Raw genomic sequence first — 52,190 nt, forward strand, 5'->3', positions numbered from 1 at the left:
CCCCTCCCCGTCTGTTACCCCTACCCCCTCCCCTACACCCCTCCCTGTCTCCCTCACCCCCTCCCTCCCCTACACCCCTCCCCATCTCCGTCACCCCCTCGCTCCCCTACACCCCTCCCCGTCTCCCTCACCCCCTCGCTCCCCTACACCCCTCCCCGTCTCCCTCACCCCCTCCCTCCCCTACACCCCTCCCCATCCGTCACCCCCTCCGTCCCCCACACCCCTCCCCGTCTGTCACCCCTAAACCCCCTCCCCGTCTGTCACCCCCCTCCCCTATACCCCTCCCCATCTGTCACCCCCCCTCCCCTACACCCCTCCCCGTCGCCTTCACCACCTCCCTACCCCACACCCCTCCGTCTCCGTCACCCCCCTCCGTCCCCTACTCCCTGTCTCCCTCACCCCCTCCCTCCCCTACAGCCCTCCCCATCTCCGTCACCCCCTCCCTCCCCTACACCCCTCCCCATCTCCGTCACCCCCTCCCTCCCCTACACCCCTCCACGTCTCCATCTCCCCCTCCCTCCCCTACACCCCTCCCCGTCTCCGTCACACCCTCCCTCCCCTACACCCCTCCCCGTCTCCCTCACCCCCTCCCCCCCACACCCCTCCCCGTCTCCATCACCCCCACCCTCCCCTACACCCCTCCCCGTCTCCGTCACCCCCTCCCTCCCCTACACCACTCCCCATCTCCGTCACCCCCTCCCTCCCCTACACCCCTCCCCATCTCCGTCACCCCCTCCCTCCCCTACACCCCTCCACGTCTCCATCACCCCCTCCCCCTCCACACCCCCTCCCCGTCACCCCCTCCCTCCCCTACACCACTCCCCGTCTCACTCACCCCCTCCCTCCCCTACACCCCTCCACATCTCCCTCACCCCCTCCATCTCCTTCACCCCGTCTCCCTCACCCCCTCCCTCCTCTACACCCATCCCCATCTCCGTCACCCCCTCCCCCCCACACCCCTCCCCGTCTCCGTCACCCCCTCCCTCCCTACACCCCTCCCCGTCTCCGTCACCCCCTCCCTCCACTACACCCCTCCCCGTCTCCCTCACCCCCTCCCTCCCCTACACCCCTCCCCGTCTCCGTCATCACCTCCCTCCCCTACACCCCTCCCCATCTCCCTCACCCTCTCCCTTCCCTACACCCCTCCCCGTCTCCGTCACCCTCTCCCTCCCCTACACCCCTCCCCATCTCTGTCAACTACACCCTCCCCTACGCCCCTCCCCGTCTCCCTCACCCCCTCCCCCCGTCTCTGTGACCCCCCTCCTGCCCCTCCACCATCCTAGGAGATGCCGGCCTTACCTCCCCGAGGCCCTCCGCTGCCCTCAGTGCCTTTTCCTCATCCTCGGACCCTCGGACTGACCGCTGGAGGATGTTCTGCGGGGTGGGGGAGGGGGGGAGGGAGGGACACGTGAGTCTACTTCTCCCAGGAACGGAAGGATCCCATCCGGGACAGTCCCCCCACCCAGCGGGGGTCTCAGAGAGCGGGCCCGCCTCTGGTACGGAAATCCCAAACATCTCCCCACCCCGTAGACCCCGCCCTCCCCCCTCCCAGACCCCCGTCTCTGATCCCAGAACCCTTCGGCCCGGCCCCAGTTTCAGTGAGACGCTGGCGGACGTCTCACATCGATCGTGGCTCCTCACAGCCAGACGGGGCAGCGACACCCAGGCTCGGGCTGACAGGGGCCAGGCTCTAACCCTCTGCACTGGATCCCCCTGCTCCCAGCAGCCTGGGGCGTTGGGGGGGGGGGGGTTACCAATGGTGGGAAACTGAACTGGTAACACGGAGTGAGTGAGGGAGAGAGAGAATCATTGAAACACAGAAAACTGACAGCACAATACAGGCCCTTCGGCCCACAAAGCTGTGCTGAACACGTCCCTACCTTAGAAAGTACCAGGCTTACCCACAGCCCTCTATTTTTCTCAGCTCCATGTACCTGTCCAGGAGTCTCTTAAAAGACCCTCTCGTATCCCCCCAAACCCACCGTCGCCGGCAGCCCATTCCACACACTCACCACTCTCTGAGTGAAAAACTCACCCCTGACATCCCCTCTGTACCTGCTCCCCATCACCTCAAACCTGTGTCCTCTTGTGGCAACCATTTCAGCCCCGGGGAAAAAGCCTCTGACTATCCACACCATCAATGCCCCTCCTCATCTCGTACCCCTCTATCGGGTCACCTCTCACCCTCCGTCGCTCCGAGGAGAAAAGGCCGAGTTCACTCAACCTATTCTCACTTTTTGTCCCCCTTCCCTCCGGGAGAAGGTTCAGGAGCTTGAAGACTCGTACGGCCAGATTTGGGAACGGCTTCTTTCCAACTGTGATAAGACTGCTGAACGGATCCCGACCCGGATCTGGGCCGTACCTCCCAAATATCCGGACCTGACTTTCCCTTCTCTCGTTATGATTTATAATTTAAGTTTTAATTACTGTTTGAACTGCTTCCGTCTGGTAGGCGCTTCAGATCCCTCCAGACTAAGACCATTAGGCACTGGAGAAGTTTTTTCCCGACTGCGGTCACTCTGCTGAACAGTTAACTGTCGGCTAACTATTACTTGGGTTGCACTACCTGTACGTATAATCTATATTTTCATTTATATTTATCATTGTTATTGTTATGAGCAGAGAGACAACATCTGCCGGAAGTAAACTCCTTGTCTGTGCACAGGTACTTGGCGATTAAAGTCATATTCTGATTCTGCGTCTGATTTCGACTTGTAGTTCAGGGAGCGCGGAGCGCAGAATCAAATATCGCGGTGATGACCGTCCGCTCCGGTATCGATTGCTCAGCAACAATGAAAAGTAAAGTCAAAACCCCTCGGACACCTCGGCCCCAACTTTCCCCTCGGCCCGAAACCCTCTGGGAAACCGCAGGTCACCAGCCCAGACCCCGGACGCCGGGACACCCCCTCCCTGGGGCCTGGGGCGTCTCTGACAGGGCTCCGCGCCCCTCACCTGGACCAGCAGTCGCAGTCGGGCGATGCGCTGGAACGGCAGGATCAGGAAGGACTTGAGGGTGAGGCGCTGGCAGACGGGGTGAGCCTCGAGTGACTCCACCACTCGGAGGAACTGCGGGTTCTTCTTACTGGGGGGGGGGGGGAAGAGAGGTTCCAATTAAAAGAGTATTAAGCCCTTAACTGAACATCATTGTGATTCTGACCTGCTGATTTCCTTCGGCAGAAACACTGTCCGTCTCCCTCCGTTCCCTGCACACCCACGTGTCTGTCCGAGACTCTGAAACGCCCCTATCGTCTCTGTCCCCATCATCACCCGGAGTGAACTCTTCCCCTCCTTACACACTGTCCGTCTCCCTCCGTTCCCTGCACACCCACGTGTCTGTCCGAGACTCTGAAACGCCCCTATCGTCTCTGTCTCCATCACCACCTGGAGTGAACTCTTCCCCTCCTCACACACTGTCCGTCTCCCTCCGTTCCCTGCACACCCACGTGTCTGTCCGAGACTCTGAAACGCCCCTATCGTCTCTGTCTCCATCACCCAGAGTGAACACTTCCCCTCCTTACACACTGTCCGTCTCCCTCCATTCCCTGCACACCTACGTGTCTGTCCGAGACTCTGAAACGCCCCTATCGTCTCTGTCTCCATCACCCAGAGTGAGCACTTCCCCTCCTTACACACTGTCCGTCTCCCTCCATTCCCTGCACACCCACGTGTCTGTCCGAGACTCTGAAACGCCCCTATCGTCTCTGTCCCCATCACCACCCGGAGTGAACTCTTCCCCGCCTTACACACTGTCCGTCTCCCTCCGTTCCCTGCACACCCACGTGTCTGTCCGAGACACTGAAACGTCCCTATCTTCTCTGTCTCCATCACCAGCTGGAGTGAACTCTTCCCCTCCTTACACACTGTCCATCTCCCTCCGTTCCCTGCACACCCACGTGTCTGTCTGAGACTCTGAAACACCCCTATCGTCTCTGTCTCCATCACCCAGAGTGAACTCTTCCCCTCCTTACACACTGTCCATCTCCCTCCGTTCCCTGCACACCCACGTGTCTGTCCGAGACTCTGAAACACCCCTATCGTCTCTGTCTCCATCAACACCCGGAGTGAACTCTTCCCCTCCTTACACACTGTCCATCTCCCTCCATTCCCTGCACACCCACGTGTCTGTCCGAGACTCTGAAACGCCCCTATCGTCTCTGTCTCCATCACCCAGAGTGAACTCTTCCCCTCCTTACACACAGTCCGTCTCCCTCCGTTCCCTGCACACCCACGTGTCTGTCCGAGACTCTGAAACGCCCCTATCGTCTCTGTCTCCATCACCCAGAGTGAACTCTTCCCCTCCTCACACACTGTCCGTCTCCCTCCGTTCCCTGCACACCCACGTGTCTGTCCGAGACTCTGAAACGCCCCTATCGTCTCTGTCTCCATCACCCAGAGTGAACACTTCCCCTCCTTACACACTGTCCGTCTCCCTCCATTCCCTGCACACCTACGTGTCTGTCCGAGACTCTGAAACGCCCCTATCGTCTCTGTCTCCATCACCCAGAGTGAGCACTTCCCCTCCTTACACACTGTCCGTCTCCCTCCATTCCCTGCACACCCACGTGTCTGTCCGAGACTCTGAAACGCCCCTATCGTCTCTGTCCCCATCACCACCCGGAGTGAACTCTTCCCCGCCTTACACACTGTCCGTCTCCCTCCGTTCCCTGCACACCCACGTGTCTGTCCGAGACACTGAAACGTCCCTATCTTCTCTGTCTCCATCACCAGCTGGAGTGAACTCTTCCCCTCCTTACACACTGTCCATCTCCCTCCGTTCCCTGCACACCCACGTTTCTGTCCGAGACTCTGAAACACCCCTATCGTCTCTGTCTCCATCAACACCCGGAGTGAACTCTTCCCCTCCGTACACACTGTCCATCTCCCTCCATTCCCTGCACACCCACGTGTCTGTCCGAGACTCTGAAACGCCCCTATCGTCTCTGTCTCCATCACCCAAAGTGAACTCTTCCCCTCCTTACACACTGTCCGTCTCCCTCCGTTCCCTGCACACCCACGTGTCTGTCCGAGACTCTGAAACGCCCCTATCGTCTCTGACTCCATCACCACCCGGAGTGAACTCTTCCCCTCCTTACACACTGTCCGTCTCCCTCCATTCCCTGCACACCCACGTGTCTGTCCGAGACTCTGAAACACCCCTATCGTCTCTGTCTCCATCACCCGGAGTGAACACTTCCCCTCCTCACACACTGTCCGTCTCCCTCCGTTCCCTGCACACCCACGTGTCTGTCCGAGACTCTGAAACGCCCCTATCGTCTCTGTCTCCATCACCACCCGGAGTGAACTCTTCCCCTCCTTACACACTGTCCGTCTCCCTCCATTCCCTGCACACCCACGTGTCTGTCCGAAACTCTGAAACGCCCCTATCATCTCTGTCTCCATCACCACCCGGAGTGAACTCTTCCCCTCCTTACACACTGTCCATCTCCCTCCGTTCCCTGCACACCCACGTGTCTGTCCGAGACTCTGAAACACCCCTATCGTCTCTGTCTCCATCAACACCCGGAGTGAACTCTTCCCCTCCTTACACACTGTCCATCTCCCTCCATTCCCTGCACACCCACGTGTCTGTCCGAGACTCTGAAACGCCCCTATCGTCTCTGTCTCCATCACCCAGAGTGAACTCTTCCCCTCCTTACACACAGTCCGTCTCCCTCCGTTCCCTGCACACCCACGTGTCTGTCCGAGACTCTGAAACGCCCCTATCGTCTCTGTCTCCATCACCCAGAGTGAACTCTTCCCCTCCTCACACACTGTCCGTCTCCCTCCGTTCCCTGCACACCCACGTGTCTGTCCGAGACTCTGAAACGCCCCTATCGTCTCTGTCTCCATCACCCAGAGTGAACACTTCCCCTCCTTACACACTGTCCGTCTCCCTCCATTCCCTGCACACCTACGTGTCTGTCCGAGACTCTGAAACGCCCCTATCGTCTCTGTCTCCATCACCCAGAGTGAGCACTTCCCCTCCTTACACACTGTCCGTCTCCCTCCATTCCCTGCACACCCACGTGTCTGTCCGAGACTCTGAAACGCCCCTATCGTCTCTGTCCCCATCACCACCCGGAGTGAACTCTTCCCCGCCTTACACACTGTCCGTCTCCCTCCGTTCCCTGCACACCCACGTGTCTGTCCGAGACACTGAAACGTCCCTATCTTCTCTGTCTCCATCACCAGCTGGAGTGAACTCTTCCCCTCCTTACACACTGTCCATCTCCCTCCGTTCCCTGCACACCCACGTTTCTGTCCGAGACTCTGAAACACCCCTATCGTCTCTGTCTCCATCAACACCCGGAGTGAACTCTTCCCCTCCGTACACACTGTCCATCTCCCTCCATTCCCTGCACACCCACGTGTCTGTCCGAGACTCTGAAACGCCCCTATCGTCTCTGTCTCCATCACCCAAAGTGAACTCTTCCCCTCCTTACACACTGTCCGTCTCCCTCCGTTCCCTGCACACCCACGTGTCTGTCCGAGACTCTGAAACGCCCCTATCGTCTCTGACTCCATCACCACCCGGAGTGAACTCTTCCCCTCCTTACACACTGTCCGTCTCCCTCCATTCCCTGCACACCCACGTGTCTGTCCGAGACTCTGAAACACCCCTATCGTCTCTGTCTCCATCACCCGGAGTGAACACTTCCCCTCCTCACACACTGTCCGTCTCCCTCCGTTCCCTGCACACCCACGTGTCTGTCCGAGACTCTGAAACGCCCCTATCGTCTCTGTCTCCATCACCACCCGGAGTGAACTCTTCCCCTCCTTACACACTGTCCGTCTCCCTCCATTCCCTGCACACCCACGTGTCTGTCCGAAACTCTGAAACGCCCCTATCATCTCTGTCTCCATCACCACCCGGAGTGAACTCTTCCCCTCCTTACACACTGTCCATCTCCCTCCGTTCCCTGCACACCCACGTGTCTGTCCGAGACTCTGAAACGCCCGTATCATCTCTGTCCCCATCACCACCCGGAGTGAACTCTTCCCCTCCTTACACACTGTCCGTCTCCCTCCGTTCCCTGCACACCCACGTCTCTGTCCGAGACTCTGAAACGCCCCTATCGTCTCTGTCTCCATCACCCAGAGTGAACTCTTCCTCTCCTCTTACACACTGTCCGTCTCCCTCCGTTCCCTGCACACCCACGTGTCTGTCCGAGACTCCATAACGCCCCTATCGTCTCTGTCTCCATCACCACCCGGAGTGAACTCTTCCCCTCCTCTTACACCCTGTCCGTCTCCCTCCGTTCGCTGCACACCCACATGTCTGTTCGAGACTCTGAAACGCCCCTATCGTCTCTGTCTCCATCACCACCCGGAGTGAACTCTTCCCCTCCTCACACACTGTCCGTCTCCCTCCATTCCCTGCACAACCACGTGTCTGTCCGAGACTCCATAACGCCCCTATCGTCTCTGTCTCCATCACCACCCGGAGTGAACTCTTCCCCTCCTCACACACTGTCCATCTCCCTCCATTCCCTGCACACCCACATGTCTGTTCGAGACTCTGAAACGCCCCTATCGTCTCTGCCTCCACCACACAGAGTGAACTCTTCCCCTCCTCTTACACACTGTCCGTCTCCCTCCGTTCCCTGCACACCCACGTGTCTGTCCGAGAATCTGAAACGCCCCTATCGTCTCTGTCTCCATCACCACCCGGCGTGAACTCTTCCCCTCCTTACACACTGTCCGTCTCCCTCCATTCCCTGCACACCCACGTGTCTGTCCGAGACTCTGAAACGCCCATATCGTCTCTGTCTCCATCACCACCCAGAGTGAACTCTTCCCCTCCTCACACACTGTCCGTCTCCCTCCATTCCCTGCACACCCACGTGTCTGTCCGAGACTCTGAAACGCCCCTATCGTCTCTGTCTCCATCACCACCCGGAGTGAACTCTTCCCCTCCTCACACACTGTCCATCTCCCTCCGTTCCCTGCACACCCACGTGTCTGTCCGAGACTCTGAAACGCCCCTATCGTCTCTGTCTCCATAAACCGGAGTGAACTCTTCCCCTCCTTACACACTGTCCGTCTCCCTCCGTTCCCTGCACACCCACGTGTCTGTCCGAGACTCTGAAACGCCCCTATCGTCTCTGTCTCCATCACCACCCGGAGTGAACTCTTCCCCTCCTTACACACGGTCCATCTCCGTCAGTTCCCTGCACACCCACGTGTCTGTCCGAGACTCTGAAACGCCCCTATCGTCTCTGTCTCCAACACCCGGAGTGACCTCTTCCCCTCCTCACACACTGTCCATCTCCCTCTGTTCCCTGCACACCCACGTGTCTGTCCGAGACTCTGAAACGCCCCTATCGTCTCTGTCTCCATCACCCGGAGTAAACTCTTCCCCTCCTTACACACGGTCCGTCTCCCTCCGTTCCCTGCACACCCACGTGTCTGTCCGAGACTCTGAAACGCCCCTATCGTCTCTTGTCTCCATCACCACCCGGAGTGAACTCTTCCACTCCTTACACACTGTCCGTCTCCCTCCATTCCCTGCACACCCACATGTCTGTTCGAGACTCTGAAACGCCCCTATCGTTTCTGTCTCCATCACCACCCGGAGTGAACTCTTCCCCTCCTCACACACTGTCCGTCTCCCTCCATTCCCTGCACACCCACGTGTCTGTCCGAGACTCCATAACGCCCCTATCGCCTCTGTCTCCATCACCCGGAGTGAACTCTTCCCCTCCTCACACACTGTCCATCTCCCTCCGTTCCCTGCACACCCACATGTCTGTTCGAGACTCTGAAACGCCCCTATCGTCTCTGCCTCCACCACACAGAGTGAACTCTTCCCCTCCTCTTACACACTGTCCGTCTCCCTCCGATCCCTGCACACCCACGTGTCTGTCCGAGAATCTGAAACGCCCCTATCGTCTCTGTCTCCATCACCACCCGGAGTGAACTCTTCCCCTCCTCACACACTGTCCATCTCCCTCCGTTCCCTGCACACCCACGTGTCTGTCCGAGACTCTGAAACGCCCCTATCGTCTCTGTCTCCATAAACCGGAGTGAACTCTTCCCCTCCTTACACACTGTCAGTCTCCCTCCGTTCCCTGCACACCCACGTGTCTGTCCGAGACTCTGAAACGCCCCTATCGTCTCTGTCTCCATCACCACCCGGAGTGAACTCTTCCCCTCCTTACACACGGTCCATCTCCGTCAGTTCCCTGCACACCCACGTGTCTGTCCGAGACTCTGAAACGCCCATATCGTCTCTGTCTCCATCACCACCCAGAGTGAACTCTTCCCCTCCTCACACACTGTCCGTCTCCCTCCATTCCCTGCACACCCACGTGTCTGTCCGAGACTCTGAAACGCCCCTATCGTCTCTGTCTCCATCACCACCCGGAGTGAACTCTTCCCCTCCTCACACACTGTCCATCTCCCTCCGTTCCCTGCACACCCACGTGTCTGTCCGAGACTCTGAAACGCCCCTATCGTCTCTGTCTCCATAAACCGGAGTGAACTCTTCCCCTCCTTACACACTGTCCGTCTCCCTCCGTTCCCTGCACACCCACGTGTCTGTCCGAGACTCTGAAACGCCCCTATCGTCTCTGTCTCCATCACCACCCGGAGTGAACTCTTCCCCTCCTTACACACGGTCCATCTCCGTCAGTTCCCTGCACACCCACGTGTCTGTCCGAGACTCTGAAACGCCCCTATCGTCTCTGTCTCCAACACCCGGAGTGAACTCTTCCCCTCCTCACACACTGTCCATCTCCCTCTGTTCCCTGCACACCCACGTGTCTGTCCGAGACTCTGAAACGCCCCTATCGTCTCTGTCTCCATCACCCGGAGTAAACTCTTCCCCTCCTTACACACGGTCCGTCTCCCTCCGTTCCCTGCACACCCACGTGTCTGTCCGAGACTCTGAAACGCCCCTATCGTCTCTTGTCTCCATCACCACCCGGAGTGAACTCTTCCACTCCTTACACACTGTCCGTCTCCCTCCATTCCCTGCACACCCACATGTCTGTTCGAGACTCTGAAACGCCCCTATCGTTTCTGTCTCCATCACCACCCGGAGTGAACTCTTCCCCTCCTCACACACTGTCCGTCTCCCTCCATTCCCTGCACACCCACGTGTCTGTCCGAGACTCTGAAACGCCCCTATCGTCTCTGTCTCCATCACCACCCGGAGTGAACTCTTCCCCTCCTTACACACTGTCCATCTCCCTCCATTCCCTGCACACCCACGTGTCTGTCCGAGACTCCATAACGCCCCTATCGTCTCTGTCTCCGTCACCCGGAGTGAACTCTTCCCCTCCTCACACACTGTCCATCTCCCTCCGTTCCCTGCACACCCACATGTCTGTTCGAGACTCTGAAACGCCCCTATCGTCTCTGCCTCCACCACACAGAGTGAACTCTTCCCCTCCTCTTACACACTGTCCGTCTCCCTCCGTTCCCTGCACACCCACGTGTCTGTCCGAGAATCTGAAACGCCCCTATCGTCTCTGTCTCCATCACCACCCGGAGTGAACTCTTCCCCTCCTCACACACTGTCCATCTCCCTCCGTTCCCTGCACACCCACGTGTCTGTCCGAGACTCTGAAACGCCCCTATCGTCTCTGTCTCCATAAACCGGAGTGAACTCTTCCCCTCCTTACACACTGTCAGTCTCCCTCCGTTCCCTGCACACCCACGTGTCTGTCCGAGACTCTGAAACGCCCCTATCGTCTCTGTCTCCATCACCACCCGGAGTGAACTCTTCCCCTCCTTACACACTGTCAGTCTCCCTCCGTTCCCTGCACACCCACGTGTCTGTCCGAGACTCTGAAACGCCCCTATCGTCTCTGTCTCCATCACCACCCGGAGTGAACTCTTCCCCTCCTTACACACTGTCCGTCTCCCTCCATTCCCTGCACACCCACGTGTCTGTCCGAAACTCTGAAACGCCCCTATCATCTCTGTCTCCATCACCACCCGGAGTGAACTCTTCCCCTCCTTACACACTGTCCATCTCCCTCCGTTCCCTGCACACCCACGTGTCTGTCCGAGACTCTGAAACGCCCGTATCATCTCTGTCCCCATCACCACCCGGAGTGAACTCTTCCCCTCCTTACACACTGTCCGTCTCCCTCCGTTCCCTGCACACCCACGTCTCTGTCCGAGACTCTGAAACGCCCCTATCGTCTCTGTCTCCATCACCCAGAGTGAACTCTTCCTCTCCTCTTACACACTGTCCGTCTCCCTCCGTTCCCTGCACACCCACGTGTCTGTCCGAGACTCCATAACGCCCCTATCGTCTCTGTCTCCATCACCACCCGGAGTGAACTCTTCCCCTCCTCTTACACCCTGTCCGTCTCCCTCCGTTCGCTGCACACCCACATGTCTGTTCGAGACTCTGAAACGCCCCTATCGTCTCTGTCTCCATCACCACCCGGAGTGAACTCTTCCCCTCCTCACACACTGTCCGTCTCCCTCCATTCCCTGCACAACCACGTGTCTGTCCGAGACTCCATAACGCCCCTATCGTCTCTGTCTCCATCACCACCCGGAGTGAACTCTTCCCCTCCTCACACACTGTCCATCTCCCTCCATTCCCTGCACACCCACATGTCTGTTCGAGACTCTGAAACGCCCCTATCGTCTCTGCCTCCACCACACAGAGTGAACTCTTCCCCTCCTCTTACACACTGTCCGTCTCCCTCCGTTCCCTGCACACCCACGTGTCTGTCCGAGAATCTGAAACGCCCCTATCGTCTCTGTCTCCATCACCACCCGGCGTGAACTCTTCCCCTCCTTACACACTGTCCGTCTCCCTCCATTCCCTGCACACCCACGTGTCTGTCCGAGACTCTGAAACGCCCATATCGTCTCTGTCTCCATCACCACCCAGAGTGAACTCTTCCCCTCCTCACACACTGTCCGTCTCCCTCCATTCCCTGCACACCCACGTGTCTGTCCGAGACTCTGAAACGCCCCTATCGTCTCTGTCTCCATCACCACCCGGAGTGAACTCTTCCCCTCCTCACACACTGTCCATCTCCCTCCGTTCCCTGCACACCCACGTGTCTGTCCGAGACTCTGAAACGCCCCTATCGTCTCTGTCTCCATAAACCGGAGTGAACTCTTCCCCTCCTTACACACTGTCCGTCTCCCTCCGTTCCCTGCACACCCACGTGTCTGTCCGAGACTCTGAAACGCCCCTATCGTCTCTGTCTCCATCACCACCCGGAGTGAACTCTTCCCCTCCTTACACACGGTCCATCTCCGTCAGTTCCCTGCACACCCACGTGTCTGTCCGAGACTCTGAAACGCCCCTATCGTCTCTGTCTCCAACACCCGGAGTGACCTCTTCCCCTCCTCACACACTGTCCATCTCCCTCTGTTCCCTGCACACCCACGTGTCTGTCCGAGACTCTGAAACGCCCCTATCGTCTCTGTCTCCATCACCCGGAGTAAACTCTTCCCCTCCTTACACACGGTCCGTCTCCCTCCGTTCCCTGCACACCCACGTGTCTGTCCGAGACTCTGAAACGCCCCTATCGTCTCTTGTCTCCATCACCACCCGGAGTGAACTCTTCCACTCCTTACACACTGTCCGTCTCCCTCCATTCCCTGCACACCCACATGTCTGTTCGAGACTCTGAAACGCCCCTATCGTTTCTGTCTCCATCACCACCCGGAGTGAACTCTTCCCCTCCTCACACACTGTCCGTCTCCCTCCATTCCCTGCACACCCACGTGTCTGTCCGAGACTCTGAAACGCCCCTATCGTCTCTGTCTCCATCACCACCCGGAGTGAACTCTTCCCCTCCTTACACACTGTCCATCTCCCTCCATTCCCTGCACACCCACGTGTCTGTCCGAGACTCCATAACGCCCCTATCGTCTCTGTCTCCATCACCCGGAGTGAACTCTTCCCCTCCTCACACACTGTCCATCTCCCTCCGTTCCCTGCACACCCACATGTCTGTTCGAGACTCTGAAACGCCCCTATCGTCTCTGCCTCCACCACACAGAGTGAACTCTTCCCCTCCTCTTACACACTGTCCGTCTCCCTCCGTTCCCTGCACACCCACGTGTCTGTCCGAGAATCTGAAACGCCCCTATCGTCTCTGTCTCCATCACCACCCGGAGTGAACTCTTCCCCTCCTCACACACTGTCCATCTCCCTCCGTTCCCTGCACACCCACGTGTCTGTCCGAGACTCTGAAACGCCCCTATCGTCTCTGTCTCCATAAACCGGAGTGAACTCTTCCCCTCCTTACACACTGTCAGTCTCCCTCCGTTCCCTGCACACCCACGTGTCTGTCCGAGACTCTGAAACGCCCCTATCGTCTCTGTCTCCATCACCACCCGGAGTGAACTCTTCCCCTCCTTACACACGGTCCATCTCCGTCAGTTCCCTGCACACCCACGTGTCTGTCCGAGACTCTGAAACGCCCATATCGTCTCTGTCTCCATCACCACCCAGAGTGAACTCTTCCCCTCCTCACACACTGTCCGTCTCCCTCCATTCCCTGCACACCCACGTGTCTGTCCGAGACTCTGAAACGCCCCTATCGTCTCTGTCTCCATCACCACCCGGAGTGAACTCTTCCCCTCCTCACACACTGTCCATCTCCCTCCGTTCCCTGCACACCCACGTGTCTGTCCGAGACTCTGAAACGCCCCTATCGTCTCTGTCTCCATAAACCGGAGTGAACTCTTCCCCTCCTTACACACTGTCCGTCTCCCTCCGTTCCCTGCACACCCACGTGTCTGTCCGAGACTCTGAAACGCCCCTATCGTCTCTGTCTCCATCACCACCCGGAGTGAACTCTTCCCCTCCTTACACACGGTCCATCTCCGTCAGTTCCCTGCACACCCACGTGTCTGTCCGAGACTCTGAAACGCCCCTATCGTCTCTGTCTCCAACACCCGGAGTGAACTCTTCCCCTCCTCACACACTGTCCATCTCCCTCTGTTCCCTGCACACCCACGTGTCTGTCCGAGACTCTGAAACGCCCCTATCGTCTCTGTCTCCATCACCCGGAGTAAACTCTTCCCCTCCTTACACACGGTCCGTCTCCCTCCGTTCCCTGCACACCCACGTGTCTGTCCGAGACTCTGAAACGCCCCTATCGTCTCTTGTCTCCATCACCACCCGGAGTGAACTCTTCCACTCCTTACACACTGTCCGTCTCCCTCCATTCCCTGCACACCCACATGTCTGTTCGAGACTCTGAAACGCCCCTATCGTTTCTGTCTCCATCACCACCCGGAGTGAACTCTTCCCCTCCTCACACACTGTCCGTCTCCCTCCATTCCCTGCACACCCACGTGTCTGTCCGAGACTCTGAAACGCCCCTATCGTCTCTGTCTCCATCACCACCCGGAGTGAACTCTTCCCCTCCTTACACACTGTCCATCTCCCTCCATTCCCTGCACACCCACGTGTCTGTCCGAGACTCCATAACGCCCCTATCGTCTCTGTCTCCATCACCCGGAGTGAACTCTTCCCCTCCTCACACACTGTCCATCTCCCTCCGTTCCCTGCACACCCACATGTCTGTTCGAGACTCTGAAACGCCCCTATCGTCTCTGCCTCCACCACACAGAGTGAACTCTTCCCCTCCTCTTACACACTGTCCGTCTCCCTCCGTTCCCTGCACACCCACGTGTCTGTCCGAGAATCTGAAACGCCCCTATCGTCTCTGTCTCCATCACCACCCGGAGTGAACTCTTCCCCTCCTCACACACTGTCCATCTCCCTCCGTTCCCTGCACACCCACGTGTCTGTCCGAGACTCTGAAACGCCCCTATCGTCTCTGTCTCCATAAACCGGAGTGAACTCTTCCCCTCCTTACACACTGTCAGTCTCCCTCCGTTCCCTGCACACCCACGTGTCTGTCCGAGACTCTGAAACGCCCCTATCGTCTCTGTCTCCATCACCACCCGGAGTGAACTCTTCCCCTCCTTACACACGGTCCATCTCCGTCAGTTCCCTGCACACCCACGTGTCTGTCCGAGACTCTGAAACGCCCCTATCGTCTCTGTCTCCAACACCCGGAGTGAACTCTTCCCCTCCTCACACACTGTCCATCTCCCTCTGTTCCCTGCACACCCACGTGTCTGTCCGAGACTCTGAAACGCCCCTATCGTCTCTGTCTCCATCACCCGGAGTAAACTCTTCCCCTCCTTACACACGGTCCGTCTCCCTCCGTTCCCTGCACACCCACGTGTCTGTCCGAGACTCTGAAACGCCCCTATCGTCTCTTGTCTCCATCACCACCCGGAGTGAACTCTTCCACTCCTTACACACTGTCCATCTCCCTCCATTCCCTGCACACCCACGTGTCTGTCTGAGACTCTGAAACGCCCCTATCGTCTCTGTCTCCATCACCACCCGGAGTGAACTCTTCCCCTCCTTACACACTGTCCGTCTCCCTCCATTCCCTGCACACCCACGTGTCTGTCCGAGACTCTGAAACGCCCCTATCGTCTCTGTCTCCATCACCACCCGGAGTGAACTCTTCCCCTCCTTACACACGGTCCATCTCCCTCCGTTCCCTGCACACCCACGTGTCTGTCCGAGACTCTGAAACGCCCCTATCGTCTCTGTCTCCATCACCCGGAGTGAACTCTTCCCCTCCACACACACTGTCCGTCTCCCTCCGTTCCCTGCACACCCACATGTCTGTCCGAGACTCTGAAACGCCCCTATCGTCTCTGTCTCCATCACCACCCGGAGTGAACTCTTCCCCTCCTCTTACACACTGTCCGTCTCCCTCCGTTCCCTGCACACCCACGTGTCTGTCTGAGACTCTGAAACGCCCCTATCGTCTCTGTCTCTATCACCACCCGGAGTGAACTCTTCCCCTCCTTACACAGTGTCCATCTCCCTCCATTCCCTGCACACCCACGTGTCTGTCCGAGACTCTGAAACACCCCTATCGTCTCTGTCCCCATCACCCGGAGTGAACTCTTCCCCTCCTTACACACTGTCCATCTCCCTCCATTCCCTGCACACCCACGTGTCTGTCCGAGACTCTGAAACACCCCTATCGTCTCTGTCCCCATCACCCGGAGTGAACTCTTCCCCTCCTCTTACACACTGTCCGTCTCCCTCCGTTCCCTGCACACCCACGTGTCTGTCCGAGACTCTGAAACGCCCCTATCGTCTCTGTCTCCATCACCACCCGGAGTGAACTCTTCCCCTCCTCTTACACCCTGTCCGTCTCCCTCCGTTCGCTGCACACCCACATGTCTGTTCGAGACTCTGAAACGCCCCTATCGTCTCTGTCTCCATCACCACCCGGAGTGAACTCTTCCCCTCCTCACACACTGTCCGTCTCCCTCCATTCCCTGCACAACCACGTGTCTGTCCGAGACTCCATAACGCCCCTATCGTCTCTGTCTCCATCACCACCCGGAGTGAACTCTTCCCCTCCTCACACACTGTCCATCTCCCTCCATTCCCTGCACACCCACATGTCTGTTCGAGACTCTGAAACGCCCCTATCGTCTCTGCCTCCACCACACAGAGTGAACTCTTCCCCTCCTCTTACACACTGTCCGTCTCCCTCCGTTCCCTGCACACCCACGTGTCTGTCCGAGAATCTGAAACGCCCCTATCGACTCTGTCTCCATCACCACCCGGCGTGAACTCTTCCCCTCCTTACACACTGTCCGTCTCCCTCCATTCCCTGCACACCCACGTGTCTGTCCGAGACTCTGAAACGCCCATATCGTCTCTGTCTCCATCACCACCCAGAGTGAACTCTTCCCCTCCTCACACACTGTCCATCTCCCTCCGTTCCCTGCACACCCACGTGTCTGTCCGAGACTCTGAAACGCCCCTATCGTCTCTGTCTCCATAAACCGGAGTGAACTCTTCCCCTCCTTACACACTGTCAGTCTCCCTCCGTTCCCTGCACACCCACGTGTCTGTCCGAGACTCTGAAACGCCCCTATCGTCTCTGTCTCCATCACCACCCGGAGTGAACTCTTCCCCTCCTTACACACGGTCCATCTCCGTCAGTTCCCTGCACACCCACGTGTCTGTCCGAGACTCTGAAACGCCCCTATCGTCTCTGTCTCCAACACCCGGAGTGAACTCTTCCCCTCCTCACACACTGTCCATCTCCCTCTGTTCCCTGCACACCCACGTGTCTGTCCGAGACTCTGAAACGCCCCTATCGTCTCTGTCTCCATCACCCGGAGTAAACTCTTCCCCTCCTTACACACGGTCCGTCTCCCTCCGTTCCCTGCACACCCACGTGTCTGTCCGAGACTCTGAAACGCCCCTATCGTCTCTTGTCTCCATCACCACCCGGAGTGAACTCTTCCACTCCTTACACACTGTCCATCTCCCTCCATTCCCTGCACACCCACGTGTCTGTCTGAGACTCTGAAACGCCCCTATCGTCTCTGTCTCCATCACCACCCGGAGTGAACTCTTCCCCTCCTTACACACTGTCCGTCTCCCTCCATTCCCTGCACACCCACGTGTCTGTCCGAGACTCTGAAACGCCCCTATCGTCTCTGTCTCCATCACCACCCGGAGTGAACTCTTCCCCTCCTTACACACGGTCCATCTCCCTCCGTTCCCTGCACACCCACGTGTCTGTCCGAGACTCTGAAACGCCCCTATCGTCTCTGTCTCCATCACCCGGAGTGAACTCTTCCCCTCCACACACACTGTCCGTCTCCCTCCGTTCCCTGCACACCCACATGTCTGTCCGAGACTCTGAAACGCCCCTATCGTCTCTGTCTCCATCACCACCCGGAGTGAACTCTTCCCCTCCTCTTACACACTGTCCGTCTCCCTCCGTTCCCTGCACACCCACGTGTCTGTCTGAGACTCTGAAACGCCCCTATCGTCTCTGTCTCTATCACCACCCGGAGTGAACTCTTCCCCTCCTTACACAGTGTCCATCTCCCTCCATTCCCTGCACACCCACGTGTCTGTCCGAGACTCTGAAACACCCCTATCGTCTCTGTCCCCATCACCCGGAGTGAACTCTTCCCCTCCTTACACACTGTCCATCTCCCTCCATTCCCTGCACACCCACGTGTCTGTCCGAGACTCTGAAACACCCCTATCGTCTCTGTCCCCATCACCCGGAGTGAACTCTTCCCCTCCTCTTACACACTGTCCGTCTCCCTCCGTTCCCTGCACACCCACGTGTCTGTCCGAGACTCTGAAACGCCCCTATCGTCTCTGTCTCCATCACCACCCGGAGTGAACTCTTCCCCTCCTCTTACACCCTGTCCGTCTCCCTCCGTTCGCTGCACACCCACATGTCTGTTCGAGACTCTGAAACGCCCCTATCGTCTCTGTCTCCATCACCACCCGGAGTGAACTCTTCCCCTCCTCACACACTGTCCGTCTCCCTCCATTCCCTGCACAACCACGTGTCTGTCCGAGACTCCATAACGCCCCTATCGTCTCTGTCTCCATCACCACCCGGAGTGAACTCTTCCCCTCCTCACACACTGTCCATCTCCCTCCATTCCCTGCACACCCACATGTCTGTTCGAGACTCTGAAACGCCCCTATCGTCTCTGCCTCCACCACACAGAGTGAACTCTTCCCCTCCTCTTACACACTGTCCGTCTCCCTCCGTTCCCTGCACACCCACGTGTCTGTCCGAGAATCTGAAACGCCCCTATCGACTCTGTCTCCATCACCACCCGGCGTGAACTCTTCCCCTCCTTACACACTGTCCGTCTCCCTCCATTCCCTGCACACCCACGTGTCTGTCCGAGACTCTGAAACGCCCATATCGTCTCTGTCTCCATCACCACCCAGAGTGAACTCTTCCCCTCCTCACACACTGTCCGTCTCCCTCCATTCCCTGCACACCCACGTGTCTGTCCGAGACTCTGAAACGCCCCTATCGTCTCTGTCTCCATCACCACCCGGAGTGAACTCTTCCCCTCCTCACACACTGTCCATCTCCCTCCGTTCCCTGCACACCCACGTGTCTGTCCGAGACTCTGAAACGCCCCTATCGTCTCTGTCTCCATAAACCGGAGTGAACTCTTCCCCTCCTTACACACTGTCCGTCTCCCTCCGTTCCCTGCACACCCACGTGTCTGTCCGAGACTCTGAAACGCCCCTATCGTCTCTGTCTCCATCACCACCCGGAGTGAACTCTTCCCCTCCTTACACACGGTCCATCTCCGTCAGTTCCCTGCACACCCACGTGTCTGTCCGAGACTCTGAAACGCCCCTATCGTCTCTGTCTCCAACACCCGGAGTGAACTCTTCCCCTCCTCACACACTGTCCATCTCCCTCTGTTCCCTGCACACCCACGTGTCTGTCCGAGACTCTGAAACGCCCCTATCGTCTCTGTCTCCATCACCCGGAGTAAACTCTTCCCCTCCTTACACACGGTCCGTCTCCCTCCGTTCCCTGCACACCCACGTGTCTGTCCGAGACTCTGAAACGCCCCTATCGTCTCTTGTCTCCATCACCACCCGGAGTGAACTCTTCCACTCCTTACACACTGTCCGTCTCCCTCCATTCCCTGCACACCCACATGTCTGTTCGAGACTCTGAAACGCCCCTATCGTTTCTGTCTCCATCACCACCCGGAGTGAACTCTTCCCCTCCTCACACACTGTCCGTCTCCCTCCATTCCCTGCACACCCACGTGTCTGTCCGAGACTCTGAAACGCCCCTATCGTCTCTGTCTCCATCACCACCCGGAGTGAACTCTTCCCCTCCTTACACACTGTCCATCTCCCTCCATTCCCTGCACACCCACGTGTCTGTCCGAGACTCCATAACGCCCCTATCGTCTCTGTCTCCATCACCCGGAGTGAACTCTTCCCCTCCTCACACACTGTCCATCTCCCTCCGTTCCCTGCACACCCACATGTCTGTTCGAGACTCTGAAACGCCCCTATCGTCTCTGCCTCCACCACACAGAGTGAACTCTTCCCCTCCTCTTACACACTGTCCGTCTCCCTCCGTTCCCTGCACACCCACGTGTCTGTCCGAGAATCTGAAACGCCCCTATCGTCTCTGTCTCCATCACCACCCGGAGTGAACTCTTCCCCTCCTTACACACTGTCCGTCTCCCTCCATTCCCTGCACACCCACGTGTCTGTCCGAGACTCTGAAACGCCCCTATCGTCTCTGTCTCCATCACCACCCGGAGTGAACTCTTCCCCTCCTCACACACTGTCCATCTCCCTCCGTTCCCTGCACACCCACGTGTCTGTCCGAGACTCTGAAACGCCCCTATCGTCTCTGTCTCCATAAACCGGAGTGAACTCTTCCCCTCCTTACACACTGTCAGTCTCCCTCCGTTCCCTGCACACCCACGTGTCTGTCCGAGACTCTGAAACGCCCCTATCGTCTCTGTCTCCATCACCACCCGGAGTGAACTCTTCCCCTCCTTACACACGGTCCATCTCCGTCAGTTCCCTGCACACCCACGTGTCTGTCCGAGACTCTGAAACGCCCCTATCGTCTCTGTCTCCAACACCCGGAGTGAACTCTTCCCCTCCTCACACACTGTCCATCTCCCTCTGTTCCCTGCACACCCACGTGTCTGTCCGAGACTCTGAAACGCCCCTATCGTCTCTGTCTCCATCACCCGGAGTAAACTCTTCCCCTCCTTACACACGGTCCGTCTCCCTCCGTTCCCTGCACACCCACGTGTCTGTCCGAGACTCTGAAACGCCCCTATCGTCTCTTGTCTCCATCACCACCCGGAGTGAACTCTTCCACTCCTTACACACTGTCCATCTCCCTCCATTCCCTGCACACCCACGTGTCTGTCTGAGACTCTGAAACGCCCCTATCGTCTCTGTCTCCATCACCACCCGGAGTGAACTCTTCCCCTCCTTACACACTGTCCGTCTCCCTCCATTCCCTGCACACCCACGTGTCTGTCCGAGACTCTGAAACGCCCCTATCGTCTCTGTCTCCATCACCACCCGGAGTGAACTCTTCCCCTCCTTACACACGGTCCATCTCCCTCCGTTCCCTGCACACCCACGTGTCTGTCCGAGACTCTGAAACGCCCCTATCGTCTCTGTCTCCATCACCCGGAGTGAACTCTTCCCCTCCTCACACACTGTCCGTCTCCCTCCGTTCCCTGCACACCCACATGTCTGTCCGAGACTCTGAAACGCACCTATCGTCTCTGTCTCCATCACCACCCGGAGTGAACTCTTCCCCTCCTCTTACACACTGTCCGTCTCCCTCCGTTCCCTGCACACCCACGTGTCTGTCTGAGACTCTGAAACGCCCCTATCGTCTCTGTCTCTATCACCACCCGGAGTGAACTCTTCCCCTCCTTACACAGTGTCCATCTCCCTCCATTCCCTGCACACCCACGTGTCTGTCCGAGACTCTGAAACACCCCTATCGTCTCTGTCCCCATCACCCGGAGTGAACTCTTCCCCTCCTTACACACTGTCCATCTCCCTCCATTCCCTGCACACCCACGTGTCTGTCCGAGACTCTGAAACACCCCTATCGTCTCTGTCCCCATCACCCGGAGTGAACTCTTCCCCTCCTCTTACACACTGTCCGTCTCCCTCCGTTCGCTGCACACCCATGTGTCTGTCCGAGACTCTGAAACGCCCCTATCGTCTCTGTCTCCATCACCCGGAGTGAACTCTTCCCCTCCTTACACACTGTCCGTCTCCCTCCGTTCCCTGCAGACCCACGTGTCTGTCCGAGACTCTGAAACGCCCCTATCGTCTCTGTCTCCATCACCCGGAGTGAACTCTTCCCCTCCTCACACACTGTCCATCTCCCTCTGTTCCCTGCACACCCACGTGTCTGTCCGAGACTCTGAAACGCCCCTATCGTCTCTGTCTCCATCACCCGGAGTGAACTCTTCCCCTCCTTACACACGGTCCGTCTCCCTCCGTTCCCTGCACACCCACGTGTCTGTCCGAGACTCTGAAACGTCCCTATCGTCTCTTGTCTCCATCACCACCCGGAGTGAACTCTTCCACTCCTTACACACTGTCCGTCTCCCTCCATTCCCTGCACACCCACGTGTCTGTCTGAGACTCTGAAACGCCCCTATCGTCTCTGTCTCCATCACCACCCAGAGTGAACTCTTCCCCTCCTTACACACTGTCCGTCTCCCTCCGTTCCCTGCACACCCACGTGTCTGTCCGAGACACTGAAACGTCCCTATCTTCTCTGTCTCCATCACCAGCCGGAGTGAACTCTTCCCCTCCTTACACACTGTCCATCTCCCTCCGTTCCCTGCACACCCACGTGTCTGTCCGAGACTCTGAAACGCCCCTATCGTCTCTGTCTCCATCACCACCCGGAGTGAACTCTTCCCCTCCTTACACACTGTCCGTCTCCCTCCATTCCCTGCACACCCACGTGTCTGTCCGAGACTCTGAAACGCCCCTATCGTCTCTGTCTCCATCACCACCCGGAGTGAACTCTTCCCCTCCTTACACACTGTCCGTCTCCCTCCGTTCCCTGCACAACCACGTGTCTGTCCGAGACTCTGAAACACCCCTATCGTCTCTGTCTCCATCACCCAGAGTGAATTCTTCCCCTCCTTACACACTGTCCGTCTCCCTCCATTCCCTGCACACCCACGTGTCTGTCCGAGACTCTGAAACGCCCCTATCGTCTCTGTCTCCATCACCCGGAGTGAACTCTTCCCCTCCTCACACACTGTCCGTCTCCCTCCGTTCCCTGCACACCCACGTGTCTGTCCGAGACTCTGAAACGCCCCTATCGTCTCTGACTCCATCACCACCCGGAGTGAACTCTTCCCCTCCTTACACACTGTCCATCTCCCTCCGTTCCCTGCACACCCACGTGTCTGTCCGAGACTCTGAAACGCCCCTATCGTCTCTGTCTCCATCACCACCCGGAGTGAACTCTTCCCCTCCTTACACACTGTCCGTCTCCCTCCGTTCCCTGCACACCCACGTGTCTGTCCGAGACTCTGAAACGCCCCTATCGTCTCTGTCTCCATCACCACCCGGAGTGAACTCTTCCCCTCCTTACACACTGTCCGTCTCCCTCCGTTCCCTGCACACCCACGTGTCTGTCCGAGACTCTGAAACGCCCCTATCGTCTCTGTCTCCATCACCACCCGGAGTGAACTCTTCCCCTCCTTACACACTGTCCGTCTCCCTCCGTTCCCTGCACACCCACGTGTCTGTCCGAGACTCTGAAACGCCCCTATCGTCTCTGTGTCCATCACCCGGAGTGAACTCTTCCCCTCCTTACACACTGTCCATCTCCCTCCATTCCCTGCACACCCACGTGTCTGTCCGAGACTCTGAAACGCCCCTATCGTCTCTGTCTCCATCACCACCCGGAGTAAACTCTTCCCCTCCTTACACACTGTCCGTCTCCCTCCGTTCCCTGCACACCCACGTGTCTGTCCGAGACTCTGAAACGCCCCTATCGTCTCTGTCTCCATCACCCAGAGTGAACACTTCCCCTCCTTACACACTGTCCGTCTCCCTCCATTCCCTGCACACCTACGTGTCTGTCCGAGACTCTGAAACGCCCCTATCGTCTCTGTCTCCATCACCCGGAGTGAACTCTTCCCCTCCTCACACACTGTCCGTCTCCCTCCATTCCCTGCACACCCACGTGTCTGTCCGAGACTCTGAAACGCCCCTATCGTCTCTGTCTCCATCACCCGGAGTGAACTCTTCCCCTCCTCACACACTGTCTGTCTCCCACCGTTCCCTGCACACCCACGTGTCTGTCCGAGACTCTGAAACGCCCCTATCGTCTCTGCCTCCATCACCACCCGGAGTGAACTCTTCCCCTCCTCACACACTGTCCATCTCCCTCCGTTCCCTGCACACCCACGTGTCTGTCCGAGACTCTGAAACGCCCCTATCGTCTCTGTCTCCATAACCCGGAGTGAACTCTTCCCCTCCTTACACACTGTCCGTCTCCCTCCGTTCCCTGCACACCCACGTGTCTGTCCGAGACTCTGAAACGCCCCTATCGTCTCTGTCTCCATCACCACCCGGAGTGAACTCTTCCCCTCCTTACACACGGTCCATCTCCCTCAGTTCCCTGCACACCCACGTGTCTCTCCGAGACTCTGAAACGCCCCTATCGTCTCTGTCTCCATTACCACCCGGAGTGAACTCTTCCCCTCCTTACACACTGTCCGTCTCCCTCCATTCCCTGCACACCCACGTGTCTGTCCGAGACTCTGAAACGCCCCTATCGTCTCTGCCCCCATCACCACCCGGAGTAAACTCTTCGCCTCCTTACACACTGTCCGTCTCCCTCCGTTCCCTGCACACCCACATGTCTGTCCGAGACTCTGAAACGCCCCTATCGTCTCTGTCTCCATCACCACCCGGAGTGAACTCTTCCCCTCCTTACACACTGTCCGTCTCCCTCCATTCCCTGCAGACCCACGTGTCTGTCCGAGACTCTGAAACGCCCCTATCGTCTCTGTCTCCATCACCTCCCGGAGTGAACTCTTCCCCTCCTTACACACGGTCCATCTCCCTCCGTTCCCTGCACACCCACGTATCTGTCCGAGACTCTGAAACGCCCCTATCGTCTCTGTCTCCATCACCCGGAGTGAACTCTTCCCCTCCTCACACACTGTCTGTCTCCCACCGTTCCCTGCACACCCACGTGTCTGTCCGAGACTCTGAAACGCCCCTATCGTCTCTGTCTCCATCACCCGGAGTAAACTCTTCCCCTCCTTACACACTGTCCGTCTCCCTCCGTTCCCTGCACACCCACATGTCTGTCCGAGACTCTGAAACGCCCCTATCGTCTCTGTCTCCATCACCACCCGGAGTGAACTCTTCCCCTCCTCTTACACACTGTCCGTCTCCCTCCGTTCCCTACACACCCACGTGTCTGTCTGAGACTCTGAAACGCCCCTATCGTCTCTGTCTCTATCACCACCCGGAGTGAACTCTTCCCCTCCTTACACACTGTCCGTCACCCTCCGTTCCCTGCACACCCACGTGTCTGTCCGAGACTCTGAAACGCCCCTATCGTCTCTGTCCCCATCACCCGGAGTGAACTCTTCCCCTCCTTACACACTGTCCATCTCCCTCCATTCCCTGCACACCCACGTGTCTGTCCGAGACTCTGCAAAACCCCTATCGTCTCTGTCCCCATCACCCGGAGTGAACTCTTCCCCTCCTTACACACTGTCCGTCTCCCTCCGTTCCCTGCACACCCATGTGTCTGTCCGAGACTCTGAAACGCCCCTATCGTCTCTGTCTCCATCACCCGGATTGAACTCTTCCCCTCCTTACACACTGTCCGTCTCCCTCCGTTCCCTGCAGACCCACGTGTCTGTCCGAGACTCTGAAACGCCCCTATCGTCTCTGTCTCCATCACCCGGAGTGAACTCTTCCCCTCCTCACACACTGTCCATCTCCCTCTGTTCCCTGCACACCCACGTGTCTGTCCGAGACTGTGAAACGCCCCTATCGTCTCTGTCTCCATCACCCGGAGTGAACTCTTCCCCTCCTCACACACTGTCCGTCTCCCTCCATTCCCTGCACACCCACGTGTCTGTCCGAGACTCTGAAACACCCCTATCGTCTCTGTCTCCATCACCACCCGGAGTGAACTCTTCCCCTCCTCACACACTGTCCGTCTCCCTCCGTTCCCTGCACAACCACGTGTCTGTCCGAGACTCCATAACGCACCTATCGTCTCTGCCTCCACCACACAGAGTGAACTCTTCCCCTCCTCTTACACACTGTCCGTCTCCCTCCGTTCCCTGCACACCCACGTGTCTGTCCGAGAATCTGAAACGCCCCTATCGTCTCTGTCTCCATCACCACCCGGAGTGAACTCTTCCCCTCCTTACACACTGTCCGTCTCCCTCCATTCCCTGCACACCCACGTGTCTGTCCGAGACTCTGAAACGCCCATATCGTCTCTGTCTCCATCACCACCCAGAGTGAACTCTTCCCCTCCTCACACACTGTCCGTCTCCCTCCATTCCCTGCACACCCACGTGTCTGTCCGAGACTCTGAAACGCCCCTATCGTCTCTGTCTCCATCACCACCCGGAGTGAACTCTTCCCCTCCTCACACACTGTCCATCTCCCTCCGTTCCCTGCACACCCACGTGTCTGTCCGAGACTCTGAAACGCCCCTATCGTCTCTGTCTCCATAACCCGGAGTGAACTCTTCCCCTCCTTACACACTGTCCGTCTCCCTCCGTTCCCTGCACACCCACGTGTCTGTCCGAGACTCTGAAACGCCCCTATCGTCTCTGTCTCCATCACCACCCGGAGTGAACTCTTCCCCTCCTTACACACGGTCCATCTCCCTCAGTTCCCTGCACACCCACGTGTCTGTCCGAGACTCTGAAACGCCCCTATCGTCTCTGTCTCCATCACCACCCGGAGTGAACTCTTCCCCTCCTTACACACTGTCCGTCTCCCTCCATTCCCTGCACACCCACGTGTCTGTCCGAGACTCTGAAACGCCCCTGTCGTCTCTGCCCCCATCACCACCCGGAGTAAACTCTTCGCCTCCTTACACACTGTCCGTCTCCCTCCGTTCCCTGCACACCCACGTGTCTGTCCGAGACTCTGAAACGCCCCTATCGTCTCTGTCTCCATCACCACCCGGAGTGAACTCTTCCCCTCCTTACACACTGTCCGTCTCCCTCCGTTCCCTGCAGACCCACGTGTCTGTCCGAGACTCTGAAACGCCCCTATCGTCTCTGTCTCCATCACCACCCGGAGTGAACTCTTCCCCTCCTTACACACGGTCCATCTCCCTCCGTTCCCTGCACACCCACGTGTCTGTCCGAGACTCTGAAACGCCCCTATCGTCTCTGTCTCCATCACCCGGAGTGAACTCTTCCCCTCCTCACACACTGTCTGTCTCCCACCGTTCCCTGCACACCCACGTGTCTGTCCGAGACTCTGAAACGCCCCTATCGTCTCTGTCTCCATCACCCGGAGTAAACTCTTCCCCTCCTTACACACTGTCCGTCTCCCTCCGTTCCCTGCACACCCACATGTCTGTTCGAGACTCTGAAACGCCCCTATCGTCTCTGTCTCCATCACCACCCGGAGTGAACTCTTCCCCTCCTCTTACACACTGTCCGTCTCCCTCCGTTCCCTACACACCCACGTGTCTGTCTGAGACTCTGAAACGCCCCTATCGTCTCTGTCTCCATCACCACCCGGAGTGAACTCTTCCCCTCCTTACACACTGTCCGTCTCCCTCCGTTCCCTGCAGACCCACGTGTCTGTCCGAGACTCTGAAACGCCCCTATCGTCTCTGTCTCCATCACCACCCGGAGTGAACTCTTCCCCTCCTTACACACTGTCCGTCTCCCTCCGTTCCCTGCAGACCCACGTGTCTGTCCGAGACTCTGAAACGCCCCTATCGTCTCTGTCTCCATCACCACCCGGAGTGAACTCTTCCCCTCCTTACACACGGTCCATCTCCCTCCGTTCCCTGCACACCCACGTGTCTGTCCGAGACTCTGAAACGCCCCTATCGTCTCTGTCTCCATCACCCGGAGTGAACTCTTCCCCTCCTCACACACTGTCTGTCTCCCACCGTTCCCTGCACACCCACGTGTCTGTCCGAGACTCTGAAACGCCCCTATCGTCTCTGTCTCCATCACCCGGAGTAAACTCTTCCCCTCCTTACACACTGTCCGTCTCCCTCCGTTCCCTGCACACCCACATGTCTGTCCGAGACTCTGAAACGCCCCTATCGTCTCTGTCTCCATCACCACCCGGAGTGAACTCTTCCCCTCCTCTTACACACTGTCCGTCTCCCTCCGTTCCCTACACACCCACGTGTCTGTCTGAGACTCTGAAACGCCCCTATCGTCTCTGTCTCCATCACCACCCGGAGTGAACTCTTCCCCTCCTTACACACTGTCCGTCTCCCTCCGTTCCCTGCAGACCCACGTGTCTGTCCGAGACTCTGAAACGCCCCTATCGTCTCTGTCTCCATCACCACCCGGAGTGAACTCTTCCCCTCCTTACACACGGTCCATCTCCCTCCGTTCCCTGCACACCCACGTGTCTGTCCGAGACTCTGAAACGCCCCTATCGTCTCTGTCTCCATCACCCGGAGTGAACTCTTCCCCTCCTCACACACTGTCTGTCTCCCACCGTTCCCTGCACACCCACATGTCTGTCCGAGACTCTGAAACGCCCCTATCGTCTCTGTCTCCATCACCACCCGGAGTGAACTCTTCCCCTCCTCTTACACACTGTCCGTCTCCCTCCGTTCCCTACACACCCACGTGTCTGTCTGAGACTCTGAAACGCCCCTATCGTCTCTGTCTCTATCACCACCCGGAGTGAACTCTTCCCCTCCTTACACACTGTCCGTCACCCTCCGTTCCCTGCACACCCACGTGTCTGTCCGAGACTCTGAAACGCCCCTATCGTCTCTGTCCCCATCACCCGGAGTGAACTCATCCCCTCCTTACACACTGTCCATCTCCCTCCATTCCCTGCACACCCACGTGTCTGTCCGAGACTCTGAAACACCCCTATCGTCTCTGTCCCCATCACCCGGAGTGAACTCTTCCCCTCCTCTTACACACTGTCCGTCTCCCTCCGTTCCCTGCACACCCATGTGTCTGTCCGAGACTCTGAAACGCCCCTATCGTCTCTGTCTCCATCACCCGGAGTGAACTCTTCCCCTCCTTACACACTGTCCGTCTCCCTCCGTTCCCTGCAGACCCACGTGTCTGTCCGAGACTCTGAAACGCCCCTATCGTCTCTGTCTCCATCACCCGGAGTGAACTCTTCCCCTCCTCACACACTGTCCATCTCCCTCTGTTCCCTGCACACCCACGTGTCTGTCCGAGACTGTGAAACGCCCCTATCGTCTCTGTCTCCATCACCCGGAGTGAACTCTTCCCCTCCTTACACACGGTCCGTCTCCCTCCGTTCCCTGCACACCCACGTGTCTGTCCGAGACTCTGAAACGCCCCTATCGTCTCTTGTCTCCATCACCACCCGGAGTGAACTCTTCCACTCCTTACACACTGTCCATCTCCCTCCATTCCCTGCACACCCACGTGTCTGTCTGAGACTCTGAAACGCCCCTATCATCTCTGTCTCCATCACCACCCGGAGTGAACTCTTCCCCTCCTTACACACTGTCCGTCTCCCTCCGTTCCCTGCACAACCACGTGTCTGTCCGAGACTCTGAAACACCCCTATCGTCTCTGTCTCCATCACCCAGAGTGAATTCTTCCCCTCCTGACACACTGTCCGTCTCCCTCCATTCCCTGCACACCCACGTGTCTGTCCGAGACTCTGAAACGCCCCTGTCGTCTCTGCCCCCATCACCACCCGGAGTAAACTCTTCGCCTCCTTACACACTGTCCGTCTCCCTCCGTTCCCTGCACACCCACGTGTCTGTCCGAGACTCTGAAACGCCCCTATCGTCTCTGTCTCCATCACCACCCGGAGTGAACTCTTCCCCTCCTTACACACTGTCCGTCTCCCTCCGTTCCCTGCAGACCCACGTGTCTGTCCGAGACTCTGAAACGCCCCTATCGTCTCTGTCTCCATCACCACCCGGAGTGAACTCTTCCCCTCCTTACACACGGTCCATCTCCCTCCGTTCCCTGCACACCCACGTGTCTGTCCGAGACTCTGAAACGCCCCTATCGTCTCTGTCTCCATCACCCGGAGTGAACTCTTCCCCTCCTCACACACTGTCTGTCTCCCACCGTTCCCTGCACACCCACGTGTCTGTCCGAGACTCTGAAACGCCCCTATCGTCTCTGTCTCCATCACCACCCGGAGTGAACTCTTCCCCTCCTCTTACACACTGTCCGTCTCCCTCCGTTCCCTGCACACCCACGTGTCTGTCCGAGACTCTGAAACGCCCCTATCGTCTCTGTCTCCATCACCACCCGGAGTGAACTCTTCCCCTCCTTACACACTGTCCATCTCCCTCTGTTCCCTGCACACCCACGTGTCTGTCCGAGACTCTGAAACGCCCCTATCGTCTCTGTCTCCATCACCACCCGGAGTGAACTCTTCCCCTCCTTACACACTGTCCGTCTCCCTCCATTCCCTGCACACCCACGTGTCTGTCCGAGACTCTGAAACGCCCCTATCGTCTCTGTCTCCATCACCCGGAGTAAACTCTTCCCCTCCTTACACACTGTCCGTCTCCCTCCGTTCCCTGCACACCCACGTGTCTGTCCGAGACTCTGAAACGCCCCTATCGTCTCTGTCTCCATCACCCGGAGTAAACTCTTCCCCTCCTTACACACTGTCCGTCTCCCTCCGTTCCCTGCACACCCACATGTCTGTTCGAGACTCTGAAACGCCCCTATCGTCTCTGTCTCCATCACCACCCGGAGTGAACTCTTCCCCTCCTCTTACACACTGTCCGTCTCCCTCCGTTCCCTACACACCCACGTGTCTGTCTGAGACTCTGAAACGCCCCTATCGTCTCTGTCTCCATCACCACCCGGAGTGAACTCTTCCCCTCCTTACACACTGTCCATCTCCCTCCGTTCCCTGCAGACCCACGTGTCTGTCCGAGACTCTGAAACGCCCCTATCGTCTCTGTCTCCATCACCACCCGGAGTGAACTCTTCCCCTCCTTACACACTGTCCGTCTCCCTCCGTTCCCTGCAGACCCACGTGTCTGTCCGAGACTCTGAAACGCCCCTATCGTCTCTGTCTCCATCACCACCCGGAGTGAACTCTTCCCCTCCTTACACACGGTCCATCTCCCTCCGTTCCCTGCACACCCACGTGTCTGTCCGAGACTCTGAAACGCCCCTATCGTCTCTGTCTCCATCACCCGGAGTGAACTCTTCCCCTCCTCACACACTGTCTGTCTCCCACCGTTCCCTGCACACCCACGTGTCTGTCCGAGACTCTGAAACGCCCCTATCGTCTCTGTCTCCATCACCCGGAGTAAACTCTTCCCCTCCTTACACACTGTCCGTCTCCCTCCGTTCCCTGCACACCCACATGTCTGTCCGAGACTCTGAAACGCCCCTATCGTCTCTGTCTCCATCACCACCCGGAGTGAACTCTTCCCCTCCTCTTACACACTGTCCGTCTCCCTCCGTTCCCTACACACCCACGTGTCTGTCTGAGACTCTGAAACGCCCCTATCGTCTCTGTCTCCATCACCACCCGGAGTGAACTCTTCCCCTCCTTACACACTGTCCGTCTCCCTCCGTTCCCTGCAGACCCACGTGTCTGTCCGAGACTCTGAAACGCCCCTATCGTCTCTGTCTCCATCACCACCCGGAGTGAACTCTTCCCCTCCTTACACACGGTCCATCTCCCTCCGTTCCCTGCACACCCACGTGTCTGTCCGAGACTCTGAAACGCCCCTATCGTCTCTGTCTCCATCACCCGGAGTGAACTCTTCCCCTCCTCACACACTGTCTGTCTCCCACCGTTCCCTGCACACCCACATGTCTGTCCGAGACTCTGAAACGCCCCTATCGTCTCTGTCTCCATCACCACCCGGAGTGAACTCTTCCCCTCCTCTTACACACTGTCCGTCTCCCTCCGTTCCCTACACACCCACGTGTCTGTCTGAGACTCTGAAACGCCCCTATCGTCTCTGTCTCTATCACCACCCGGAGTGAACTCTTCCCCTCCTTACACACTGTCCGTCACCCTCCGTTCCCTGCACACCCACGTGTCTGTCCGAGACTCTGAAACGCCCCTATCGTCTCTGTCCCCATCACCCGGAGTGAACTCATCCCCTCCTTACACACTGTCCATCTCCCTCGATTCCCTGCACACCCACGTGTCTGTCCGAGACTCTGAAACACCCCTATCGTCTCTGTCCCCATCACCCGGAGTGAACTCTTCCCCTCCTCTTACACACTGTCCGTCTCCCTCCGTTCCCTGCACACCCATGTGTCTGTCCGAGACTCTGAAACGCCCCTATCGTCTCTGTCTCCATCACCCGGAGTGAACTCTTCCCCTCCTTACACACTGTCCGTCTCCCTCCGTTCCCTGCAGACCCACGTGTCTGTCCGAGACTCTGAAACGCCCCTATCGTCTCTGTCTCCATCACCCGGAGTGAACTCTTCCCCTCCTCACACACTGTCCATCTCCCTCTGTTCCCTGCACACCCACGTGTCTGTCCGAGACTGTGAAACGCCCCTATCGTCTCTGTCTCCATCACCCGGAGTGAACTCTTCCCCTCCTTACACACGGTCCGTCTCCCTCCGTTCCCTGCACACCCACGTGTCTGTCCGAGACTCTGAAACGCCCCTATCGTCTCTTGTCTCCATCACCACCCGGAGTGAACTCTTCCACTCCTTACACACTGTCCATCTCCCTCCATTCCCTGCACACCCACGTGTCTGTCTGAGACTCTGAAACGCCCCTATCGTCTCTGTCTCCATCACCACCCGGAGTGAACTCTTCCCCTCCTTACACACTGTCCGTCTCCCTCCGTTCCCTGCACAACCACGTGTCTGTCCGAGACTCTGAAACACCCCTATCGTCTCTGTCTCCATCACCCAGAGTGAATTCTTCCCCTCCTGACACACTGTCCGTCTCCCTCCATTCCCTGCACACCCACGTGTCTGTCCGAGACTCTGAAACGCCCCTATCGTCTCTGTCTCCATCACCCGGAGTGAACTCTTCCCCTCCTTACACACTGTCCGTCTCCCTCCGTTCCCTGCACACCCACGTGTCTGTCCGAGACTCTGAAACGCCCCTATCGTCTCTGTCCCCATCACCACCCGGAGTGAACTCTTCCCCTCCTTACACACTGTCCGTCTCCCTCCATTCCCTGCACACCCACGTGTCTGTCCGAGACTCTGAAACGCCCCTATCGTCTCTGTCTCCATCACCACCCGGAGTGAACTCTTCCCCTCCTTACACACTGTCCGTCTCCCTCCGTTCCCTGCACACCCACGTGTCTGTCCGAGACTCTGAAACGCCCCTATCGTCTCTGTCTCCATCACCACCCGGAGTGAACTCTTCCCCTCCTTACACACTGTCCGTCTCCCTCCATTCCCTGCACACCCACGTGTCTGTCCGAGACTCTGAAACGCCCCTATCGTCTCTGCCCCCATCACCACCCGGAGTAAACTCTTCGCCTCCTTACACACTGTCCGTCTCCCTCCGTTCCCTGCACACCCACGTGTCTGTCCGAGACTCTGAAACGCCCCTATCGTCTCTGTCTCCATCACCACCCGGAGTGAACTCTTCCCCTCCTTACACACTGTCCGTCTCCCTCCATTCCCTGCACACCCACGTGTCTGTCCGAGACTCTGAAACGCCCCTATCGTCTCTGCCCCCATCACCACCCGGAGTAAACTCTTCGCCTCCTTACACACTGTCCGTCTCCCTCCGTTCCCTGCACACCCACGTGTCTGTCCGAGACTCTGAAACGCCCCTATCGTCTCTGTCTCCATCACCACCCGGAGTGAACTCTTCCCCTCCTTACACACTGTCCGTCTCCCTCCATTCCCTGCACACCCACGTGTCTGTCCGAGACTCTGAAACGCCCCTATCGTCTCTGCCCCCATCACCACCCGGAGTAAACTCTTCGCCTCCTTACACACTGTCCGTCTCCCTCCGTTCCCTGCACACCCACGTGTCTGTCCGAGACTCTGAAACGCCCCTATCGTCTCTGTCTCCATCACCACCCGGAGTGAACTCTTCCCCTCCTTACACACTGTCCGTCTCCCTCCGTTCCCTGCAGACCCACGTGTCTGTCCGAGACTCTGAAACGCCCCTATCGTCTCTGTCTCCATCACCACCCGGAGTGAACTCTTCCCCTCCTTACACACGGTCCATCTCCCTCCGTTCCCTGCACACCCACGTGTCTGTCCGAGACTCTGAAACGCCCCTATCGTCTCTGTCTCCATCACCCGGAGTGAACTCTTCCCCTCCTCACACACTGTCTGTCTCCCACCGTTCCCTGCACACCCACGTGTCTGTCCGAGACTCTGAAACGCCCCTATCGTCTCTGTCTCCATCACCCGGAGTAAACTCTTCCCCTCCTTACACACTGTCCGTCTCCCTCCGATCCCTGCACACCCACATGTCTGTCCGAGACTCTGAAACGCCCCTATCGTCTCTGTCTCCATCACCACCCGGAGTGAACTCTTCCCCTCCTCTTACACACTGTCCGTCTCCCTCCGTTCCCTACACACCCACGTGTCTGTCTGAGACTCTGAAACGCCCCTATCGTCTCTGTCTCTATCACCACCCGGAGTGAACTCTTCCCCTCCTTACACACTGTCCGTCACCCTCCGTTCCCTGCACACCCACGTGTCTGTCCGAGACTCTGAAACGCCCCTATCGTCTCTGTCCCCATCACCCGGAGTGAACTCTTCCCCTCCTTACACACTGTCCATCTCCCTCCATTCCCTGCACACCCACGTGTCTGTCCGAGACTCTGAAACACCCCTATCGTCTCTGTCCCCATCACCCGGAGTGAACTCTTCCCCTCCTCTTACACACTGTCCGTCTCCCTCCGTTCCCTGCACACCCATGTGTCTGTCCGAGACTCTGAAACGCCCCTATCGTCTCTGTCTCCATCACCCGGAGTGAACTCTTCCCCTCCTTACACACTGTCCGTCTCCCTCCGTTCCCTGCACACCCACGTGTCTGTCCGAGACTCTGAAACGCCCCTATCGTCTCTGTCTCCATCACCCGGAGTGAACTCTTCCCCTCCTCACACACTGTCCATCTCCCTCTGTTCCCTGCACACCCACGTGTCTGTCCGAGACTGTGAAACGCCCCTATCGTCTCTGTCTCCATCACCCGGAGTGAACTCTTCCCCTCCTTACACACGGTCCGTCTCCCTCCGTTCCCTGCACACCCACGTGTCTGTCCGAGACTCTGTAACGCCCCTATCGTCTCTTGTCTCCATCACCACCCGGAGTGAACTCTTCCACTCCTTACACACTGTCCATCTCCCTCCATTCCCTGCACACCCACGTGTCTGTCTGAGACTCTGAAACGCCCCTATCGTCTCTGTCTCCATCACCACCCGGAGTGAACTCTTCCCCTCCTTACACACTGTCCGTCTCCCTCCGTTCCCTGCACAACCACGTGTCTGTCCGAGACTCTGAAACACCCCTATCGTCTCTGTCTCCATCACCCAGAGTGAATTCTTCCCCTCCTGACACACTGTCCGTCTCCCTCCATTCCCTGCACACCCACGTGTCTGTCCGAGACTCTGAAACGCCCCTATCGTCTCTGTCTCCATCACCCGGAGTGAACTCTTCCCCTCCTTACACACTGTCCGTCTCCCTCCGTTCCCTGCACACCCACGTGTCTGTCCGAGACTCTGAAACGCCCCTATCGTCTCTGTCCCCATTACCACCCGGAGTGAACTCTTCCCCTCCTTACACACTGTCCGTCTCCCTCCATTCCCTGCACACCCACGTGTCTGTCCGAGACTCTGAAACGCCCCTATCGTCTCTGTCTCCATCACCACCCGGAGTGAACTCTTCCCCTCCTTACACACTGTCCGTCTCCCTCCATTCCCTGCACACCCACGTGTCTGTCCGAGACTCTGAAACGCCCCTATCGTCTCTGTCTCCATAACCTGGAGTGAACTCTTCCCCTCCTTACACACGGTCCGTCTCCCTCCGTTCCCTGCACACCCACGTGTCTGTCCGAGACTCTGAAACACCCCTATCGTCTCTGTCTCCATCACCACCCGGAGTGAACTCTTCCCCTCCTTACACATTGTCCGTCTCCCTCCATTCCCTGCACACCCACGTGTCTGTCCGAGACTCTGAAACACCCCTATCGTCTCTGTCTCCATCACCACCCGGAGTGAACTCTTCCCCTCCTTACACACTGTCCGTCTCCCTCCATTCCCTGCACACCCACGTGTCTGTCCGAGACTCTGAAACGCCCCTATCGTCTCTGTCTCCATCACCACCCGGAGTGAACTCTTCCCCTCCTTACACACTGTCCGTCTCCCTCCGTTCCCTGCACACCCACGTGTCTGTCCGAGACTCTGAAACGCCCCTATCGTCTCTGTCTCCATCACCACCCGGAGTGAACTCTTCCCCTCCTTACACACTGTCCGTCTCCCTCCATTCCCTGCACACCCACGTGTCTGTCCGAGACTCTGAAACGCCCCTATCGTCTCTGCCCCCATCACCACCCGGAGTAAACTCTTCGCCTCCTTACACACTGTCCGTCTCCCTCCGTTCCCTGCACACCCACGTGTCTGTCCGAGACTCTGAAACGCCCCTATCGTCTCTGTCTCCATCACCACCCGGAGTGAACTCTTCCCCTCCTTACACACTGTCCGTCTCCCTCCATTCCCTGCACACCCACGTGTCTGTCCGAGACTCTGAAACGCCCCTATCGTCTCTGCCCCCATCACCACCCGGAGTAAACTCTTCGCCTCCTTACACACTGTCCGTCTCCCTCCGTTCCCTGCACACCCACGTGTCTGTCCGAGACTCTGAAACGCCCCTATCGTCTCTGTCTCCATCACCACCCGGAGTGAACTCTTCCCCTCCTTACACACTGTCCGTCTCCCTCCGTTCCCTGCAGACCCACGTGTCTGTCCGAGACTCTGAAACGCCCCTATCGTCTCTGTCTCCATCACCACCCGGAGTGAACTCTTCCCCTCCTTACACACGGTCCATCTCCCTCCGTTCCCTGCACACCCACGTGTCTGTCCGAGACTCTGAAACGCCCCTATCGTCTCTGTCTCCATCACCCGGAGTGAACTCTTCCCCTCCTCACACACTGTCTGTCTCCCACCGTTCCCTGCACACCCACGTGTCTGTCCGAGACTCTGAAACGCCCCTATCGTCTCTGTCCCCATCACCCGGAGTGAACTCTTCCCCTCCTTACACACTGTCCATCTCCCTCCATTCCCTGCACACCCACGTGTCTGTCCGAGACTCTGAAACACCCCTATCGTCTCTGTCCCCATCACCCGGAGTGAACTCTTCCCCTCCTCTTACACACTGTCCGTCTCCCTCCGTTCCCTGCACACCCATGTGTCTGTCCGAGACTCTGAAACGCCCCTATCGTCTCTGTCTCCATCACCCGGAGTGAACTCTTCCCCTCCTTACACACTGTCCGTCTCCCTCCGTTCCCTGCACACCCACGTGTCTGTCCGAGACTCTGAAACGCCCCTATCGTCTCTGTCTCCATCACCCGGAGTGAACTCTTCCCCTCCTCACACACTGTCCATCTCCCTCTGTTCCCTGCACACCCACGTGTCTGTCCGAGACTGTGAAACGCCCCTATCGTCTCTGTCTCCATCACCCGGAGTGAACTCTTCCCCTCCTTACACACGGTCCGTCTCCCTCCGTTCCCTGCACACCCACGTGTCTGTCCGAGACTCTGAAACGCCCCTATCGTCTCTTGTCTCCATCACCACCCGGAGTGAACTCTTCCACTCCTTACACACTGTCCATCTCCCTCCATTCCCTGCACACCCACGTGTCTGTCTGAGACTCTGAAACGCCCCTATCGTCTCTGTCTCCATCACCACCCGGAGTGAACTCTTCCCCTCCTTACACACTGTCCGTCTCCCTCCGTTCCCTGCACAACCACGTGTCTGTCCGAGACTCTGAAACACCCCTATCGTCTCTGTCTCCATCACCCAGAGTGAATTCTTCCCCTCCTGACACACTGTCCGTCTCCCTCCATTCCCTGCACACCCACGTGTCTGTCCGAGACTCTGAAACGCCCCTATCGTCTCTGTCTCCATCACCCGGAGTGAACTCTTCCCCTCCTTACACACTGTCCGTCTCCCTCCGTTCCCTGCACACCCACGTGTCTGTCCGAGACTCTGAAACGCCCCTATCGTCTCTGTCCCCATCACCACCCGGAGTGAACTCTTCCCCTCCTTACACACTGTCCGTCTCCCTCCATTCCCTGCACACCCACGTGTCTGTCCGAGACTCTGAAACGCCCCTATCGTCTCTGTCTCCATCACCACCCGGAGTGAACTCTTCCCCTCCTTACACACTGTCCGTCTCCCTCCATTCCCTGCACACCCACGTGTCTGTCCGAGACTCTGAAACGCCCCTATCGTCTCTGTCTCCATAACCTGGAGTGAACTCTTCCCCTCCTTACACACGGTCCGTCTCCCTCCGTTCCCTGCACACCCACGTGTCTGTCCGAGACTCTGAAACACCCCTATCGTCTCTGTCTCCATCACCACCCGGAGTGAACTCTTCCCCTCCTTACACATTGTCCGTCTGTCACCCCTTCCCTCCCCTACGCCCCTCCCTATCTCCGTCGCCCCATCCCTCCCTACACTCGTCCCCATCTCCATCATCCCTTCCCTCCGCTACACCCCTCCCTGTCCGTCACCACCTCCCTCCCCTACACCCCTCCCTATCTCCATCACCCCCTCCCTCCCCTACACCTCCCCGTCTCCATCACCCCCTACACCCCTCCCCGTCTCCCTCACCCCCTCCCTCCTTTACACCCCTCCCCGTCTCCCTCACCCCTCCCTCCCCTGCACCCCTCCCCGTCTCCGTCACACCCTCCCTCCCCCACACCCCTCCCCGTCTCCGTCACCCCTCCCTCCCCTACACCCCTCCCCGTCTCCGTCACCCCCTCCCTTCCCTACACCCCTCCCCGTCTCCGTAACCCCCTCCCTCCCCTACACCTCCCCGTCTCCATCACCCCCTCCCCCCCCACACCCATCCCCGTCTCCGTCACCCCCTCCCCCCCTACACCCCTCCCCGTCTCCCTCACCCCCTCCCTCCCCTACGCTCCTCCGAGTCTCGGTCACCCCCCTCCCTCCACTACACCCCTCCCCGTCTCCGTCACACCTCCCTCCCCTACACCCCTCCCCGTCTCCGTCACCCCTCCCCCTCTCCGTCACTCCCTCCCTCCCCTACACCCCCCCCCCCTGTCTCTGTGACCCCTCCGTCTCCTACGCCCCTCCCCGTCTCCGTCAGCCCTCCAGAGGGAACAGCTCGATTCCGACGGTGAAGAGAGTCTGGGATCGGTGCATTGATCGGAGGGGTACAGGAGGCACTGCAGAGTCCGGATGGGCCGAACGGCCTCACCTTGGCCCCCGGCGCGAAACTCACATCAGGTTCTTGAACGTCTTGTCCTGGTACGACTGGTTGGTCAGGTACGGGATGTAGACGAGCCGGAAATCCGGCAGGTGGGAGAGGAGCGTCCCGCAGACGTCGAAGCACAGGATGTTCTCCTCGAAGTTCTCCTCGAGGTCGGCCAGGAAGCTGGGGCGGGACGAGACGCAGGCTGAGGGAGGGGGTGACGGAGACGCAGGCTGAGGGAGGGGGTGACGGAGACTCAGGGTGAGGGGGCGGGACGAGACGCAGGCTGAGGGAGGGGGTGACGGAGACTCAGGCTGAGGGAGGGGGCGACGGAGACGCAGGGCGAGGGGGGGTGACAGAGACTCAGGGTGAGGGGGGGTGACGGAGACTCAGGGTGAGGGGCGGGACGAGACGCAGGCTGAGGGAGGGGGTGACGGAGACTCAGGCTGAGGGAGGGGGTGACGGAGACTCAGGGTGAGGGGGCGGGACGAGACGCAGGCTGAGGGAGGGTGACAGAGACGCAGGGCGAGGCGGGGTGACAGAGACTCGGGGTGACAGAGACTCAGGGTGAGGGGGGGTGACGGAGACTCAGGCTGAGGGAGGGGGTGACGGAGACTCAGGGTGAGGGGGCGGGACGAGACGCAGGCTGAGGGGGTGACGGAGACTCAGGCTGAGGGAGGGGGTGACGGAGACTCAGGGTGAGGGGGCGGGACGAGACGCAGGCTGAGGGAGGGTGACAGAGACGCAGGGCGAGGGGGGGTGACAGAGACTCAGGATGAGGGGGGGTGACAGAGACTCAGGGTGAGGGAGGGTGACAGAGGCTCAGGGTGAGGGAGGGTGATGGAGACTCAGGCTGAGGGAGGGGGTGACGGAGACTCAGGGTGAGGGGGCGGGACGAGACGCAGGCTGAGGGAGGGTGACAGAGACTCAGGGTGAGGGGGCGGGACGAGACGCAGGCTGAGGGAGGGTGACAGAGACGCAGGGCGAGGGGGGGTGACAGAGACTCAGGGTGAGGGGGGGTGACGGAGACTCAGGCTGAGGGAGGGTGACAGAGACTCAGGGTGAGGGGGCGGGACGAGACGCAGGCTGAGGGAGGGTGACAGAGACTCAGGGCGAGGGGGGGTGACGGAGACTCAGGGTGAGGGGGGGTGACGGAGACTCAGGGTGAGGGGGCGGGACGAGACGCAGGCTGAGGGAGGGTGACAGAGACGCAGGGCGAGGGGGGGGTGACGGAGACTCAGGGTGAGGGGGCGGGACGAGACGCAGGCTGAGGGAGGGTGACAGAGACGCAGGGCGAGGGGGGGGTGACGGAGACTCAGGGTGAGGGGGGGTGACGGAGACTCAGGGTGAGGGGGCGGGACGGAGACAGGGTGAGGGGGGGTGACGGAGACTCAGGGTGAGGGAGGGTGACGGAGACAGGGTGAGGGGGGGGTGACGGAGACTCAGGGTGAGGGGGGGTGATGGAGACTCAGGGTGAGGGGGGGTGACGGAGACTCAGGGTGAGGGGGGGTGACGGAGTCTCAGGGTGAGGGGGGTGATGGAGACAGGGTGAGGGGGGGTGACGGAGACTCAGGGTGAGGGGGGGGTGACGGAGACTCAGGGTGAGGGGGGGTGACGGAGACAGGGTGAGGGGGGGGGTGATGGAGACTCAGGGTGAGGGGGGGTGACGGAGACAGGGTGAGGGGGGGGTGACGGAGACTCAGGGTGAGGGGGGGTGACGGAGACTCAGGGTGAGGGGGGGTGACGGAGACAGGGCGAGGGAGGGTGATGGAGACTCAGGGTGAGGGAGGGTGATGGAGACTCAGGGTGAGGGGGGGTGACGGAGTCTCAGGGTGAGGGGGGGTGATGGAGACAGGGTGAGGGGGGGTGACGGAGTCTCAGGGTGAGGGGGGGTGACGGAGTCTCAGGGTGAGGGGGGTGATGGAGACAGGGTGAGGGGGGGTGACGGAGACTCAGGGTGAGGGGGGGGTGACGGAGACAGGGTGAGGGGGGGGGTGATGGAGACTCAGGGTGAGGGGGGGGTGACGGAGACTCAGGGTGAGGGGGGGGTGACGGAGACTCAGGGTGAGGGGGGGTGACGGAGACTCAGGGTGAGGGGGGGTGACGGAGACAGGGCGAGGGAGGGTGATGGAGACTCAGGGTGAGGGAGGGTGATGGAGACTCAGGGTGAGGGGGGGTGACGGAGTCTCAGGGTGAGGGGGGGTGATGGAGACAGGGTGAGGGGGGGGTGACGGAGTCTCAGGGTGAGGGGGGGGTGACGGAGACAGGGTGAGGGGGGGTGACGGAGACTCAGGGTGAGGGAGGGGGTGATGGAGACTCAGGGTGAGGGGGGGGTGACGGAGACAGGGTGAGGGGGGGTGACGGAGACTCAGGGTGAGGGGGGGGGTGACGGAGACTCAGGGTGAGGGGGGGTGATGGAGACTCAGGGTGAGGGGGGGTGACGGAGACTCAGGGTGACGGGGGGGTGACGGAGACTCAGGGTGAGGGGGGGGGGTGACGGAGACGCAGGGTGAGGGAGGGTGACGGAGACTCAGGGTGAGGGAGGGTGACGGAGACAGGGTGAGGGAGGGTGACGGAGACAGGGTGAGGGTGGGTGATGGAGACTCAGGGTGAGGGGGGGTGACGGAGACTCAGGGTGAGGAGGGGGTGACGGAGACAGGGTGAGGGGGGGTGATGGAGACAGGGTGAGGGGGGGGTGATGGAGACTCAGGGTGAGGGGGGGTGACGGAGTCTCAGGGTGAGGGGGGGTGACGGAGACTCAGGGTGAGGGGGGGTGACGGAGTCTCAGGGTGAGGGAGGGTGACGGAGACAGGGTGAGGGAGGGGGTGACGGAGACAGGGTGAGGGGGGGTGACGGAGACTCAGGGTGAGGGAGGGGGTGACGGAGACTCAGGGTGAGGGAGGGGGTGATGGAGACTCAGGGTGAGGGGGGGTGACGGAGACTCAGGGTGAGGGAGGGGGTGACGGAGACTCAGGGTGAGGGAGGGTGACGGAGTCTCAGGGTGAGGGGGGGTGACGGAGACTCAGGGTGAGGGGGGGTGATGGAGACTCAGGGTGAGGGGGGGTGATGGAGACGCAGGGTGAGGGAGGGTGACGGAGACTCAGGGTGAGGGAGGGGGTGACGGAGACTCAGGGTGAGGGAGGGGGTGATGGAGTCTCAGGGTGAGGGGGGGGTGACAGAGACTCAGGGTGAGGGGGGGTGACGGAGACTCGGTGAGGGAGGGTGACGGAGACTCAGGGTGAGGGGGGGTGACGGAGACTCAGGGTGAGGGGGGGTGAAGGAGACTCAGGGTGAGGGGGGTGACGGAGACTCAGGGTGAGGGAGGGGTGATGGAGACTCAGGGTGAGGGGGGGTGACGGAGACTCAGGGTGAGGGAGGGTGACGGAGACTCAGGGTGAGGGGGGGTGATGGAGACTCAGGGTGAGGGGGGGTGAAGGAGACTCAGGGTGAGGGGGGGTGAAGGAGACTCAGGGTGAGGGGGGGGTGACGGAGACGGGGTGAGGGGGGTGACGGAGACTCAGGGTGAGGGAGGGGTGATGGAGACAGGGTGAGGGAGGGGTGATGGAGACTCAGGGTGAGGGAGGGTGACGGAGTCTCAGGGTGAGGGGGGGTGACGGAGACTCAGGGTGAGGGAGGGGGGTGACGGAGACTCAGGGTGAGGGAGGGTGACGGAGACTCAGGGTGAGGGGGGGTGACGGAGACTCAGGGTGAGGGAGGGGGTGACGGAGACTCAGGGTGAGGGGGGGGGTGACGGAGTCTCAGGGTGAGGGGGGGTGAAGGAGACTCAGGGTGAGGGGGGTGACGGAGACTCAGGGTGAGGGAGGGGTGATGGAGACTCAGGGTGAGGGAGGGTGACGGAGACTCAGGGTGAGGGGGGGTGACGGAGACTCAGGGTGAGGGGGGGGTGACGGAGACTCAGGGTGAGGGGGGGGTGATGGAGACTCAGGGTGAGGGGGGGTGACGGAGACTCAGGGTGACGGAGGGTGATGGAGACTCAGGGTGAGGGAGGGTGACGGAGACTCAGGGTGAGGGGAGGGTGACGGAGACAGGGTGAGGGAGGGTGACGGAGACTCAGGGTGAGGGGGGGTGACGGAGACTCAGGGTGAGGGAGGATGACGGAGACTCAGGGTGAGGGGGGGTGACGGAGACTCAGGGTGAGGGGGGGTGAAGGAGACTCAGGGTGAGGGGGGGTGACGGAGTCTCAGGATGAGGGGGGGTGACGGAGACTCAGGGTGAGGGGGGGTGACGGAGACTCAGGGTGAGGGGGGTGACAGAGACATGGTGAGGGGGGGTGATGGAGACTCAGGGTGAGGGAGGGTGACGGAGACTCAGGGTGAGGGGGGAGGTGACGGAGACTCAGGGTGAGGGGGGGTGATGGAGACTCAGGGTGAGGGAGGGTGATGGAGACTCAGGGTGAGGGGGGGTGACAGAGACTCAGGGTGAGGGGGGGTGACGGAGACTCAGGGTGAGGGGGGGTGACGGAGACTCAGGGTGAGGGAGGGGGTGATGGAGACTCAGGGTGAGGGGGGGTGATGGAGACTCAGGGTGAGGGGGGGGGGTGACGGAGACTCAGGGTGAGGGGGGGTGACGGAGACAGGGTGAGGGAGGGTGACGGAGACAGGGTGAGGGGGGGGGTGACGGAGACTCAGGGTGAGGGAGGGTGAAGGAGACTCAGGGTGAGGGAGGGGGTGACGGAGACTCAGGGTGAGAGGGGGTGACGGAGACTCAGGGTGAGGGGGGGTGACGGAGACTCAGGGTGAGGGAGGGGGTGATGGAGACTCAGGGTGAGGGAGGGGGTGACGGAGTCTCAGGGTGAGGGGAGGGTGACGGAGACTCAGGGTGAGGGAGGGTGACGGAGACTCAGGGTGAGGGAGGGTGAAGGAGACTCAGGGTGAGGGAGGGTGAAGGAGACAGGGTGAGGGGGGGTGACGGAGACTCAGGGTGAGGGAGGGGGTGATGGAGACTCAGGGTGAGGGAGGGGGTGACGGAGTCTCAGGGTGAGGGGAGGGTGACGGAGACTCAGGGTGAGGGGGGGTGACGGAGACTCAGGCTGAGGGAGGGGGTGACGGAGACTCAGGGTGAGGGGGGGTGACGGAGACTCAGGGTGAGGGGGGTGACGGAGTCTCAGGGTGAGGGAGGGTGGCGGAGTCTCAGGGTGAGGGGGGGTGACGGAGACTCAGGGTGAGGGGGGGGTGATGGAGACAGGGTGAGGGAGGGGGTGACGGAGACTCAGGGTGAGGGGGGGTGATGGAGACTCAGGGTGAGGGGGGGTGATGGAGACTCAGGGTGAGGGGGGGTGACGGAGACTCAGGGTGAGGGGGGGTGACGGAGACAGGGTGAGGGGGGGGTGACGGAGACTCAGGGTGAGGGGGGGTGACGGAGACTCAGGGTGAGGGGGGGGGTGATGGAGACTCAGGGTGAGGGGGGGTGACGGAGACTCAGGGTGAGGGGGGGTGACGGAGACAGGGTGAGGGGGGGGTGACGGAGACTCAGGGTGAGGGGGGGTGACGGAGACTCAGGGTGAGGGGGGGGGTGATGGAGACTCAGGGTGAGGGGGGGGTGATGGAGACTCAGGGTGAGGGGGGGTGACGGAGACTCAGGGTGAGGGGGGGTGATGGAGACTCAGGGTGAGGGGGGGTGACGGAGACTCAGGGTGAGGGGGGGGTGATGGAGACTCAGGGTGAGGGGGGGTGATGGAGACTCAGGGTGAGGGGGGGGTGACGGAGACTCAGGGTGAGGGGGGGTGACGGAGACAGGGTGAGGGGGGGGTGACGGAGACTCAGGGTGAGGGGGGGTGACGGAGACTCAGGGTGAGGGGGGGGTGATGGAGACTCAGGGTGAGGGAGGGTGATGGAGACAGGGTGAGGGAGGGGGTGACGGAGACTCAGGGTGGGGGGGGGGTGATGGAGACTTAGGGTGAGGGGGGGTGACGGAGACTCAGGGTGAGGGGGGGTGACGGAGACTCAGGGTGAGGGGGGGTGATGGAGACAGGGTGAGGGAGGGGGTGACGGAGACTCAGGGTGAGGGGGGTGTGATGGAGACTCAGGGTGAGGGGGGGTGACGGAGACAGGGTGAGGGGTGGTGACGGAGACTCAGGGTGAGGGAGGGGGTGATGGAGACTCAGGGTGAGGGAGGGGGTGACGGAGACAGGGTGAGGGGGGGGTGATGGAGACTCAGGGTGAGGGGGGGTGATGGGGACAGGGTGAGGGGGGGTGACGGAGACTCAGGGTGAGGGAGGGGGTGACGGAGACTCAGGGTGAGGGGGGGGTGACGGAGACTCAGGGTGAGGGGGGGTGACGGAGTCTCAGGGTGAGGGGGGGTGATGGAGACTCAGGGTGAGGGAGGGTGACGGAGACTCAGGGTGAGGGGGGGGTGATGGAGACTCAGGGTGAGGGAGGGTGGCGGAGTCTCAGGGTGAGGGGGGGTGACGGAGACTCAGGGTGAGGGGGGGTGACGGAGACTAAGGGTGAGGGGGGGGTGATGGAGACTCAGGGTGAGGGGGGGGTGATGGAGACAGGGTGAGGGAGGGGGTGACGGAGACTCAGGGTGAGGGGGGGGTGATGGAGACTCAGGGTGAGGGGGGGTGACGGAGACTCAGGGTGAGGGGGGGTGACGGAGACAGGGTGAGGGGGGGGTGATGGAGACTCAGGGTGAGGGAGGGGGTGACGGAGACTCAGGGTGAGGGGGGGGTGATGGAGACTCAGGGTGAGGGAGGGGGTGATGGAGACTCAGGGTGAGGGGGGGTGACGGAGACTCAGGCTGAGGGAGGGGGTGACGGAGACTCAGGGTGAGGGGGTGTGACGGAGACGGGGTGAGGGGGAGGGTGACGGAGACTCAGGGTGACGAGGGTGATGGAGTCTCAGGGTGAGGGAGGGTGACGGAGACTCAGGGTGAGGGAGGGTGACGGAGACTCAGGGTGAGGGGGGGTGACGGAGACGGGGTGAGGGGGGGTGACGGAGACTCAGGGTGAGGGGGGTGACAGAGACTCAGGGTGAGGGGGGGTGACAGAGACTCAGGGTGAGGGGGGGTGACGGAGACTCAGGGTGAGGGGGGGTGACGGAGACTCAGGGTGAGGGAGGTTGATGGAGACTCAGGGTGAGGGGGGTGACTGAGACTCAGGGTGAGGGGGGTTGATGGAGACTCAGGGTGAGGGAGGGTGATGGAGACTCAGGGTGAGGGGGGGTGACGGAGACTCAGGGCGAGGGGGGTGATGGAGACTCAGGGTGAGGGAGGGTGATGGAGACTCAGGGTGAGGGAGGGTGACGGAGACTCAGGGTGAGGGGGGGTGACGGAGACTCAGGGTGAGGGAGGGTGACGGAGACTCAGGGTGAGGGGGGGTGACGGAGTCTCAGGGTGAGGGGGGGTGACGGAGTCTCAGGGTGAGGGAGGGGGTGACGGAGACTCAGGATGAGGGGGGGGTGACGGAGACAGGGTGAGGGAGGGGGTGACGGAGACTCAGGGTGAGGGGGGGTGACGGAGACTCAGGGTGAGGGGGGGGTGACGGAGACTCAGGGTGAGGGAGGGGGTGACGGAGACTCAGGGTGAGGGGGGGTGACGGAGACTCAGGGTGAGGGGGCGTGACGGAGACTCAGGGTGAGGGGGGGGTGACGGAGACTCAGGGTGAGGGGGGGGTGACGGAGTCTCAGGGTGAGGGAGGGGGGTGACGGAGACAGGGTGAGGGAGGGTGACGGAGACAGGGTGAGGGGGGGTGATGGAGACTCAGGGTGAGGGGGGGTGACGGAGACTCAGGGTGAGGGAGGGTGATGGAGACTCAGGGTGAGGGAGGGTGACGGAGTCTCAGGGTGAGGGAGGGTGACGGAGACTCAGGGTGAGGGGGGGTGACGGAGACTCAGGGTGAGGGAGGGTGACGGAGACGGGGTGAGGGAGGGGGTGACGGAGACTCAGGGTGAGGGAGGGTGATGGTGTCTCAGGGTGAGAGGGGGTGACGGAGTCTCAGGGTGAGGGAGGGGGGTGACGGAGACTCAGGGTGAGGGAGGGTGACGGAGACTCAGGGTGAGGGGGGGTGACAGAGACTCAGGGTGAGGGAGGGTGACAGAGACTCAGGGTGAGGGGGGGTGACGGAGACTCAGGGTGAGGGAGGGGGTGACGGAGACTCAGGGTGAGGGGGGGTGACGGAGTCTCAGGTTGAGGGGGGGTGATGGAGACTCAGGGTGAGGGGGGGTGACGGAGTCTCAGGGTGAGGGGGGGTGAAGGAGACTCAGGGTGAGGGAGGGTGAAGGAGACAGGGTGAGGGGGGGTGACGGAGACTCAGGGTGAGGGGGGGGTGACGGAGACTCAGGGTGAGGGGGGGTGACGGAGTCTCAGGGTGAGGGAGGGTGACGGAGACAGGGTGAGGGGGGGTGACGGAGACTGAGGGTGAGGGGGGGTGATGGAGACTCAGGGTGAGGGAGGGTGATGGAGACTCAGGGTGAGGGAGGGTGACGGAGACTCAGGGTGAGGGAGGGGGTGATGGAGACTCAGGGTGAGGGAGGGGGTGACGGAGACTCAGGGCGAGGGGGGGTGATGGAGACTCAGGGTGAGGGGGGGTGACGGATACTCAGGGTGAGGGAGGGGGTGACGGAGACAGGGTGAGGGAGGGGGGTGACGGAGTCTCAGGGTGAGGGAGGGTGACGGAGACTCAGGGTGAGGGAGGGGGTGACGGAGACTCAGGGTGAGGGAGGGTGAAGGAGACTCAGGGTGAGGGAGGGGGTGACGGAGACTCAGGGTGAGGGAGGGTGAAGGAGTCTCAGGGTGAGGGAGGGTGAAGGAGACTCAGGGTGAGGGAGGTGGTGACGGAGACTCAGGGTGAGGGAGGGTGATGGAGACTCAGAGTGAGGGAGGGGGTGATGGAGACTCAGGGTGAGGGAGGGGGTGACGGAGACTCAGGGCGAGGGGGGGTGATGGAGACTCAGGGTGAGGGGGGGTGACGGAGACTCAGGGTGAGGGAGGGTGACGGAGACTCAGGGTGAGGGGGGGTGACAGAGACTCAGGGTGAGGGGGGGTGACGGAGACTCAGGGTGAGGGGGGTGACGGAGACAGGGTGAGGGAGGGTGACGGAGACTCAGGGTGAGGGAGGGGGTGACGGAGTCTCAGGGTGAGGGAGGGTGACGGAGACAGGGTGAGGGAGGGGGGTGATGGAGACTCAGGGTGAGGGAGGGGGTGACGGAGTCTCAGGGTGAGGGAGGGGGTGACGGAGACTCATGGTGAGGGGGGGGGTGATGGAGACTCAGGGTGAGGGAGGGTGATGGAGACAGGGTGAGGGAGGGTGATGGAGACTCAGGGTGAGGGAGGGGGTGAAGGAGACTCAGGGTGAGGGAGGGGGTGATGGAGACTCAGGGTGAGGGGGGGGTGACGGAGACTCAGGGTGAGGGGGGGTGACGGAGACAGGGTGAGGGAGGGTGACGGAGACTCAGGGTGAGGGGGGGTGACGGAGACTCAGGGTGAGGGAGGGGGTGATGGAGACTCAGGGTGAGGGAGGGTGATGGAGACTCAGGGTGAGGGAGGGGGTGACGGAGACTCAGGGTGAGGGGGGGTGATGGAGACTCAGGATGAGGGAGGGTGACGGAGTCTCAGGGTGAGAGGGGGTGACGGAGACTCAGGGTGAGAGGGGGTGACGGAGACTCAGGGCGAGGGGGGGTGACGGAGACTCAGGGTGAGGGGGGGGGTGACGGAGTCTCAGGGCGAGGGGGGGTGATGGAGACAGGGTGAGGGGGGGTGATGGAGACAGGGTGAGGGGAGGTGACGGAGACTCAGGGTGAGGGGGGGTGACGGAGACTCAGGGTGAGGGGGGGTGACGGAGACTCAGCGTGAGGGAGGGTGACGGAGACTCAGGGTGAGGGGGGGTGACGGAGACTCAGGGTGAGGGAGGGTGACGGAGTCTGAGGGTGAGGGGGGGTGACGGAGACTCAGGGTGAGGGAGGGTGATGGAGACTCAGGGTGAGGGAGGGGGTGATGGAGACAGGGTGAGGGAGGGTGAAGGAGACTCAGGGTGAGGGAGGGTGACGGAGACAGGGCGAGGGGGGGGTGACGGAGACTCAGGGTGAGGGAGGGGGTGACGGAGTCTCAGGGTGAGGGGGGGTGATGGAGACTCAGGGTGAGGGGGGGTGATGGAGACAGGGTGAGGGAGGGGATGACGGAGACTCAGGGTGAGGGAGGGTGACGGAGACTCAGGGTGAGGGGGGGTGACGGAGACTCAGGGTGAGGGGGGGTGATGGAGTCTCAGGGTGAGGGGGGGTGATGGAGACTCAGGGTGAGGGGGGGTGACGGAGTCTCAGGGTGAGGGGGGGTGAAGGAGACTCAGGGTGAGGGAGGGTGAAGGAGACTCAGGGTGAGGGAGGGGGTGATGGAGACTCAGGGTGAGGGAGGGTGATGGAGACAGGGTGAGAGGGGGTGACGGAGACAGGGTGAGGGAGGGGGTGATGGAGTCTCAGGGTGAGGGGGGGTGATGGAGACTCAGGGTGAGGGAGGGTGATGGAGACTCAGGGTGAGAGGGGGTGACGGAGACTCAGGGTGAGGGAGGGGGTGATGGAGTCTCAGGGTGAGGGGCGGTGATGGAGACTCAGGGTGAGGGAGGTGATGGAGACAGGGTGAGAGGGGGTGACGGAGACTCAGGGTGAGGGGGGGTGACGGAGACTCAGGGTGAGGGGGGGTGACGGAGACTCAGGGTGAGGGGGGGGTGACGGAGACTCAGGGTGAGGGGGGGTGACGGAGACTCAGGGTGAGGGAGGGTGACGGAGTCTCAGGGTGAGGGGGGGTGACGGAGACTCAGGGTGAGGGAGGGGTGACGGAGACTCAGGGTGAGGGAGGGTGACGGAGACTCAGGGTGAGGGGGGGTGACGGAGACTCAGGGTGAGGGGGGGTGACGGAGACTCAGGGTGAGGGGGGGGTGACGGAGACTCAGGGTGAGGGGGGGTGACGGAGACAGGGTGAGGGAGGGGGTGACGGAGTCTCGGGGTGAGGGAGGGGGTGACGGAGACTCAGGGTGAGGGGGGGTGATGGAGACTCAGGGTGAGGGGGGGGTGACGGAGACTCAGGGTGAGGGAGGGTGACAGAGACTCAGGGTGAGGGAGGGTGACGGAGACTCAGGGTGAGGGGGGGTGAAGGAGACAGGGTGAGGGGGGTGACGGAGACTCAGGGTGAGGGGGGGTGACGGAGACTCAGGGTGAGGGGGGGGTGACGGAGACTCAGGGTGAGGAGGGGGTGACGGAGACTCAGGGTGAGGGGGGGTGACGGAGACTCAGGGTGAGGGAGGGGGTGACGGAGACTCAGGGTGAGGGGGGGTGACGGAGACTCAGGGTGAGGGAGGGGGTGACGGAGACTCAGGGTGAGGGGGGGTGATGGAGACTCAGGGTGAGGGAGGGTGACGGAGTCTCAGGGTGAGGGAGGGGGTGACGGAGACTCAGGGTGAGGGAGGGTGACGGAGACTCAGGGTGAGGGGGGGTGACAGAGACTCAGGGTGAGGGAGGGGGTGACGGAGTCTCAGGGTGAGGGAGGGGGTGACGGAGTCTCAGGGTGAGGGGGGGTGACAGAGACTCAGGGTGAGGGAGGGGGTGACGGAGTCTCAGGGTGAGGGAGGGGGTGACGGAGTCTCAGGGTGAGGAGGGTGACGGAGACTCAGGGTGAGGGGGGGTGACAGAGACTCAGGGTGAGGGAGGGGGTGAAGGAGACTCAGGGTGAGGGGGGGTGAAGGAGACAGAGTGAGGGGGGGTGACGGAGTCTCAGGGTGAGGGAGGGGGTCACGGAGACTCAGGGTGAGGAGGGTGACGGAGTCTCAGGGTGAGGGGGGGTGATGAAGTCTCAGGGTGAGGGGGGGTGATGGAGACTCAGGGTGAGGGGGGGTGACGGAGACTCAGGGTGAGGGGGAGGGTGACGGAGACTCAGGGTGAGGGGGGGTGACGGAGACTCAGGGTGAGGGGGGGTGACAGAGACTCAGGGTGAGGGAGGGTGTGACGGAGACTCAGGGTGAGGGGGGGTGACGGAGACTCAGGGTGAGAGGGGGTGATGGAGACAGGGTGAGGGGGGGTGACAGAGACTCAGGGTGAGGGGGGGTGACGGAGACTCAGGGTGAGAGGGGGTGATGGAGACTCAGAGTGAGGGGGGGTGACGGAGACTCAGGGTGAGGGGGGGTGACGGAGACTCAGGGTGAGAGGGGGTGATGGAGACTCAGGGTGAGGGGGGTGACGGAGTCTCAGGGTGAGGGAGGGTGACGGAGACTCAGGGTGAGGGAGGGTGATGGAGACTCAGGGTGAGGGCGGGTGACGGAGACTCAGGGTGAGGGAGGGGTGACGGAGACTCAGGGTGAGGGAGGGGGTGACGGAGACTCAGGGTGAGGGAGGGTGACGGAGACTCAGGGTGAGGGGGGGGGGTGACGGAGTCTCAGGGTGAGGGAGGGTGATGGAGACAGGGTGAGGGGGGGTGAAGGAGACTCAGGGTGAGGGGGGGTGACGGAGACTCAGGGTGAGGGAGGGGGTGACGGAGACTCAGGGTGAGGGGGGGGTGACGGAGTCAGGGTGAGGAGGGGGTGACGGAGACTCAGGGTGAGGGGGGGTGACGGAGACTCAGGGTGAGGGGGGGGTGAAGCAGACTCAGGGTGAGGGGGGGTGACGGAGACTCAGGGTGAGGGAGGGGGTGACGGAGTCTCAGGGTGAGGGAGGGGGTGATGGAGACTCAGGGTGAGGGGGGGTGAAGGAGACTCAGGGTGAGGGAGGGGGTGACGGAGACTCAGGGTGAGGGAGGGGGTGACGAGACTCAGGGTGACGGGGGGGTGACGGAGACTCAGGGTGAGGGAGGGGGTGACGGAGTCTCAGGGTGAGGGGGGGTGACGGAGACTCAGGGTGAGGGGGGGGGTGACGGAGACTCAGGGTGAGGGGGGGTGACGGAGACTCAGGGTGAGGGGAGGGTGATGGAGACGGGGTGAGGGAGGGTGACGGAGACAGGGTGAGGGGGGGGGTGACGGAGACGGGGTGAGAGGGGGTGACGGAGACTCAGGGTGATGGGGGGTGACGGAGACTCAGGGTGAGGGGGGGGGTGACGGAGACTCAGGGCGAGGGGGGGTGACGGAGACTCAGGGCGAGGGGGGGTGAAGGAGACTCAGGGTGAGGGGGGGTGACGGAGTCTCAGGGTGAGGGGGGGTGATGGAGACAGGGTGAGGGGAGGTGACGGAGTCTCAGGGTGAGGGGGGGTGACGGAGACTCAGGGTGAGGGAGGGTGATGGAGACAGGGTGAGGGGAGGGGGTGATGGAGACAGGGTGAGGGGAGGTGAC

At 60.5% G+C, this 52,190-nt stretch overlaps 1 protein-coding gene across 1 annotated transcript; it reads right to left on the reverse strand.

The window, feature by feature from the left end:
• Positions 1–1,275: 1,275 nt before the first annotated feature.
• On the reverse strand, positions 1,276–39,290 carry LOC132387622 (rho guanine nucleotide exchange factor 5-like; the record flags this gene model as incomplete). The annotated part of the gene is made up of 3 exons (XM_059959993.1): positions 1,276–1,374; positions 2,953–3,082; positions 38,959–39,290. Coding segments are annotated over 3 exons (561 nt in total), but the record flags the coding sequence as incomplete, so codon positions are not given.
• Positions 39,291–52,190: the final 12,900 nt, after the last annotated feature.

The sequence above is a fragment of the Hypanus sabinus genome, unplaced genomic scaffold (assembly GCF_030144855.1).
Source record: "Hypanus sabinus isolate sHypSab1 unplaced genomic scaffold, sHypSab1.hap1 scaffold_2045, whole genome shotgun sequence".
NCBI lineage: Eukaryota > Metazoa > Chordata > Chondrichthyes > Myliobatiformes > Dasyatidae > Hypanus > Hypanus sabinus.